The sequence below is a fragment of the Ceratotherium simum genome, chromosome 31, assembly GCF_057802395.1.
Source record: "Ceratotherium simum simum isolate JZ-2026a chromosome 31, ASM5780239v1, whole genome shotgun sequence".
Lineage (NCBI taxonomy): Eukaryota > Metazoa > Chordata > Mammalia > Perissodactyla > Rhinocerotidae > Ceratotherium > Ceratotherium simum.
This window is the reverse complement of record NC_141930.1, coordinates 8,957,352-9,025,847: the sequence shown is the minus strand read 5'-3', so window position 1 is coordinate 9,025,847 and position 68,496 is coordinate 8,957,352. Positions and strand designations below refer to the sequence as shown.

The 68,496-nt window shown below is 36.0% G+C and overlaps 1 protein-coding gene across 7 annotated transcripts; it reads right to left on the bottom strand.

The window, feature by feature from the left end:
- Positions 1–8,910: 8,910 nt before the first annotated feature.
- Positions 8,911–55,602, bottom strand: IL7 (interleukin 7). 7 transcript variants are annotated; one of them, XM_087420590.1, is made up of 7 exons: positions 55,087–55,602; positions 49,884–50,017; positions 47,625–47,627; positions 14,946–15,026; positions 13,736–13,867; positions 11,665–11,718; positions 8,911–9,382 (listed from the first exon to the last, which is right to left on the bottom strand). In XM_087420590.1, exons 1-7 carry the CDS (start codon positions 55,094–55,096, stop codon positions 9,263–9,265), a joined length of 534 nt encoding a protein of 177 aa, XP_087276716.1. In that variant the 5' UTR covers positions 55,097–55,602; the 3' UTR covers positions 8,911–9,262. The 7 variants fall into 7 exon arrangements, with proteins under 7 accessions (XP_087276716.1, XP_087276715.1, XP_087276717.1 ...); XM_087420589.1 differs by lacking the exon at positions 47,625–47,627 and adding an exon at positions 33,065–33,127; XM_087420591.1 differs by lacking the exon at positions 11,665–11,718.
- Positions 55,603–68,496: the final 12,894 nt, after the last annotated feature.

Sequence of the window (68,496 nt, the reverse complement as noted above, 5' to 3'; positions counted from 1 at the left end):
TCATAGAGCATAAAATAAAAATTAAACCTGGTCTAAATATTTAAAAGGTGTTATGGCATTCTGTTGTTGAGCTGGGAGGATAATATATATGTGTATATATTTGAAATATTTAGATTTATTTTCACATATTTACCTATGATACTTATCTTTAAACCTTCTTTTAGTCAAGAAGAATACTTGAACAACCAGAAAGTTTTAAAAATAGATTTTTATTTTTACTAATCTTCCTAAAATTACAGTCCTTATAGGGAAAACTCATATGAACCCCACAAGAAACATTAGGAATTTTTTATTTTATTTGAAACACGAATTCCTCAAGGGTGATTCTCTTTGGAAACATGCTATTCAATTAACTATTAATTAGAAAATTTAAAACAATGGGTTTGTTTTTCAATATGTCTTGCTATAGACATTTGAATGAGCAACATGTGTGCTAGACCAGTTCTGTGTCCTTGGTGAGGGACTGTATTCTCATGGTCTTCCCTTATTGGTAAACACTGTTATGGTTCTGCCTCTTGTATCAGTAGAAAGATTGTTTCTTACTGATGTCATTACCAGAAAGGTGTTATATGAGGAGGGGGGCTTATCATTCAGTGTCTTAGATACTTTACTGTAGTTTAAGTAGAAAACATTGAACAATACTAGAAATTAAACATTGCCCAAGTCATACCTAGTAGTGAAAAATTACCTTCATCTATTTTAAACCTAAATTTTGTTGCTATTTGTAATGGGTACTGGTTATGTTTGTGGCTAGCATCTTTTGGAAATCCTATGTTTGGTAAGTTTTATGTATTGGATCCCATTGCCTGAAGATCGTAGCCAGAGTTTAGTCTTCCATCCTTTCTAACAGCTAGGGAATAGTCACGTGACCTGGGGACTACTCAACAGACTTGGATTCTGAAACAGGCCATGAGAAGAAGCAGACGCTGTGCAGTATCTGTTTTCCAGTGAGGATGGTGGAGAGACACTGAGCTTCAAAGGCAGCAGTGGCGGAGTCGAGAAGTGGCACCCTTATTGCAAGATGTGGCTTGTTCCCCATGTGGCACTTTAGCTGACTGTCCTCCCCTGGAGTAGTCTGTCATTATAACTTGAGCATTGCTTCTGGCTGAACAGCTGCCGAACCTGATTATCTGGCTCTCCCAGAGATTCTGTGACTTACCCAATAGCTTTTAATAAATTCCTTTCTGCTGAAACTAACTAGACTGGGATCTGTTATTTGCACTTAAAAACTCTTCAGTGATAAAATTTGCTATTACCTTGTGCTTCCCTTTTACAATGGCCATGGTAATGGGAAAAGTGCTTAAAACCATGTTCTACAGGAGGGAATCTTCAATATATTGAATTAAGACACCTTTCCTCATCCCAATCAATGGTTAGATAATCACAAACTGAATTTTTAGAAATATTTAAGTGAGTATAATTATACCTACCTGGCAGAGCTAATTTGAGGATTATAAGTTATGTGTATAAAATCTTTGCCACAATATCTGATGCTTAACAGGCTCTCAGTAAATGATATCAGTTATTTAGTAGTATTATATAATTTTTGATATACGTGCATGTTGTATGGTTATCAAATATTTATTTAATTCCTATTATGTGCCATGCACTGTTCTAGGTGCAGTGAACAAAGCAGTCGAAAATCCCTGCCCCGTTGACGTCCACATTCCAGTGGAGGAAGATTGAAAACATGAAGAGAAATTAGTAAACATATTTTATATTAGAATGTGACGAGTGCTATGGAGAAAAAGTAAGTGGAGAAGAGGTAGTTGGAGGGAAACGAGGGAGAGTGGAAGTGGGTTATGATTTTAAATAGGATGTTCGGGAACAATTGCATTGAGAAAGTGCTATCTGAGCACAGCCCCGGAAGAGGGCTGAGCCTCTATTGTTAATCCTTTTTGTTTACTTCATTGAATTGTCGATTGGATTGTTCCCCCCAATTTTTAGTGCTTTCTGTTAGACAGTATTCAGTATGTTTGAAGCATGCAGGTGGAAAAGAGAGGAAAAAGTATTTCATGCAGAGGTAAAAAATGCAGACTGAGGTGGGAGCCCAGGGCCTCTGGAATGGTGTGTGCAAGAGAGAGAAGACGAGGAAATTGTCAGGTAAGCAGGCAGCCAGACTGTGTATGCTGTAGATGCCACTCAGATGATTTTTGGCTTACTCAGGGTAAGATGGGAATAGGAAAGTGACATGATCTGGCTTAAACATGTAATCTGTGTATATGTCCTTTGGCCCCTCAATTAGCGAGAAATAAAAGGCAAGAGAAAATAGTTGTCACCCATTCCACCCTCAAGTGTCTGTATGTATCGATCAAATTAAGTACTTTTGACACTCAGAAAAGTACTACACTATATAATTTAGCTTGATCACTGGTTGTATACAATTTAGATTGAAACAGACTTTTCAGCCCCACCTGAGCATAACAAAAGGAGCAGCATCCCCATTTCACAAGATTGCCATTGAGTCCCCTAACCCCCAACTCATTAAAAATAGAGCCCTATTTGTTACGGACCCAACTATTTTGTCTGACTTAGGGAGGTAAAGTTTAGTGGTTAATTCTACTTTATTTAGTACCTAATCTTCATAAAATTGCCCTTTATTCTTGTTTCCTTATTCATCACTGTAGAATAATCTGAGTAGAACCTTCAAATATAAGGGACAGAGATCGTTCTGCGTTTCAAACTTTGAGAAAGAGGGTTTAATATAAGATGCATGTGGATTAAAAGTGGAAGGTCATTAGGTCCTGAGGGAGCTCCAAGGATTGGCCTACCTGCCAGCCTCTGCTGCTCTTAGCTCATCTGTCCATTCTCTATAGTCTGTCTTCCTCACTCACTGCTATGTATCATTTTTGCTCTCACATTCCTTCAGCTTGTCAGTGCCCACCTTAATTAAACCTTACAACTTCCTATTTTGGACTCATTTTGGGCAAATTCATTTGGGATTCTGGTTCAAATTCCTGGCACAGAGCACCTGAATTAGTTCATCTTTTCAAGCTACATGACGTACATCACAGATAATTAGCCAATCTATTAATTAGTTGTACTTAGGACAGATGCCCGATATTCTCTTCCTATTAGTTGGGATAGAGGCATGAGTTCGTGGTAAACAACACAGCCACTTACCAGAAGTCATAGATGTGGCAGAATCCTTTACAGGAGGTGTGGACAAGTCAGGGAATGATTGACATATTTGGAAAACAACTATTTGTTTATATTTGTAATAGTCTTCAAACTATCAAATTCAAAAATTAGTTGAAGTGAAAATGTTTTATGTAGAAATGTATCAGTAACTATTAGTATTAATCTAGTGCGAAGATTCTCAATGGCAATGGAGAGATGAACCCCTGGGAAATGTGTATCCAAATTTTCTGATGATGGAGTAGTGGAGTAGTTTAAAAAGGTAAATTCATCATACCTATTATTTTCATAATACAAACCTCAGAAAGTAAAGCTTGACAAATTCTTGGCTGGTGGGGCTATGCTGAAGGTAAATTAAGAATTTATAAAATAATATTTTAAAAGTTTTCTACATGCAAAGAACACATGACCTCTATTTGCAGATGACATGATTGTCTAGGTAGAAAATCTCAAGGAATCTACAAAGAAACTAGAACTGATCAGTCTAGTTCTAGGAGGTTCATAGGCTACAAGGACAATATACAAAAGTTAGTCATTCCTATATACCAGCAATGAAGAGTAGGAATTTGAACTTTAAAATACCATTGACAATAGTGCATGGGCATGTACACACACAAATAAATAGTTATGCATACATCTAACAAAATATGTGTATGCTGAAAACTATAAAACACTTATGAAAGAACACAAAGACCTAAATGGAAATACACTCTGTTCATTAATTCAAAGAATAAACACAGTAAAGATGTCAATTCTCCCCAATTTAATCTATAGACTCAATACACTCTCAATCAAAATTCCAGCAAACTTTTTTTTTGTGGTTTGACAGGCTGATTCTAAAATAAAGTATAGATAGCAAGGCTAAAGAACTAGAATAGCCAAAACAATTCTGAAAAAGAAAAAAATCAGAAGACCCATTCGACCCAATTTCTAGATATTATCAAGCTATAATAATCAAGTTAATGTGGTATTGGAGAAAAGATAGACACATAGATCATTGGAACAGAATGGAGCATCTGTAAATAGATCCACACAAATATAGTCAAATGAATTTTACAAAAGCACAAAAGCAATTCAGTTGACAAGGTATAGTCTTTTCAACAAATGGCACTGAGACAATTGGATATCTATATGCAAAAAAATGAACCATGATACACACCTTTTATATTAAAAAATAACTCAAAATGAGTCATGGATCTGACTACAAAACATCCTATAAAACTTCTAGAACGGTGGTTTCAAACGTATCCCTGGGATTTTGGCAATATCTGAGACATTTTTGATTGTCACTGCTCAGGAGAGAATGTGTCTGGTATCTAGGGGGTAAAGCCCAGGGATGCTGCTAAACATCCAACAATGCACAGCATAGCCACCCCCACAACAAGGAATGCTAATTTCTTAGTTTGGATAAATGTGCCATGGTTATGTAAGATGTTAGCATTAGAGGAAATTGGGTAAAGGGTTCATGGTAACACTCTGTACTATCTTTGCAACTCTTCTATACATCTGAAATTATTTCAAAATAAAAAGATAAGCAAAGCTTATATACCACCACTTAAAGGCAATAGACTACTTCAAAGTCAAACATTTGATAATTTCATAATTTATTTCTATGGCAATGTCAGGTACTATAGCTGAAATGTCGTTTTGATCTCTGTTGCAAAATCTCTTGACTCCTTCAATGAAATTTATTGTGTGTAGATAGTACCAGTCATGTGTTATATGTTGAAATTTTTGAGACCAATAAAATATTTTCAAATGTCTTCTCTTCAAAGGGATCTTCCTTGATCATCTAACCTAAAATACCACCTCTCTCCACCAGTGAATCTATCTCAGTTTTTTTCTTTTCCATAGAATTTTTTTCTGGAATAATTTTGTCCACTGTTGACTGTTTCCTCTCCTGGAATATACCTCCATGAAGGCAGGGACTTTGTTGTACCCCTAGGACCAGAACTGGCACATTAGAGATGGACGCTTAATAAATATTTGTCGAGTGAGTTAATTGTCCATATTTGTGTTGCATCTTCCCATTAAGTGGTCTGTATTCAAAAGTTGGAGCTGCTTCTTCAAACTCACTTGGCTGTGAAGATATTACTCCTAACCCTGGTATCTAACTTACCCTAAATGAAAGTAACAACTTACTCTTAAGCAGAAAGATAGATGTATTGGTGTACACATTTAAGATTTTTTACAGCAAAAGACAAATCCATTTCCTTTCTGCTGGAAATATTAGGCAAGGAGATGACAGTGTAGACAATTATCATTTTGTCCTTTTCTGGGAGATATTTCTGGTTCTACTAGAAAGTTTTTACTTCACCTGATTGGATGCTCTGCAAACCAAGCTGCCTTTACGTGTGATAGTATTGAGGACATTTCCAGAAAAATGTATAAACTTTCTGTCCAATTAAATTTTTAATTAAAATATTCCCATTTAAATCAGATGATTTCAGACATAAGAAAATTTGTAATAAGCATCAAATGTGGAAATTGGCAAACATATGTCCATCTCCCACATGGTAGCACCTCGTAGGTTATTGAGTTATTTATTGAGCTGAGCAGTGGAGGCACAAATGAAGGAATCGTCAACTCCATCTGGGAAGGTGAGAAAGGCTTCAGGAAGGATGGGACCCTTAGAGTGGATCTTGAAGGAAAAGGAATAAGTCAGCTAGCAAGAGTAGCAAATCCTAAACTGTAAATGTTGCCACTTGTCTTCACTTCCTTCATGTAAAATATGGATAGAAAATAATTCACTTTCAGAGTAGTATCTTAAGGAACACTAATCTCTCCCCCATTTAGAGAATTCCTGTCTTATACAGAAAAATGCACTTCTTACCATTTTATATGGAGAGGATGCAAAACATACAAATGAAGACAAACCCCAGGTTATTCCCAAACCAAAATACCCATTTTGCATCTTTCTCAAATACTAAATAATTTGTGAATCTAGCTGAATACATATATTTTGATATTTGGACATTAAAAACTGTTGAAATTGGCAATCATCGATGTACCTACCTATTTTGTCTTATCCTATCATATTTCTACTGATTCTATTATTTGGTCAGAATCAAGACTGAAAGATGTCTCATGACAAAGTTTGGAAATGAAAGCAAGTTCCATGGAGATTGTGAGAACACAAAGCTGTGGGGTCATATTGTTTTAAATTAGTTATGTTCTATGGTCCTATCATATCTATCTTTAAGTAAATTATATTTTATTGTAGAAATGTATTTTCTGGATTATTTAAATAAATTTTATTAATAGACTGGTTTAATGCAATTCATCTTTACTTATTACCTACAGTAGGTCTGGCTTTTCCTATTAAGGAGCTGAAGGGAACATAAAAGATCATATATTCTTTCAGAGGAGAGAAAACATTTTAAAGAAACATGAATAGAAAACAAATTATTTAAATACTAATTGTATTTAAGATAAAATATTAAGATGAATCTGATCAAATAATAATGCATGATATAGGCATTGGGGTACTATGGGCAACTAAAGGAAGAAATATTAGCATTATCTAGAGTTATCATGAAAGCCATAGCAATTGAGGAAGATCTGGATAGAATTTGGAAGTTTGAGCAGGATCTGGATAGAATTTGGGAGAACTTTCTAGGCAGTAAGAACATAATGAAAAAAGACATAAAGACTGAATTTTCAGAGTACTGTAAAGACTGACTTAGAGTAGAGGATGTGTGTTTCTGGAGAAATATTTACAGTAGGTTTGATGAAATGTCCTCCTTAAGCTGGCTGTCAATGGAAGTATGAAGCAAAGAAACTTTTCTAGTTTTAATAGAACTATGTTAATCTTGAAAGGAGTATTTCCTTCAGCAGCTTCCTTGAAAGCCTGTTTTAAGAATCCTCCCTTTTTTTCTTCCTTGCTTGCTTTCTTTTTTTTGGAGCATCAATAAGGATTAGGGTTTCTTGGAACAAGCTTTATAAAATGCTTATTTAAAGCATCCACATACACATTTGGAAGAATGTTTATTGAGATAAAACAAGTCTCTAATTGGGGAGTAAAAATATTGTATTCAAGATCATTATTAACCAGCCTGCCGTGTCTCTACTTACCTTGCTAGTGGTTAGGAAGGCAAGACTAAGAGAAATACAAACATAAATGCCTGGTATTTTTTTTCCAAGCATTTGACACACAGTGTATGTTGAGTAAACTTTTTGAGTGTCAGTTTTCTCTAAAATTCAAATCTATCTTAAACAAATGATAAAAAAATCAAGGGAGAAAATTTTAATAACTTTTAGCAAGCATTTTAAAATATTGCTCCTTATTTTGCCACAATCTCCAAATTTTTTTTGACAGTGTTGGGAAAGTTATACACAGCCTTCAAGAAAGCACTTTCAAGCAAAGTTTTAGGAGTTTACATTCAGAAACCTAAAGTTTTCTCATTTCTATAGCTGATGGTTTACCAAGACCACCAGTTCACCGGAGCAGAGGTGTACCATAGAGTTGACCATGTGTTATGGTGGAAGGAAACACAGCCTACTTGGAAAAGTCCACGTGAAGAAAGAAAGGGCTTGGTGGAGAATCATTTGCTCCTAAAAAGTGTTAGTCAACTCCCTTTTCTGGAGTTAATAATGGAACCATACAGAAAACGTACTCGACTAAAAGCCCCATTAATGGGGCAGTCAGTGAATTCTGTTCAATTGTCTGTGTGCTTCTATATAGCTATCTGCACCAATGAGGATGAAACCCCATATGAGTTGGAGGGAGAGAGACAGACACGAACCGAGAGGAAGATCTGACCACCACATATCCAGGGTTGCCCCTGAGCATTATCTGTAGATCAAATAAAGCTAGGTGGTGATGAGCTGTGAAACAGCATGAAGTTTGTGAGTTCAGCAAACTGCAAACTCCTGGCTGTTTTAGGGTCCTTGCCTCCCTAAAATAGTGTTTTCATTTCCCTCTGTAAGTAAGTGAAGACTGTTGGCTGATCTTTCTAAACTGGGTCTAGTATATACAAAAGTTTCTTTTAAAAGACTAAAATTTAACATAGAAAGTAAAGTAGTGTTCCTGTTCTTAACACAGTTTTAGGGTCCTGGTTTCATGTACCTTCTCAGTAACAAGATATTAAAGGTCATTTATTCAATGAAAGTGAGAGATCAAATAGTGGTGCAAGATTAAAAATCTTATCTTAAAAATCTTGTTGAGATCCATTAAGTGAATCTGACAGTGTTAATACATAGGTCATTTATTATCAAAGGAGAGAGGTTATCCAAAATAAGCGATTTGCTTGTAATACTGTATGAAAATATTTTTATATACAGATATAGTGTCAAAATTAAATATACACATTCCATTAATTAAAAGGCCAACATATATTATTCTCTTAAAAATATACCTACCAAATTGCAAACTCATGTAGACAAGTTTTATTATACATAAATGACAAAAGTAACTCAGTACTACGGTTTAGCATCCTTAGAACAGCTGACTTTCTCTTTTGTGAAATTATTCTTTATTTTCATTTTAAAACATTTTCTGTACAATTTACTGTAGGCACTGGGTTATACAGTCGTGTTTAATTACATCTCTTGATATCTCTCTTAAGTATCTTGGACTTGTTTAAGCTGCTGTTTCTTTAAGGTATATGACTCTTGTTCTCATGGGCATTCTCCGCGTCTCACTGTTAACTCTGAAAGATTTCCAGCACAGCAGACAATTTCCAGTCTTGTTGCCGTATACTGACGCATAGTGAGCCATAACGTTATTTTGATAATAAAACAATGTTAATTTTTAATTCTTGTAACCTTTATATACTTCACATATTTTATATATCTTCTTCTGAAATTTTTAAGCAGGTTTCAAAAGTATTATTGCAACTAATTCCTTACATGGATTGTCTTACAAAAATCAGCACAGAATTAACACCGGTTGGTGTAAGTCTGCAAACATATGGAACAGTCGTTGATTGCAGCATTCAGTTCCCCTTGTCTATGCCCATCTTCTAGTACTACAGCATGGATTTCTCAATTGCTCTCATCCGTTTTTACCAGGATCCATTCAGTAACTTCTAGAAGGCATTCTACCCTGAAAAATTGCATGAGCAGATGGATTCTTGGAGGATACAACTGAAGTTCATGTGTTTTCATTGCCACTCCATATTTTTCAATGTTCTTTAGCGTCCCTCAAAATTTTATTCCAACAAGTTTTTATCTTTTGTAGTAGTATTTTTAGGAAACACAAGTCATTCTGTTTTTTATGTTCCTTTAAAGATTTATTCTCTTCCTAGGGAAATATATAAAAAAAGTTTTAAGTTCACATTTTTATAAAAATACACGTTTTAAAATATTCAATCTTTAATTTCCGTCATGTTAAGTTATACTGAAAATCTGATGTAATGAAAAACGAGAATCTCACATATTTTTTAAACTATAATTTCTAACTATAATTGTGATAATTGATGTGTAAGCAATTCAAAGTTGTTGTGGTTTAAGATTTAGGATAAATTAAAGAGCTATGTCGGTGGCTGCCATTTTCACCTCTGCAACAGTGGACAGAAGAATGCTGCTTAAACTTTCGTGGGAAAGATATTTGAGGATTACTCAATTGAGTTTTTTTTTTTTTCCCCTGAGGAAGATTAGCCCTGAGCTAACATCTGTGCCAATCTTCCTCTACTTTGTATGTGGGTCACCTCTGCAGCTTGGCTAACGAGCGGTGTAGGTCTGCACCTGGGATCCGAACCCGCGAACCTAGGCTGCTGAAGTGGAATGCATGAACTTAACCACTATGCCATGGGGCTGGCCACTCAATTGAGTTTTTTAATATGGAAAAAATGTATCTTTTGTGGAAGGAATAGTTAACACTGAAAATATTCAGAGTATTTTGGCAAAGATGATTAATAAGGATCTACCTGATTGGGCTTGTGCCTTAACGTCTACCCCAACAATCTGGTCTTCACTAGAGTATGAAAGACATCTGCCTTATAGGTTAGTTTTCAGTTCCTGACAAGAATCTTAAAAAGGGCTACCTGTAAAACCTACAGAAAGTGGAGAAAGAGATACCCCACGTGGAATAGCCATATAAGGGAGTATCTCTGCATATACTCAGTTATATTCCTGTGAGCCCCTGGGAAGTGGGATTAGTAGAGGGTAGGGTAATTCTTCATTTAGATAACAACCAATTATTGGGTGTTTTCTGGTTCGGGTATCGTGCTCAATGCTTTATATACATTAATTCGTGTTATCTACTTCATAACTCTATGAAATTGATGATTTCACCTCCATCATAGATGAGGAAACTGAGCTGCAAAGACAACAAATAAGCTGACACAGTCACATGTCAAGTAAATATAACGACTGGGTCTTGAGCTCCTCTGTCCTATTTTTAATTTAGTCACAAATTCAGATCTCTTTTACTTACATATTTAGTAACACTAACACATATTTAAATAATACACTTAAAAGATTAGACAACAGATTTCAAAGATAAATATGAAGAGGAATTTCTCATATTCTTTTTCATGAGGGTCCCAGGATATCTTTAAAAAATGCAAATTGAAGTTTATATGACTAATCGGGTTTGAAATACATAGAGGTGAAAATGTCACGACTTTTCCTCAGAGACCAAGATTGAACGTTCATTAAAAAGACAAAAACAAAGAACCATGATTTTAGCTCTGTCATCTTGGGAACACAGATGCTATCTCCCTTTGCTAAACATTTTTTTCCAAATTTTCTTAGCCAGAAGCCCTCAATACATATTGCTCCTGTATTCATTTCAAGTCTTCCACTTCAGGTGGAATTCCTAGGGTTTCCTGAATCCCACGGTTTGCAAACTTATCCTGCTTCTGGAAGAGGAGGAAGGAATTTCCATGCTCCCATGTATCTATTGGTCAAATAACGTTATAATAATAATGGAAATGCAAAAGAAGGACCCACCATTCTCATGAACCAGGTGTGTTCATTTTTCTGTGTCCCATCCTAATTAATATTTATATCATTTTAATATTTAATCAGATTAAATATGCTTTTTCATTCATAAATATTTTCTGTATCACTATATAATTTTGTGCAATAATATATAATAGTATGTGTATAAAGATATATATAGAATTATTTATATACTATTGTACATATATAGTATATATTGTACACTCTGTGCTAGTAAAATAGGTATAAAAGGGTCCTCATTTTTAATTTGTATTTCTTTACTAACAAGGATGGTTTTTTTTCTTCATACACTTGTTTTCTAGTTTATTTTCTCTTATATAAATAGTTTGTTCATGTCTTTTGCCTATTATCTATTGATGTTTTAATTTTGTCGCTTAAAAAAAAAAATCAATGCTCTGATATTTTCCTTAGCTGCTTTTATTTTAAAGTAGTGGCTTTTAAAAATGCAGTTGAAAGAGATCCAATTTCTAGGAAGTACCTCCCTTTTCCTTTTATTAACATTATAATGAATATTTTTCAAAACCAACCATAAAAAAGAAAACAATTCAAAGAGAAACACTAAGGAATTAAGTTGAGTAAAAAGCTGATAGAGAAAGAAAATTATACAGTCACTCTCACCAAATTCTTAGTGGGTTGGGCTTCACCCAGGGAAGGTGGTTTTCTTCCTTTAACCTTAAAAACAAAGTTAAATTTACAATATTGAATATTAATCTTTTATTGCTCCTTCTATTAATATAATTGCTAATTTTCAAATTACTCTCAGCTCAGCTAATCTATTTGAGAATCTGCTTTAAATTATTTATTGTTAGTGTAGCAGAATACAAATTTCATTTAGAAATAGAATATCAGGGAAAGGGAAGAAGCAAGAGAGGTGAGTCTTCTGAATACCCTGGATCCATCATTTTGCAGGTATGCCCAGCACTGTTAATAGCTGTGAGATATGAAAAACTAACATAGAAGGGTATACTGGCAAAGACAAACCTAGAATTTTAATCAACGTGAAAATAAAGTTAGCATTAAATTGTTAAATCCTGACCATAAATTCTACTGAGCTTTACTCATCAGAAGCAAAATGAAATAACAGTAAAAGCTTTTAGCATGCTTGACGCATCAGGAAAATGCAATGTAGGTGACCGTCTTTAATATCTTGCCTTATCATTTCAAGAAAAAGGTGGACTGTATGAGGTTAGTTAATTTTGTAACATAATTTTATTTAATTTCAAGATTTAAATGATTTGTGTATTTTCTTTCTCTGCCCTGTGATTAGTTGGTTTTGGAACACAGTGATCCATGCAAAGCTCAACATATGAGAGAAGGAATTGCAAATATAGAGCACACCTATATCCGTTACCCATTCTGAGGCCAAGAGGTGATATCACTAGTTTGTCATGTGGTCTTTCCAGTTGAGCCCTGACTTAAGGCTTAAACTCAACTTAGTGTTTCCAATAGTCACTACTAAGCAATTGGATGTGTAAGCAACATGAAACCTATCTGCCATTCCTGCGTTAGACAGTGCTTGAAATCCCTATAAATAAGGATTAAGAGCTGGTAGGCTGGGGTATGAAGTCTTTATGAATCTTGAGCTTGGCCTTACCGGATGCATAGAACAGGATAGATCAGATTTATAGAAAAGACAACAGTAGAAGTTCCATATAAGGGACCAACAAAAGGGACAAAATTGGAAATAAGCTTGGCAAATCCAGGACGCTGAGAGATAAGCCAGTCTTATCAAGTAGCTAACATAATGATAGATAAAGTGGTCCAACTTATATCATCTTTATTTTCATCACTGTCAACAGGGCTCAAAGATAATCTCACCGTTTTACCTTCTGTGGGCAACTATTGGTATTAAAAAATAAAAACACACACAATCCTTTTTCTATCATAAAAATGTTAAAAATTTCCCTTAAAAATCATAAGAAAGCTTTGGTTTTGTGTGGCAGCTGGTAAAATTTCTGAAGAGGGGGTAACAATAATAATAATAATATTACATTTATTGAAACCTTTTTAGTACTAAGCATTTTACATGAATTATGCCATTTAACCTTTTCGACATCCTATAGTGTAGCTAATATAGTTTTCTTCATTTTACCGATGAAAAAACTGTTGCCTAGTCTCAAGATAATATCTTCCAAATTTTGTTTTGTTGTTTATATTTCATAACTGCTAGCAGTGAAATAGGGAAAAATTAGCCCTATACTTTTCAAAGTTATTGAAGCAAAAAAATAGAAAATTGTTGGTCATATATATGCCCAGTTTTGACATATAAAGATATTTGTTAAATAAATTTGATTACCTGTTTTATTGGCTATGAGTTCTTATAAATATGTGCATATATTAATTAAAATTATTAGTAAGTTTTAGAGATAAAAATTTACCATTTTCCACTCAACTTACCACACTAACCTCCTTGAAAGTTATGGCAATGCAATACGCCTTCATTTATATTTACTCCCCTTTCATAAACTATTTGTCCTAGCAAAGAGATGAATAGGTACTTTTCAAATTGAGACTTTCGTCCTCTAAAGTTGAGTAAATGTGTTTCAACATTTAAGTTATAATAAGCACTTAAAATTCTGTGATATGTGATATAATAAGCACTTAAAATTCTGTGATCATTAGAGAATGGTAGTATCCTATCACGAGAGTAGTTTATATTTTTGTTCAAAGTAAACAGTCCTCAGCTTACCTTGATAGTGCAATTCAACAATTTTAATGTGCCCTGTGAAACTCTTGATAAGTGGAGATTGAAATCCTCACTGATATTCATTTTAAGAAATTGCTTCAACTTGCGAGCAGCACGATATAAAAACATAGGTTCCTATTACAGAAAAAAATCAGAAGGGCTGTGGTTCAAATACAATATTAAGTAATGATAAACTTTCTTAAGGAGTCTAAAGCCAGAACCATATTGCTAAATAATGCCCCACCTCCACCCCAGCTTTCAATTCCGGTTAATCACGTGACTGACAGGTAACCAGACTGAAACTATTTAGCTCCCAGGTGATAGCCTGAAGTGCTTAGAACTTGGTTTAATGATTATCTGACTTTTTAAAGTCTCTTTTCTCCGTTATATATGTGTGATCTTATCACTTAAGGGTGAACATATAATAAGTTTGTTCAATTTTTAAACAAGATAACCAAAGGAGAGAGCTTTTGGAAGCAACAATAATGAAAGGTATGTGTGGTTTTTCTCATTGTTATTATTTTTGCACCTTTTGAGCAATGGATGAATAGCTGGCAACAAGAAAATAAGGGGTCATATTCACCTAAAACAAATTTTTCAGATATTTATAGTAAGAAATTAAAAAAAAAGAATTTATGGATATGCTATTAGATTCCATGAAGTTAACTCAGCTATTGTAAGTTTAAAAAAGACTATCGAATAGCACACTAGTTTCAGTAGAAAGAAATGAAACAAGCTTTCACTGGAAGTTAGTAAATTATAATATTACACCAATTGGATGTAGTAGTGGTTTGAAGATAAGCAAATATTGAAAGAAAAAATTTCAAAATGCCTACAAATAAATTATGCCCGTGACTTATGTTTGTGTGTGTGCAAGCAATCGCTCTAAAAACAGTTTTCTGCATAAAAATTTCAGAAATAAGAGATATGTGTATCTTTGAATACAGCAGTTCTTCTAGTATTTTCAAAGTGAAAAATGAAATGCTAAAATAGAAAAAAATATTTGTCAAATAAGCACAGGGCTATTTGTAAAATAAAAGTATAAAACAAGACCATAATATAACTTAATAGATCAGTGGGAATTGTCTGATTGGAACCAAAAGAATATGTTATTAATATAATCAATATAATTATCTAACAGAGATACAAAAAAAAATAAGCTTCTATGAAATCAAGCTTGAACGACATATAGACTCCAAATAATTATCATTACCTTATTATCATCACATGAATGTTTTTTAAAAAAGTTAGATTCATTATTCAGGCAATTGCTATCAATTTCTATCATGCTGTCCTGTAATAAATAATATAAAATAATATGTTAAACTGAGGACTTTTCTAGTATGTAGTAATTATAAAAATAACAATGTTATAATACTTGGTATTCATATGTACATTTTAAGGAAAATAACTTTAGCCTGACTCACCTGACTAGGAATGAAGAATAGTTTTCTATAGTTGAATAATAAACAAGTATATACACAAACCCTCACATATTTAGAGCCCACCACCCCCCCAGACTCCATAGTTTAATCCCAGAAATCATTGAGAGACTCTGGCTCATTTGGGGAAGTAAAAGTACCTATTTTAGAAGTGCTACTATATAGACAAATCCTATAAATTTTGAAATAATGAAGTTGAGATGCATTTAAGAGCGTATTTGGTCCAATTTCCTGCTACTATCAAACAGCAACAAAGGGAATTTACATTAGAAAGAAGGTAAAACCTGTTGACAGTGAAAGCAAAGTTGAAATTCATTCTGCTGCATTTTTAACAGTCCAGTTTGTCTGGGATGTTTGAGGTAGAATTTTGCTGAGAAACAATGGGATTAAACGTGTGTAATGTAGGAGTGGAAAGACAAACTGGTACATTCTTATTTTCCATTTCTAAGGAATGCAGCATTTGAAGGTGGGCTTTACCTGAATCAAGAATTTAGTTGACATATTAGGATTCAGATTCTCTTATGCACAGGGTTGGACTAGCTCTGTCCAGCAAACTAGCAATTCCATGCTATCAGAGCTTCTAGAAGGACTTCACGCAATCTTAGCCTATATGTTGTCACCAAAGAAACAGGATAGAAAGTGGAGTAATGGCGGGATTTAGTCATGGGCTTCTAATCTTCATCTGCCTCTCAGAAAAGTGTGCAATACTCTTGTCACCTGTGAAAAGCATAAATGGTCTCTGGGTTTATCTTGACTTTAAATATATACACTAGCCTTTTTACCTGCAGGAATTAGTGTCTGCACATGTAAACATTCACTTAACCATTCAACACTTACTATGGGCCAATGTGCAAGGTCCTCTGCCAAGCCCTATGGGGAAACAATGATAAGAAAACACAGCCCCAGTTTCTTGTGCTGTTTTATATAAAGGGCAGATGCTGCATCCTTGGACACTTTTACATCACCTCTTATCTTTGGAAAAGTATGCTTTTGTAAACAGAAGATTCGTTAGTGCCAACTACCCCAGTCATACTGCAAATATCTCAAGTGCAAATAGATATATTTTCTGTAACTATCCTCATGTTGCCACATTATACACATTCCCGAAAAGGTAGCACAGAATTAATATTTGCCTATTAAATAATTTTTCTATTGACTTCCATTTAACCCCAAGAAGGACAATAAATCATGCATACATTCTCTTTGATAAAATATGCATTTATTTTTTGCTGTGCGATCCTTCAAAAAAAAAGATAGACAAATGTGCAGCCGATCTGTATGGTATTTTCCAATTTACCAAAAATATGATATGAAATATGCCAAAGAATTAGTACCTGTTTCTTGGAGCATTTTAACAAATAGCATGACACAAGAATATCTGAAAAGCCATATTGGTTAAGTCATTGTTCCAGGTATTTAACAAAACTCATTTTCTGCAGATATAGAAAGGTAATGTTATACCAGTTGATTTGTTTGCCAAGTGTTTATTACAGCATATAAAAAGGTTACTATACACTTAAAAGGTTGACTCTTATAGAAATCACCTTTATTACGCATTAGTTGACTCTAGCTCATTTTATGAATAAATTTAACATAAGTGTACATGAGTGCCAATTACAGTTGCTTTTGAAATTGTTTTCATTCAAGCTCTATGAGAAGGATGGCTCAGACCACGATTTATAGAAGCATGGAGTTGGAAAGAACCTTATATATCCATCTTTTGACTTAACAAATAGTTGAATTACTTTACCAATGATAGTTTCTTATAGGCATTGTGCTATTTGAAGGTTTTTGAAGATTTATTCATATTTATTATGAATATGGAAAATAACAAGAGAAAAGCCAAGATCATACTGATTGTGAAGTGCAATATTTTCCAGTATAAAACATGTTATATCAGTTGTTCCTAAAATACATAATGTCCTTTCAATTTGTAGAATTACATCTTCTTTCATTTCAGCATAGTTTTATTCTTTGATTTTTTTCTATTGCATTTGTAATAGTCTCTTCTTCAAAAACATTAATAGATTTTCTATTTCACTTTTTCTTTTATATATTTATCTTTGATTTTTTAAAATTTCATTTTATTTGGTTTTCTCCACTATATCTTCCATATGCCTGTTCTAATCAGGAACTCATTTGTGGGTTTTATTTTATTCTCCATTTTCCCCACTAAATCCAGAGAGCTCACTTTCATTTCTTCTATTATCTCTTCTCTGATAGTGTATTATTTTTAGCTCTTTTTACTTTGGTTTCTTAGAGACTGTTAAGAAGAAAAATTTTGGCATTTTCTACTGCTTTTCTGCATAATTAATCTGTGGTCTGAATTCTTCATTTTTCTTATGTATGTATTAATTTGATTATTTATGTGTTCATTTATTTTGGTAGTATCCATACATAGTGTTTCCTTTTTGACTTTCTGGTTATTTTTTGAAAGGATGCTAAAATAGGTTAGATTATTGTTCAGCCATTACTCAACCCCTACCCTACCCCACCCCATGGGAGGATGTATTAGTTTCCCAGGGCTGCTGTAACAAGAGGTACCAAAAACTTGGTGGCTCAAAACAACAGAAGTTTATTCTCTCACAGCTCTGGAGGCCAGAAGTCCAAAATCAAGGTGTCAGCTTGAGACTCTAGTGAAGAATCTGTTGTTTGCCTCTTCTTCCATCTGGTGGCTGCCAGCATTCCTTGGTGTTCCTTGGCTTGTGGCCACGTCTCCAGTCTCTGCCTCCACCTCCACATCACTTTCTTCTGTGTGTGTGTGTCAAGTCCTCCCTGTTGTTTCTTATAAGGACAAAGTGATGGCATTTAGGACCCCTCTGGATAACCCAGGATAATCTCACCATGTCCAAATCCTTAACATAACCACATCTGCAAAGAGTCCTTTTCTTTATAAATGTCCAGGGATTAGAACCTAATATCTTTGGGTGGCTTTAATTCAGCATACTATACAGAAGTGTTTCTCTGCCCACTGATGTTGAGTTTGACCAGAAGACTTGGCTTTGGGTAGTAGGTATTAGTAGGTTGGACAAGAGCAGAGGCTTGAAATGTACTTCCACAATCGAGTTTGGCCCCTTGCACTCTTTTCTTTCAAGCCCATGGTAGCAGCTTGTGTTCATCATCTGTTACTACATAATAAATTATCACAAAACTTAGTAGCTTAAAGCAAACATTTATTATTGTATAATTTCTTTGGGTCAGGAATGTGGGAGATTAACTGGGTACTTCTGGCTCTGCATCTTGTATGATGTTGCAGTCAAGATGTTGGCTGTGTCTGTAGTCACCTCAGGCTTGACTAGGACTAGAGGACTGATCCACTTTCAAGATGCCTCATTCACATAGCTATTGGCAAGAGGCCTCAATTTCTCACCACGGGAGCCTCTTCATAGGCTTAATTGAGTGTCCTTACAAGATGGTGGCTGGCTTCCCCCCAAGCATGCAATTCAAGAGACAGCAAGGAGGAGGCCACAATGCCTTTTATGACCTAGTCTTGGAAGTCACACACTGCCACTTCCATCTTATTCTATTGGTTCAAAGTGAATCACTAATGCAAGTCCACAAGGGGAAGGGAATTAAGCTCCATCTCTTGAAAGGAGGAGTGTCACAGAATTCGTAGACATATGTTAAAACTACCACACAGCTGCTCCTCCAACCAGTGACCCAGAATGAAGCATGTGAAGACGATTGACCCCAGCCAACTTGCGTAAATATGAATCTGTGATAAATGTATATTGTTGTATGCTTCTGTGGCTGTTTGTTATGAAGTAAAAGCTGACCAATATAGAACTGTTGCTTTTTGGATCAACTAATTGTCCAAAAATAAAGTGAGAATGGGCAAAGGTAATGAATTGGGGCAGCCAGCACCTTCAGTTCAAGTATTTTGCCTCAGAACAGATTCTTACGCAATTGCGATACTCTCTGTCATGAAGAATAGTTCCCTTCTGAATGTTTTCGTGTTTTTTCCTTCAGGAGAGAAGGTCAGGAAGTCTCACAGTGAATCTTCATGGTCACATTTGCTCTAAGTGAACTAATGTGTAATTATTGCTGATAAATGATTCTAGTCAGCAGCGACATGACTGATTGCTGTTTCCTTTCTATTCTCCTTCTATTCATTTTGTAGGTCTGGTTCTAAGGATTGGGGTTTTGACATAGAAAAGAAAGATTCAGTCTCATATCCGGCCGGTCTTTGAAAATGATCTTGGTTCCCACAGAAATATTTTTCATTTCTGATCATCACTATTACAGCCCATCCATGGCCCAAAGTCTTTGTATTATATAAAGACTCATTTGGAGGATTTAAAGTGAAATCTTTACTCTGTAGGGAATTTGAAAAAGTATATAATGTTCTTGGAATCCTATTTCAACTGGCACAAATTTTACCATTGATCAGGTAGCTTAGCAGATTATAGTATGAATTGGTAGCTGATTCCTAGTTTAAATGAAAAGTCATTCATTTATTCTTCAATCAAATACTTGTTGAGCATCTACTATGTGCCATAGAATAGTGGAGCTAGAACTGTGACCAAAATCGCACATGGTTCCTTCTGTCAAGAAGTTTACTCTCTGGTGGTAAAGACAGACATCAATCCAACAACCACAAACAAACCCCAACTTGATCATTGTTATGAATAAAAGGTATATGCTACACTGAAAACCCATACAAGAAGGACTTTATTAAGGAACCTCAGTGAAGACTTCCCTGAGAAAAGAACTCTTCAACTGAGATCTGAAGCATGAGTGAACTAGAGAAAGAGGAAATAAAGGAGGATTCAAGATGTATGAATGCATGTATGGCTGCATTTAAGTGGGAGGGAACAATGGCAGGTATGCTGCTGGATAAAAGAGAGCAAGGGAAAGCAGGTATATAGTTGAGAAAGCAGGAGAAATCCCTGGTTTTACTTAAAACCAGAGGGGCTGGAAGAGACAAAATTATGCAGGGGCTTAAGAACATGTTAAATAGCTTCATCTTGATCCTAAAAGCAATAATTAATGACTAAATACCTTTTTCAAAGATCATATTAATAGCAATATGGTGAATGATTTGGAAGAGTTCAAGAAAGTATACGCGTGAATCTGTAGGAGGGTATTACATAGTCAGTGCTTGAGACAGCGGTTTATTGGACTTCGTAGTGAAAGAGAACGTAGAGATAGGTGAATAGATTTGAGAAACATTTAGGAAGCAAATTCAACGCGATTTGCAAATTAAATTTAAGTGATATTGACATACCAAGGATGATTCCTGGGTTTTCTGGTGTGTGCAACAGAATATACTGTGTTGCCATTTACTGAGATAGGAAATGGCAGAAGAGGTGGAGTGAATAAATTGTGTGTTTGGTTTTAAACAGATGAAGTGTGAGTTGATGTTCAGAGATCTAAGAACAGATGTCAAAATAGACACATACGTAGAGGAGACAGAGAGTTAGAAAGAAAAACAGGAGAATAGATTGTTTTAAGGAGGTGGTGGTCCATGGTGTAAAATGCCAACTAAAAGTTCAAGTAAGTTGAGTCTTGTACAAATGTATCCATATAAAGAAAGCAAAACGAAAATAGAAAGAAAAGCTGATAATACATAGTAAAAAATTAGTGATGGAACATAAAGGAAGCAGATATTATGATATTTGTTTTGAGATAATATTTTGCTTATAATAAAACATCAAAAGAAAAAGGTATTATGTAGAAGCACATATTCAAATGTATATGCATATGCACACACATGACCATACGTGGGAGAAGCTCTCTTAATTCTTCTCCATTTAACTAACTTGCTCGGTTGATCAATACTCTCTAATTCTTCTGTAAAATCATATTGACTAGTGCCCACAGCACACGGAACACTCCCAACTAGTAGTCTAGTTTCTGATATACTCAAATTTTTGTTCTCATAATTTGAGTTGCATAGTTACTAAGTCAATTCCCTAACACTAAGTTATACTTATTATTTGATTATATCACTTAATTAAATACTATATAAACCAAAGAAATATTAGTATGAAAACAGACTTGTTTGGAGGACTTCTGGTTTCCAATCTGGCATGTAATGAGCTTAGAAGTCACCACTCCATCATAACAACAAGTAAAAAGCTGAACAGACTGAAGCATCAGCAACTCTTCTTATAGCCATCAGAGAAGGGAGGTCACAGGGCAAACTGCTGCTCCAAATACTGGAGAGACAGACAAGTGGATACAAATAATCACAATTCACAGGAGCAGAAATCTCCATGGAAACCAGTGCTGGAGTAGAAAAACCTGAACTATAATTGATGAATTGCTGGAGGCTCAGAGTGGATAAGTCTGAGAGTTAAAACCTCAAAGGAGACCCTGTCATTGGGGGAGGAGGGGTGCACACTTTTCTGAGTTCTACCTACAGGAGTTCTATGAGGTCCTTACAGTGAATATCTGAAAAAAAGCCCTTCCTGCTTCTGGCAGCGGGAGGGGAAAGGGAACCATTTTGAACTATGTCAGAGCATTATGTTCTTCTTAACAAGGCCTGCCATGATGAGAAATTAGTTAACCAGAACCTAACCTGCTGGGGTTTTATCAGAGCCTAACTTATCTGGGGAGGAGAGAAACATCCAACTCCAGCCCCCTCTAGCGATCCTGTCTCACCTAAGGGAGGAAGGTTCTGAGAAGCATTGGTAAAGTCTACAGTCCGGCGGCACAGACTCATCAAAAGACTGAGACCTAATCATAGGTCTATAAAATGCTTCCCTTCTCCCCACACCTTACCACTACATTACTAAAAGTCTGTTTTCCACAGATCCTTTTTCAGTACATTGTGTCCAGATTTCAACCAAAAATTACAAAGCATACTAAAAGGCAAAAAATGCAATTTGTAGAGACAGAGCAAGCATCAAAACTAGAGTCAGATATGGCAGAGGTGTTGGAATTATCAGACCAGGAATTTTTAAAAACTATGATTCATATGCTGAGGCCTTTAATGGGAAAAGTAGACAACATGCAAGAAAATGGATAATGTGAGCAAGAGATGGAAATTTGAATAAAAAAGAAATGCTAGAGATAAAAATCACTATTGTAATAGAATGATGGGCTGTTTATTAGACTAGACATCCTCAAGGAAAAAATTGAGGATATGACAATGGGAATTTCCAAAACTAAGAAGCAAAAAGAAACAATACTGGGGGAAAAAAAACCCAGAATAGAACATCTAAGAAGTGTGGAAAACTACAAAATGTGTAACATATGCATAGTGGGAATATCAGAAGGAGAAGAAAGGGAGAAAGGAATAGAAGCACTATGTGAAGGAATATTGACTGAGAGTTTTCCCCAAATTAATGCCAGACACCAAACCACAGAACCAGGAAGGACACAGAACTCCAAGCAGGATAAATGCCCCAAATCCTCTACCTAGACATATCATATGCAAACTTTAGAAAATCAAAGATAAAGAAAAAATCTTGAAAGAAGCCATGGTGAGAGGGGGAACCTTACTTACAAAGGAGAAAAGAAAAGAATTACATCCAACTTTTCCTCGGGAATCATGCAAGCAAGAAGAGAGTGAAGTGAAATGTTTAAAGTGTTGAGAGAAAAAAACTATCAACCTAGAATTTTATACCCTGAGAAATTATCCTTCAAAAGGGAAGAAGAAATAAAGACTTTCTCAGACAGATAAAAGTTGAGGTAATTTGTTGCCAGTAGACCTGCCTTGAAAGGAATTTTAAAAAAAATTCTTGGGCTGGCCCTGTGGTGTAGTGGTTAAGTTCAGCATGCTCTGCTTTGGCGGCCTGGGTTCACAGGTGCGGATCCCAGGTGCAGACCTACACCACTCATCAGCCATGCTGAGGAAGCAACCCACATATAAAATAGAGAAAGATTGGCACATACGTTAGCTCAGGGCCAATTTTCCTCACTAAAAAAAAAAAAACAAAACCCAAGTTATTTAGAGAGAAGCAAAATAATATAGGTCAGAAACTCAGATCTACACAAAGGAAGAGCATCAGAGAATGAATAAATGAAGACAAAATTAAATAGCTTGTTCAAAATAATAACAGTAACAATATATTCCATTATAAATATAAATATATATATATAATGTGTACTTATATATAAGTGAAATGAATGAAAGCAATGATGCAAGGGACATGAGAGAAGAAGGAAGGAATGAGGACTATGTTGTTATTTGAAGGTACTTGTACTACCTGTGAAGTGGTTATTGTTATCTGAATGTGGGCTTGGATTAGTTGTAAATATATATAGCAAACCCTAGGGCAAGAGCAACCACTAATAAAAGTAATAAAAGTATAATTGCTATGCTAAGAAAGGAGAGAAAATGGAATCATATAAAATGTCAAAACCACAAAAGGCAACAAAAGTGTGGAAGACAAAAACAGAAACAAAGAACAAGAACAACATAAAACAGTAAAAAAAAAAAAAAAGGTAGATATTACTCCAGCTATATCAATAACCACTTTAGATGTCAATAGTCTAAATACACCAATAAAAGACAGAGATTGGTCCTTGCCCTCTCAAGCAGCAATCAGTCTGTGGACTGGAGGAGGTGGAAACAGTTTTAATTGGATTGAGGGCTGTGGTAGCATGCAGAAAGTTTATGGAAAGAGTGGAGAAAAGAGGGAAAGAGAGAGTGGTATCTCAGTAATAATGATAAATTTTGACTTTTTAAACTTAACAAATATTTACTAAATAAGTTAAAAGATCCAGGTGTGCTTCTAGGCACTGGACATCCAAGGATGAAAAAGTACTCTTATGGAGCGTTCAATTACAGTTTTGAGTGTGTATTTTTGTACAAGACACAAAACTTACCTACATATCTCTCCTGTTCTCACAAGAATCCTTTGAGTTCAGTATAATTATTATTCCTTTATTACACTAAGATGTGATATACAATTTCTTTCAAGGAAGAAACTGAGACATAACAAGATAGGGTAATTTGCCCAAAGTCACACAGTTAGTAGATGGCAGAATCAAGAATTATGCCCATGCCATCTGACTCGAGAGCCCTCTTTCATAACTGCAATGTTGTAACTACCTTCATTTGGAATAGTTATATGACATACTTGTTATATAATGGGAATTTTTCAGTACAGAGGGGTAGATCAATGTTTCAAGAATAATGAACAACTAATTAAGTCAAGATCTACTCTAAGAGGAGGCCATGGGGAAAAAAGTCTCAGGAGTATTTTTAAAGTTGTTAGTTTTAGAATATAGGGAAATACATCTCTTTCTCCAAGATAGAAAGGAATGAGAAGATTAGTGTGTTTCTTAGAATTTTTGCTTTAATACTGCCATGTTTTGTATGGTACATAAAGGTTGTGAATAGAGGCTCTTTGCTGTTTACCTTTTTATTGAAATAAAATATTCTTCTTTGTTCTCTTTGATAATACTTTTGAATTATATTTTATTTGTAGGGTGACCACACATCCCAGTTTTCTGGACCATTCTGGATTATGCCAGAATGGCAACCTGTTTGGTTAGCTCCCCCTTACATTCTTAAAGGGCAATAAATTATTTGGTCACCCTATTTGTACTATGCCACTTTGATTTTGGTTTGCATGGTATAGTTTTCCCATCTTTTTATTTTTTTAATTATTTTGAACATAAAAATATTTTTTAATGTCAAATATATTGCTAGCTTGTCATTATTCAAACAATGCTGAGATGTATGGTGAAAACTTTTCAATTTCTCTCCACTGCCCCCACTAGAATCATGCACCTGAGGTGATTAAATAGTAGCAGTTTGATGAAAATATCCTTCTTGCTCAAAAAACCTATGCATATGTGCAATGTGTATACAAGCATACAAAATTCACATGTATATCTGCATATATAGGGCTTATGAAGGTATTTTTCATTTACCATTTTTTAAAAAAATGGGATCATAGTATACACGTTACTCTTTAACTTGTTTTGTATTATTTTCACGTCATATTATGACCATGATTCTAGGTCAAACTCATCTAGAACAATTTTTTTCATAACTGCATAATATTCCACATTAAGTATATTCTATAGTTTATTCAACCCTTATCTTATTGATGAAAAATCAAGGCAATATTTGCTCCTACAAAAAATATATATGTATATTTGTATGTGTATATTATGTCCTTTTATAAAGCTTGCACTTCTGTAGAATTGGTTTCCATAATTGAGATTTGCTGAAGAAAATGGCATATTCATTTTAAAAACCATTCATGCTTCCAACAGCAAATAAAGCAGCCCATTTTGTCACATCCTTGCCAGCACCAGATGTCATCAGCCTTTATTGTTATCAGTTCTGATTTGTGAAAATTTTAACTTAGACTTGCATTTCCATGACTACTAGAGGATGAGCATCATTTTGCTTTAATTGACAATTTGCATTTCCTTTTCATGAATAGCTTGTTCTCATCCACTTTCTTAGATTGTTTGTCTTCTAATGATCAGTTTGTACATTTTATATTAGGAATTTTTTAAAACTTTCTATGTTTTATTTAAGGTGTATCTCCCATATAATATATTTTTTATACAATTAGTCTTAATTTTAGAGCTTAAAATAATTCATATTTATTGTCAGATATTCGTTACTATTTCTTCATTCTCTTTTACATTTGTTTTGTAGTTTTGCTATATAAAAGACAATTCTTTTAGAACCATTCTTTCCCAATTTAAATAGTAAACGCATTTATTGGTTATTCAATATAAGAAGAGGCATTTATCATCTCTTTTACGTTCTCTCAATCCTGTAACCACATGCTTTGTAGATTACTAGTTTTTAGGTGAAACATGTTATTGTTGTGTTTCTGTATTTACAATAACTATCTAGACATCACTAAATAGTTCAGTATTTAATAATAGTCATTTTATATGACCATTTGTCTATTATTAATATTTATTAATATCTTGCTTGGCTGGACTAATCTTAGAGTCAGGTTTTTGTTGTTATTGTTTTAGATAAGGAAGTTGTATACTTACTGACCTCTGTGTATCTTTATTTTCCTTGGTGCATTGAATAAAATTTGCCTTGGTCTAGGATTGTGGATTCATCATGCTCCTGTTATGACAAATCTCAGTATTTGAGACAAATACTGACAAATATGACAAATATGATAAATCTCATAACAAAATTGGAGGGTAGCCTAATTTTATTTTCCTCTATCGGAAACCCTTCCTCCATATTCCTCCAAGAAGGATGCTTACTTGAAAAATTTCTCCTTGATATATTTTAGTATTTGTCTCGTTAGTATTGTTTACTCATAATCAACAGGCTTTATATATATATTTTTTAAGTACAGAAATAGATCCTTCTTCAATTCTGGAATTTTTGCTTCTATTTCATTTGTTATTTTTTTCTTCAAAATCACTTATTATACATAGATTAACTCTCTGGACTCTATGGTATCAATTGTCTTCTCTTATTTATCCATATGCACATGTACACAGACTAATAGGTATGTATATGCATATATATATATATGTGAGTGTACATGTGTGCGTGTGTGTGTGTGTGTGAGAGAGAGAGAGAGACAGAGAGAGAGAAAGAGACAGAGAGAGAGAGAGATGGGTAGGAAGATAATATCTATAGTTATATAAAGTCTTTGCCTTTTCTTTTTGGGAGACTTTAACACATGTGTCCATGCCATGATTACAACATAAAGTCACTCTTCTTTTTTATACACACATTATTATAATATAAGCCTTTAACTTCCTACCTGATGGAGCTGAACTCCTCTCAAAGTGCCATGTTATTTCTGAAATTCCCCATGGTATTATCTAATGTGTGCTCTGTAATAAACTCAAGTTCTTCCATTTGGTCTCCTCAACTTGCTATCAACATCTGCCTCTAGAGATGATGACCTTTATGAAATCACCACTTTCCTGGCTAAAGCTCTTTCTCTAGTGACAACCACTAATGTCCGTCTTCAGTTGTGGAGACGAATCATAGCCCTTATGTCCAAAGCATTTTCCTAGCTGTTGGAACTCCAAACACTCCTATTGTAATGGACACGGTGATTTTCTTTCCATATCTTATCTAGTTCTCCCCTCTTCATTATTTAGCAGTCATGTGGCTTTTTTTATGGAACTTAATCCCACTCCCACGTCTGGGTTGGGCTTTGAGTGGTCTAAGACTTCGATACTAAGTCAATAAGGGTTATCCCATCTCCCCTGCCAGAGCAATTGGTTCAAATAACCAAGGTCTAAAGCAATCAGGGCATTGGTGTTCCAACTGGCAAAAGGATTGTTTCATAGATAATTCAATCATAGTAGAGCTGGAACCATGGTTAATTAGTTATAGGAAAAAGAATGATCATTCTCCTGGATTTGAAAGAAGCAAGAAACTCTGGTTACCACTGGCAGGACAGCATGAAGCTGAAGACATCAAGAAATGCAGAGCGAAAAGAATTGTGAAGAAAAAGCCCAAGTTCTGACCAAGCCACAGCTGAAGGCACTCGACTGCTGGACTTTTGAGTTACATAAGCCAATAAATAGTCTTTAATGTTTAAGTTCATTTATGTTCAGTTTTCTACTACTTGTAAGTGAAAGCATACTAACGAATCTACCTTCTCCAGCCTGGAGGATTTCATAAATGATACCCTGGATTCGGGCTGCTCTCAAATCAGCCCCCCTTCTCACACAGCCACTTCTACCAGTATAAATCTGTGCCTGCTCCCGCACTGCCTGCCCGTGGTCAGGGAAGTTCACCTTCAGCATTAGAACAGCTCCAGTCCTCTCTTAACCAAGACTTTTAGAGCAACTCATTTCTAGCCCTAGAGAAGAGGACGTTCCTCCTCCTCCCGTAAAAACAAAAAAAAAAACCGTGTCACACTTTCTATCCCAGGAATGTCCTCTCCCTAGAATGACTGATGGTGCAAACAATACCCAACACAACAACAATCACCAACACCATTACACCCCATAGTCCCAGACAAAGCAGATTCACAAGTAGACTAGGTGAGAACATGAACGCTAAGCAGAGCTAGCACACAGACCCAGGTTTGCCCAGTTCCACAGCCCATGCTTTCTCTGCTACATCAAGTTTACCGTCTAAGTAATGTGAACTTGCTTAAGAATTTCCAATCCACAAAGTTTAATGGAAGTGCCGAGAATACAAGTTCTAGCCAAAAAAAACAAGAAAATATATTCTTTTCCTAAATCCTGAATCCTGTCCACATGACATAGCTTACAATCTTTTTTATTTGATTATTTATTCATTTATATGTCTACTTAAAAAATTTATTGGATGCACATGCATATTCACATTTTATGCATAAAATACAGAATGATAACTGACTTAATAGTAATCATGATAAAATGCTATAAAAGAAATTCCTCTTGCCTGGTCTTATGAATGAATTAACCTGAGCTTGGTCTTAAGGGGTAGTTAAATTTGAGAAAGACAGGGGAAGTTGAAAATTCCAGAATGAGAGAACACATAGCAAAAGCCCTGGGGTACAAAAATGGGGGGCTTATTTGGGAAATAGTAAGTAGTCTAGTTCGGTTGTGGTAGGGAGTGCAAGGGGCAATGTAAAATGGTAATTAGGCTAGAAGTGCAGACAGAGAGCAGATTATGCTTCCCGAATGCCAGATCAGGTGTTAGTCCTGCATTCAACAGACAACGAGTGGTAACCTGTGGAAAGTTGTTGGGCAGGGATGTGGCCTGATTTCAGTTGTGCCCTATGACGATTGGTGCATGTTGGAGAGGTATCCATACTGTACTGCTGACCGAGCTGCTGCTTATCTGTTTTGCCTAGAGGAGCAAATTAGGTGGGAGGTAGATGTAAATTATGGGAGAAATGCAGTGTGAGGAGGTGGATATAGATTATGTGAGAAATACAGGAGAACCAGAAGGAAGGCTGTTTGTTAGAATTCTATCCCACTGGAAATGTACAACCGGGGTAAGTCCGGCTGAATCAAGGAACTGACTCCAATTTGGAGATAGCTTATTAGGTAAACAGGCATTCTTTAGTTTGGAATAGTCACTGTGAAGCAAATGATAAATTAACCAACTCCAAACTTATAATCACGTTCTACATTTTCTACAAAATAAGTACATACAAATATTTGTGCCCTCAACTATATTTGCCCTGTCTAATATTTTTAGATTTCTCTATTTCTGAGAATTCATCCTCAATGGACAGGTTTCGAGAAGGTAACAGATATCAAGTATATGCAAAGACTAAGACAGCACATCCTTATCAAACCCTGTATTTCTCACCTTCCCTTTATCTACTGACCAACTTTGTTAGGTTAACAAGGGCGGGGGGGGTGGGGAGAAGAGTAGCTGAAATTTTTTGACTTTAGCATTTATTCCTTGTTATGACAATGAACATATATTAATTACACTCTGACATTCAAGAAACAGAAGATATTTAATACAGTGATTTAGTAGCCAAAATGGGTATCCTACTAAATTTTATGCTAAAATTCTAAGGTGAATATATATAGTAGTATTAATTAACAACTGTAAGTGAATTAATCAAAGCTTTGAGCCTACCAAAGTGTGATTTTGTTGATTCTCCAGTCCCTCCTATGACCAAGGGTAGCCCATGCAAAGCAGTTCTAATGAAATTTATTGTCACTCTCCTTCTCATCTAACTTACACTCATAAAACAGCATATTTTATATTGTATGTCTCCATAGTACATAAACAATAGCAGAAATAATTAAATGCTTTAACAATTGATATTGATGGTCATTCACTGTAGAAAACATGCCAAGAATAAAAGCAAAGAACACCAGTCTAAAAATAACATTGAAAATGACTATATAATCAAATATGGTGTTTTGAAATAATATTACGCAAGTGTCCCCAAAATGTTTTTTATGCAGAAAAGTTATAAAATAAAACTTATGATCTCAAGTTTCTGCTTGGGAAAATACCTCTATAGAATTTCTTTGATGAGGCTCTATTTAAGGAAAAGCAAACAATCAACAAAATTCATTAGAATTACTTATAATGTTAAGAATACAGAGCAAAGGAGGACACTGCAAAAGGGTAATGAATCAATCTTAGTTTTTAAACCCATTCTTTATCTTGTAGAAAGTTGGATATGCATTGGATGCCTTTTATGGTGGTGAATATATATTTTCTATTTATAGGATGCCTTTCCAGCGTTACCAACACACCCTAGACACATAACTTGGTGTTTTATTAATTTGCATTAATCAAGGTGTGGTTATGGAAGCTTGGGGATAAGAAATGGTGTTCCAGGAATTGTATGATTCAACGATTGGCAGATTTCCCTAAATAGCAATGTTCGTGTCAAATATGGGCACTGAATAACTTTTGAAACCTGGCATCATATCCACTTCCAGTTGGCATAGTGCCACAGATCAAAAGTCATGTTTATCCTACTCGAGTGTGTAGGAATGTTATTATGGGGTATATATAAAAGTTTCATGCTGGGCATCCATATTCTCTGTTTCGTCTAAATAGACTGTAATCCTACATCAGTACAATGGAAAGAACACTGAAACAGAGGTGTGGATAACCGCCTCCAAATAGTTCCACTACTGGCATTAAATAACTTTTCAGCAGTAATAGACCTCAAAGATTATGCAAGCCAAAATTCTAATTTTATGAATTAGAAAAGTGAGGCCCTACAGCAGTTAACTGACTTGTCCAAAGTCTCCAAGTCAAAGTGGCAAAGCTAGGACTCTGACCCAAACATTTTCATTTCCAGTAATCTAACTATAGCACTGTACTGACATGATGTAGCCTCTCCCTGAATTTCCTCCTTTGTGAAATGAATGGCTGAACTGCAGCAGTGGTTAACACACATCATCTTCCATGTAATCCTGGGGTTTCCACAGAATTTCCACAGGATGACTCAGGGGCCCCTTAGAAACGGGTGTAAGAGAATGCAGAATAGTGAAGGCTCGGGGCTTCACTGGAGTTCTGTGTAGAATTTATTTGAAAAAAATTTCATGGATAACCATGTTATTGATGATCCATTTCTAAGTTCTATAAATGCAAAATCATCACGTATACATTTGAATTTTAATAGAATTTCACTCTCAAGCAATTTATAGCCATTTAAAAATGTTATAGGTTTTTATTTCCTTCTGTTCTTAAGGATGTGAAATAGGAAACTCAGAAGGCATTGTTGCAGACACATTATTTCTTACATGAATAATATTATGAGCCAAGACTTGTTGAATGCATACTAAATTCCAGGCATTGTGTAATCAGATTTACATATATTAATTCATTTAATCCTTATAATAACCCCATGAAATGTGAGTACTAATTTTATTCCCATTTTAGAAATAAGGAAACTAAAGTATAAAAAGATTAAGTAATTTATCCAATGTCACATAGCTAGCAAGTGGCAGATCCAGGCTGAATATTTACATAGGGTCCACTGGGTCATGACATAAATAGGTTCATTATAAATTACTCACTGTAAGATTAACTATCTGTGGTCTTCATGACACACAGAAACCTTTTATCTAAATAAACTACATTTCTTTTTTTTTTTTTTAATTAAAGCAATGAGTTTATTTATTTATTTTGTGAGGAAGATCAGCCCTGAGCTAACATCCGTGCTAATCCTCCTCTTTTTGCTGAGGAAGACCGGCTCTGAGCTAACATCTATTGCCAATCCTCCTCCTTTTTTCTCCCCAAAGCCCCAGAAGACAGTTGCATGTCATAGTTGCACATCCTTCTAGTTGCTGTGTGTGGGACGCGGCCTCAGCATGGCTGGACAAGTGGTGCGTCGGTGCGCACCCGGGATCCGAACCCGGGCCGCCAGTAGCGGAGCACGTGCACTTAAACCGCTAAGCCACGGGGCCAGCCCCAAATAAATAAACTACATTTCTAACCTCATAGTCTTCAACACCAAGGATGATCAGTGAATTAATAACCTCCATGAATAATCACCACCAATAGAGAACCACTGAAGCACACATGATCATTATGGGATCCACAACATCTTGATTGGTTATCTGCCTGAGATTTACCTTTAAATGCACGTGCTAAAGAGCCCAGATTCTATAAAACTTACAATACTGCCAGATCTAATACTGACATAGATCTGGGTTCTAAACAAATGTAAAAATTACCAATGTCGTAATTCTCATGAAATAGCTATTAAAGCATGGGAGTAGTAGAAACACCATTGTCTTCAAAGATGAAATGCACTGACTTTACAGAAGCCTGGCCAGATATGAGGAAACCAAGTCTCTACAATAATAGGCACCTATAAAAAGGATATTCTGAAGGGGCCTTCCTCCTTCACTAGGACAGGCTTTGTAATCATGTTGTGACTCTAGCATTCATCTCACTGCCCCTACTTAGAAAAGCCTCGTCTTTTTCTCTCCAGCTCCTGGGAGCCATTTCAGGCCTGCTACTCTTTTTGGGGACCTTGCTTTAAGAACGCCATCCACTCACTTAGTATTTACTGCTTTTTATCTACTTCTTCCTAGTGCAAGAACTACATTTTATCCATCTTCAAGTTTTCCATTGTATTTTCATATGATCAAAAAATTACTGATTGAATGACATTACTAGTCACACACACCCAAACTTTCAGAGGACCTCAGCTGCCGTATGTAAACTCTGAACGCTGAAATAACCCATCTTTCTAAATGCAAACAGACTAGATTTCCTTCCAAATGCCATGTAGAGAGAACAGGACTATCTGATCCATCCACAGCTTTTGGCTTATGCTTTTTCTTTCTGTTTTTGATTTCTGTTGCAGCTACAAGATATCAACACAGAAAACCCGCACAACATAGTTGGATGTTCTTGCTGGTCCAAGCATCTGTACAGGCCCCAACAGTACACAGGCCTGAGGTCCCAAATTCATAATTATTTAATTCATACTTATAGGCCCAGCATTGTTTCCAAAGAGATCTGCAGTGGCAGGGTACTCAGATCTGAAAGTGATGCCAATCCTTACACTCTTTTCCAGAGTAAACTTTCCCCGACAAATACCTTGAATCTGGTGTTGAGTCCAGGTGACGAGTCAAGATTCTGTTCTTCCCTGATGAATTCCCCCTGTCAGTGGATATCAGTCAGGAACAATTCAGTCTTTCATAAAGAATCTAATATCATGGGACCTCAAAAAATAAGAGGTTGGGTTCTTAATCTCATTCTGCCCAGGAAACTATCTATGGAAATGTAATTATTTCCTCCCTAGCAACTACTTGTGCATACCAAAGGATGTTGGATTTGGAGAATTTATGTAGCCATACTATAAGTACTACCAGTCTTCTTTTATTTTTTAATTAATTATTTGATTTTACTTTTTAAAAAACAGGCGTTATTTTTTAAAACAGTTGTAGGTTTACAGAAGAGCTAGAAAAAAGGATAGAGAGTTCAGATATATTCCCTCCCCTCCACCCACAGTTTCTCCTATTATTAATGTCTTGCATGAGTGTGGCACCTTTGTTACAATTCATGAATCAATATTGTCACATTATTACTAAGTTCATAGTTTATCTTAGGAGTCACTCTTTGTGGTGTAAAGTTCTATGGGTTTTGACAAATGTGTGTCGTGTATCCACCATTACCATGTCACGTAGAATAGTTTCACTGCCCTAAAATTACCCTGTGCACCACCTATTCATTCCTCTCTCCCTCCCTCCCCAATCTCTGGCAACCGCTGATCTTTTTCTCTCTCCATAGTTTTGCCACTTCTAGAATGTCATATAGTCAAAATCGTACAGTACGTATCTGTTTAAGACTGGATTCTTTCACATAATGTGCATTTAAGCTACCTCCATGTCTTTTGTGGCTTGATAGCTCATTTCTTTTTATCGTGGATTATATTCCACTGAATGGATGTACCACATTTTGTTTATCCATTCACCTGTTGAAGGATGTCTTGGTTACTTCCATTTTTAGGCAATTATGAAAAAATAAAGCCTCCATGAACATTAGCGTGGCAGTTTTAGTGTGGACATTAGTTGTCAACTCATTTGGGTAACTACGTAGGAGCGTGATCGTATGGTACGACTATGTTTAACTTTGTAAGAAACTGCCAAACTGTCTTCCAAAGTGACTGTTTCATTTTGCATTCCCGCTGGCAATGAAGGAGAGTTCCTGTTGCTCCAAACCCTTGCCAGCATTTGGGTTGTGAGTGTTTTAGATGTTAGACATTCATTAGGTGCGCGGTGCCATCTCATTGTTTAATTTTACAATTCCCTAACGACATACGATCTTGAGCATCTTTTCATACGTTTATCTGCTATGTGTGTATCTTATTTGGGGAGGTGTCTGTTCAGGTATTTTGCCCATTTTTTATTGAATTGTTTCTTTTGTTATTGTTGAGTTTTAACACTTCTTTGGATATTTTGAATACAAGTCCTTAATCAGATATGTATTTTGTAAATATTTTCTCCCAGTCTGTGGCTTGTCTTTTTATGCTCTTAACAGTGTTTTTCTCAATAATTTTAATTTTAATGAAGTCCACCTTCATGTTTTTCTTTCATGGATTATACCATAGGTGAAAAGTTATCACCAAATCCAAAGTTACCTAGATTTTTTTCCTATGTTATTTTCTATCAGTTTTATAGTTTTGTGTTTTACATTTAGATATATAATCCATTTTGAGTCAATTTTTGTGAAAGGTATAAGGGTTGTTTTTTTCTTTGCAGATGTTCAGTCGCTTCAGCACTATTTGTTTAAGACTATGTTTTCTACATTGAATTGCATTTGATCCTTTGTCAAAATCAGTTGACTACTTTAGTCTTGGTCTCTTCTGGGCTCTCTATTCTGTTCTATTGATTTGTCTATTCTTTCACCAGTTTCACACTGTTCTGATTACTCTACCTTTATAATAAGTCCTGAGTTTGAGTCATGTCAATACTCTGACTGTGTTTTCCTTTTCAGTATTGTTCTGGGTCTTTTGACATTCCATATAAACTATAGATTCAGGTTGTTGATAGCCACAGAATAACTTGCTGAACTTTGATTGGAATTAAACTTATCAAGTTAGAAAGAATTGACATCTTAACAATATTGTCTTCCTATCCATGAATATGGAATCTCTCTCCATTTATTTAGTTCTTCTCTAATTTCTTTCATCAGTTTATAGTTTTTCTCATATAGATATTGTACATATTTTTTTAGATTTATACCTAAGTATTTCATTTTTTTGATACTAATGTAAATGGTGGTGTATTTTTAATTTCAAATGCCAATTGTTCATTACTGGTATAAAGAAAAGCAATTGTCTTTTGTATATTAACCTTGTATCCTGTAACTTTGCTATAATTGCTTATTAGTTCCAGGAGTTCTTTTGTTGATTCTTTTGTATTTTCTATGAAGACAATCATGCCATCTGTAAACAGAAACTGTTTTATTTCTTCTGTCTATATTTTATTTCCTTTTCGTGTCTTATTGGATTAGCTAGGACTTCCCAAATGATGTTGAATAGGAGTAGTGAGAGGGTACATCATTAACTTTTACTTAATTTAAGCGAAAGCATCTAGATTCTCACCATTAAATATGGTGTCAACTGTAGGCTTTTTATAACTGAATTTTATCAGTTTGAGTAAATTATTCTCTATTCCTAGTTTGCTGAGAGTGTTTATAATGAATCCCTGTTGGATTTTGTCAAACCCTTTTTCTGCATCTATTGATATGATCATATGATTTTTCTTTTTTATCCTGTTGATATAATAAATTACATTAATTCATTTTCAAATGTTGAACCAAGCTTGCATACCTGAATAAATCCCACTTAGTCATGATGTATAATTCTTATAATACATTGTTGCATTTAATTTGCTAATATTTTGTTGAGTTTTTTTTCCACCTATGTTCATAGAAATATTCACCTGGAGCTGTCTTATCTTGTTATGTCATTGTCAGGTTTTGGAATTAGGGTTATGCTGGCCTCCTAGAATGAGTTAGTATTCCCTCTGTTTCTTTTTTTGGAAGAGTTTGTAGAGAGTTGGTATACCTTCTTCCTTAAATGTTTGGTAGAATTCACCAGTGAAACCATCTGGACCTGGCATTTTGTGTTTTAGAAAGTTATTAATTGTTGATTCAATTTCTGTAATAAATATAGGCCAGATCATCTATTTCTTCTTGTGTGATTTCTGGTCATTTGTCTTTTAAGGAATTGGTCCATTCAGCTAAATTATTGAATTTGTGGACACAGAGTTGTTCATAATTGTATTAGTTAAGGTTCTCCAGAGAAACAGAACCAATGGAATATAGAAATCCTATATAGGATATATATATGTATTTAATAGAATATATATAGGATAAACCAATAGGATATATATATATATATTTACATATATATATATATATATATATATGTAAATAGAGAGAGAGGTTTATTTTAAGGAAGTGGCTCATGTGATTGTGGAGGCTGCCAAGTTCAAGCTCTGCAGGGTAGGCCGGTAGGCTGGAGGCCTGGGGAAGGTGCTGTTGTAGTCTTGAGCCTGAAGGCAGTCTGGAGGCAGCATCCCTTCTTCCTTAGGGGATCTCAGTCTTTTCTCTTACAGCCTTCAAATGATTGAAGGATGTCTTAGTCTTCTCAGGTTGCTATAACAAAATAGCATAAACTGGGTGGCTTAAACAACAGATATTTCTCACAGTTCTGGAGGCTGGGGAGTCCAAGATCAAGGTGCCAGTAAATTTGGTTCTTGGTGAGAATCTTCTTCCTGGTTTGCAGAGGATCATCTTCTCACTGTGTACTCACATGGTAGAGAGAGAAAGCTCTGGTGTTTCTTCCTCTTCTTATAAGGGCACTAATCCCATCATGGGGGCTCCACCCTCACTACCTCATCCAAAACTAACTACCTCACAAGGTGCCCACCTCCTAATATCATCACAGTGGAGGTTAGGGCTTCAATATATGAATCTTGGGAGAACACAAACATTCAGTCCATAACAAAGGAGGATCACCCACATCATGAAGAGTAACCTCTTTTCCTTATAGTCTGTTGATTTAAATGTTAATAACATCTAAAAAATACCTTCACAGTAACATCTAGATGGGTGTTTGACCAAACACTGGGTAGCATAACCTAGCCAAGTTGACACATAAAATTAACCATCACAATAATATTCCCTTATTATCTTTTTAATATCCATGAGGTTAACAGTAATGGTCTTTCTTTTATTTCTAATGTTAGTAATTTGTGTCTTTTTTCTTATTTTCTTGGTTAACCTGGCTAGAGAGAGGTTTACCATTTTACTGATCTTTTCAAAGAACGTGATTTTAGTTTCACTGATTTTCTCTATTACTTTCTTGTTTTCAATTTCTTCTCTAATTTTTGTTATTTCTTTTCTCCTGATTAATTTAGTTTTAATTTTCTCTCTCTTTTCTATTTTCCTAATTTGGAAGCTTATAGCCATCTTGACTTATATCCATCTTCTTTCTAATATAATATACGCATTCAATGCCCTAAGCACTGCTTTCAATGTGTCCCACAAATTTTGTTAATGTGTATTTTCTTCTCATTTAGTTCAAAATATTTTTAAATTTCTCTTAAGACTTCTTCTTTGACCCATATGTTATCCAAAAGTGTGTTGTTTAATCTCCAAATGTTTTGGGATTTTCCATCTATCTTTCTGTTATTGATTTCCATTTTAATTACGTTTTGAGAGCACACTTGGCATGATTTCTAGTTTTAAAAAATTTGTTAAGGTGTGTTTTATGACCCAGAATGTGTTCAACTTTCGTGAATATTCCATGTGAGCTTGAAAAACATGTGTATTATGCTATTGGTTGGATGAAGTATTTTATAAATGTCAATTAGGTCCTGTTAATTTATAGCGCTTTTTATTTCAATCATATCCTTACTGACTTTTTTGCCTGCTGAATCTGTCAATTACTGATAGAAGGGTGTTGAAGTCTCCAATGCTGTTGTTAGGCACATACACATTAAGGATTATTATGTCTTCTTGGAGAACTGACCCCTTTATTATGCTCCTCTTTATCCCTGATAGTTTTCCTTGCTCTGAAGTTTGCTTTGTCTGAAATGAATATAGCTATTCCAGCTTTCTTTTGATTAGTGGTAACATGGCATATCATTCTCCATCTTTTTACTTTTAATCTATGTGTGTCTGTATATTTAAAGTGGGTTTCTTGTAGCAAACATATAGCTGGGTCTTGTTTTTTCTTCTATCTACTCAGTCTCTTTTAATTGGTGTATTTTTATTTCATTTTTATAACTGAAAGAAGTAATTAATATAACAAAAAGACTTGCCCCTTAAAAGATAACTTCCCTTGTTAAATTGCAACCTATTCAGTCACGCTGCTAAATTATATACATAGGAAATGTATTTTATCTTCTAGCTTAACTCGATATATTGAAGAACTAATTTAATTTTTATTTTAGTCAATTTAAATCTTCTTTTCTCTGTTAATTACAATTCTTTTAACATAATATATTTAAAGTAATATTTGACTAGAATTTGATTATTTATTTTCTTGGCCACCTCTGTTAGCAAACCTATCAAATGCAAGATCAATGTCTGCTGGGTACTGCGGAAGAAAGATTTTAAAGTATTAAAGAGTTTTTGAAAAGGAGAGAGAGAGCATCAGATTTGAATTTCGGAAAGATAACTCAATGCCAGTAACGAAGACAGATGCATGCTGGAGGCAGGGAGATGAGCCAGGGGCCTACTGCAGGCTATGGAAGTGGTCCCAGTGATATGTAATGACTACCTAAAGTAAGACTATGGTAGTGGAAGTCAACAGAGTGAATGACTTATACACGTGTTAAGGAATTATACTAATCCACAGGAGTTGGTGATGGGTGCGATGAAGGAGTGAGGGTGTCAAGGATAATTCCAGGCTTTCAGGATTGAATGACTGGGAAAATGCAAACACTGTTACCTAAGACAGACAATGTAGAAACAGAAACAGGCTGGTGATAATTAGTTCTCTATTATGCATGATGTGCCACAGTACATCCGAGTAGAGATTTTCCAATTGATATTTGAATTAAATGGTTCTAAAGTTTATGAAAGAGGTGTAGACCTGAGGGTATTTGAGAGCTATCTATGCAAAGACAGATGTTGAATCTGTGAGGGCCCCTAGAAAAAAGATAGAGACAAAATAAAGATATTGGAAATTGTAAAAGCCAATTATAATTGATTAGTCATTAGAGCATATAATTTCATAAGTTACAATAAAGAACAGCCCTTGATGTGCCAGTAATTAGACTGAGTCATTCCTAGAAAGTATTTGGCCATCTCTGGCAGCCTTTATATTTCTAACCAGCTTCTGTTCTGGTGACTAAGAGTTGCATCATCCAATCATATGAGTTATGTTTAGGCAAAATAATTTTTTAAGAATAAAATAATATTATACAACATCAAAAGCTAGTTAATACTGGATATCAGAAAAATACCTGACATTTGCTTCATAACAAATTTCCAAAGAAACATCTTCAAGAAAAAAGACTTCCTAGCCTATTTGAAACAAGTTCTGGGTTCTCATTAACTTATGGTGTTGATTTACAACTCATATATTATTTATCATATATTATTGCAATTCATATTATTATTTCTATAAAAAACTACTAAGTATGTAGTGTGTAGTAAGAATCACAGACAATTTTAAAATGAAATTAAGAAAACATTCCCATTTACAATAGCATCAAAGACAAAAAATACTTAGAAGTAAATTTAACAAAGGAAGTTCAAAGCTTACAGCCTCAATACTATAAAGCATTGTTGAAAGAAGTTAAAGACAATCTAAATAAATGGAAAAACATCCCATGTTCATGGATCAGAAGCATTGTTATGCATTGTTAAAAAGACAATACCCCCTCAAATTGATGTACAGTTGCAACAAAATCCCTATCAGAATCCCAACTGACTTGCTAGAAATTAATGAGCTGATTCTAAAATTCATGTGGAATTGTAAGGAACCTGAAATAGCCAAAACGATCTTGAAAAGGAACAAACTAGAAAGACTTGCACTTCTTGATTTCAAAACTTACTCCAAAGCAATGGTAATAAAGACAGTGTGGTACTGGCACAGAATAAATATGCACATAAATGGAGTAGAATTGAAGAGTCCAGAAATAAACCCATACATCTATGGTCAACTCATTTTTTGACAAGGATGCCGTGACTATTCAATGGGAGAAAGAATAGTCTTTTCTTCTCCAAATATTGCTTATTTGTTGCTTTATAAGATAATTATTTCTGAATGAATTTCACTCCAGTCCTTGATTATATGTCCATTGGAGACAGATAGCTTATTATTATTATTATTATTATTGTTGTTGTTGTTGTTGTTGTTGTTATATGGAAGCATAATGTTTGACACAGAGCATTGCACATAGTAGGGTATTGATAAATATTTATAAATGGAAGAAAATAATCAAGACAGGCCTGTAACGAAGGAAGAAAGAAAGGGAAAGAAGAAGAAAAGAGAAAATAAAACAATTTTTTTCATGTCTCAAAATATATGAGGGAACCCAGAGACAATTCAATTTCCACATTTTATAGGGGATTGAAGAGTCCCAAAGAGGTTAAATGAGGTATCCACGATCACAGTGCTTGCTGATAACAAAGCTAGTAACAAATTAGGTCTTCTGATCCTTCACTCAGTGTGCCTTACACAGCACACTGAAACAGCAACGCTGTTTCACTGAAAAAAAATCTGATCAAGGGTATCAGTGAACATATATTTTTCCATGTTGCAGAAGATTGTTTTATTTATCCTTAAAATGGATGTTTAATCATGGATTCTAAAATTAAATGTGCACTTTAACACAATTACTAACTGAATTTATGGTCGAGTTTTTTCTTCCACATTATTTCTACTTTGTGTGTTACTGTGGTTGAGCTAAATATTGAAAAACAAACAAACAAACTCATAGAAGCTAATACCCACAAAGTGTAATATATGGCTTTGTAGATCTGATGCAATAGAATTCAGATATTAGACTAAAATTGGGGTACTATTCTAATTTTTTCTTTAAGTTTATGAATTCTTTCCATATGAGTGAGGGATATACATGAGGTTATCCAGTGCACTTCTCAGATCATTAAAATTCCTCAAAAATAGGAATCTCTGGAGGTGGGGCCTAGCAATTTGTGCTTGAACAAACCTTTCAGTTCACTCTGAAGTGCCCGAAAGTTATGAATCACTGCCTTGGTCAATGCCCATCAACAATTTTCACCTAAATTACTGAAGTTGCTTCCCACTGTCTCCTGGCTTTCTTCCATCCTACCCCACAAATTATCTACATGATTGCCAGAAAAAGGTTATAAGATAAAAATCTCTGATGGTGTTATTTCATTCTTCATTCATTCATGAAGTATTTATTGAGAGTTCTAGCTCTCCCGGTACAGCAGTGAACAAAAAGGATGAAGATTTCTATTCTCATGGCGCTAACATTCAATGTCTTTTTCCCCCTCCAAACTCTTCAGTGACTTCCTGGTGCTTAGGAAAAAATCCAAACTCCTTTGTATGGCGGGTGCAGCACTCAGCGATCCAGGTGGTGGGTCTGAGAATTTGCTTCTCATCTTGCATCCTACAATTCAACCACACCATGCCAGTTGGTTTCCTATTTACATTCTTTTGCAAGATGATCCATCCTCTCCCTAGGGGAGACCCCAAACCCTGTTCTGCTCCTTTTGGTAACACCTACATCTACTTTAAGATTCAAGAATCATGTGTGATGAAAACTCACATAAGAAGAAATAGATGATCTGAATAGGCCTATATCTATTAAAGAAATTGAATCAATAATTAGTAACTTTCCAAAACAGAAAGCAACAGACTGAGATGGGTTCACTGCTAAATTCCCCCAAACACTTAAGGAAGAAATTAGACCAATTCTCTACAATCTCTTTCAGAGGATAGAAGCAGAGGGAGTACTTCCTAACTCATTCTATGTGGTGAGCATTACCTTAGCACCAAAACCAGATAAAGACATTACAAGAAAAGAAAACTACAAGCCAATATCTCTCATGAAAGTAGATGCAAAAATCCTCAACAAAATATTAGCATATCAAATCCCAAAAAATATAAAAAGAATTATACGCCACAAGCAAGTGCAATTTATTCCACACATGCAAGGTTGGTTCTACATTGGAAAATCAGTTAATGTAATCCATCACATCAACAGATTTAAAAAAAAAAAAAATCACATGATTGTATCATTAGATGCAGAAAAGGCATTTGACAAAATCTAACACCCATTCATAAATCTCTCAGTAAACTAGGAAAGAGAGAACTTCCTCAACTTGGTAAAGACTATCTACAAAAAACCTACATCTAATGTCATACCTAATGGTGAGGAACTCGAAGTTTTCCCACTAAGATCAGGTAGAAAGCAAGAATGTCCCCTCACACCATTCCTTTTTAACATTGTACTGGAAGTCCTTACTAATTCAATAAAGGAAGAACAGGAAATAAAAGGTATACAGATTGGGAAAGAAGACATAAAACTAGAAAAGGCAAAAGAATAGAGACAATATAAAGATCGCTGGTTGCCAGAGGTTGGAGGGAGTAGAAAAATGAATAGGCAGAGCACAGAGGATTTTTAGGGCAGTGAAAATACTCTGTATGATATTATAATGATGGGTATATGTCATTATACTTTCTCCAAACCCACAGAATGTACAACACAAGAGTGAACCCTGAGGTAAACTATGGACTTTGGATGGTTATGATGTGTCAACGTAGGTTCATCCTTTGTAAAAAAAATGTACCATTCTAGTGAGTGATGTCGATAATAGGAGAGGCTATGTATGTGTAGGGGCATGAGGTGTATAATAAATCTCTGTATCTTCCTCTCAATTTGCTGTAAACCTAAAACTGCTCTAAAAAATTGTCTTTAAAAAAAAAGTCAAGGAAAAAAAAAGAATCATGTGTGCTATGTAGCCTTAACTGACCCCTTTCCTAAAAAGGGAAATGACAAATTCCCACCTTGGTGCCTACATTGCACCCTGTGTAATTCTATTTTATAGATATAACTACATAAAAATAAAATCTGCATGTCAAAAAGCAAGATTAAAAAGTAAATGATAAACTGGAAAATATTTTCAAAAAATGTGACAGTCATAAAGTTATTATACTTAATATATAATGAGCTCTTACCAAGTGGTGGGAATATAAATAAAAGCCAATAGGAGAATTGCAAGGGATCTTGAGGGCTATAAGGGAGAAGATATCCTTAAGCTTGTCATCACCGTCTCTACTGTCATTGCTTCTATCCAAGCCACTGACTTGGACGTGCTTACAGGTGTGTGGAGTTATGTGGTTTAATTATCACACAGAGGCATGGCATCATCAGAGAGTTTTGCATTGCATTTAAATTTCAAAGCTTTTTAACAACAGAATCCCTTAAAAAAGTGTAGACAATCCATAGAATAAATATCAATAGTTGACAATGTAAATGATGAGGACCCATAAGAACCAAAACAATCTTGAAAAAAAAAGATCATAGTTGAAGGAATCACACTTCCAATTTCACAACTAACTACTGAAATACCATGATCAAGACTGTGTGGTCCTGACATAAGGGTGGACCTACAGACAATGGAATGGAATTGAAAGTCCAGAAGTAAAGTCTTACTTTTGGGTTCAACTGAGTTTCAATAAAAGTGAAGAAAGTTTCAAGATAATTCAATGGGGAAAACAGTCTTTTCAACAAGAGGTGCAGGAAAAACTGGAAAAGAATGATGTTGGATCCCTACCTCATACCATATACAAAAATTAATGAAAAGACCTAAATATGAGCTAAATCTATAAAACTCAGAAAAAAATATAGGTGTAAATCTTTGTGACCGTGGATTAGGCAATCGTTTCTTAGATATGATACCAAAAGCATGATTAACAAAAGAATAAATAAACTGGACTTCATTAAAATAAAAAAAACTTTTGTGCTTCAAAGGACACTATAAAGAAAGCAAAAAGACAACCCACAGGGTGAGAGAAAATATTTGCAAATTACATATCTGATAAGGGTCTAGTATCTAGAACATATAAAAAACTCGCACAAGCAAATAATAACAAGACAACTCAATTTAAAAGTAAGCAAAAGATTTGAAGAAACATTTCTTCAAAGATGATATACAAATGGCCAAGAATAATGGCCAATAATGAAAGGATGTTTGACATCATTAGTCATCATGAAAATGCAAATAAAAAGAGCAATACCAAAGTGCAAATCAAAGAACAAAGTGAAGAGGTACTACTTCACACATTAGGATAACTAGAGTAAAAAAGTCAGACGACAAATTTGGGTGAGGATGTGGAGAAAATGGAACCCTCATACATTGCTGGTGGGACTGTAAAATGGTGCAGCCACTTTGGAAATAGTTTGGCATTTCCTCAAAAGTTAAACATAGAGTTACCATATGACTCAGCAATTCAACTTGTAGGTATATATCCAAGAGAGTTGGGTAAAACTTGTACATCAAAGTTCTAAGCAGCATTACTCATGATAGCCAAAGAGTGGAAAGAACTCAAATGTCCATCAAGTGATGAATGGATAAACAAAATGTGGTATACCTGTACAATAGAATATTATTGATCTATAAGAAGAAATGAAGTACTGATTCATGCTCTAATATGGGTGACGCTTGAAAACATTATGCTCAGTGAAAGAAGCCCAACATAAAAGGCTACATATTGTATAATTCCATTTACACGAAATGCCCAGAAAAGGCAGATCCATAGAGACAGAAAGTAGATCAGTGGCCTCCAGGGTCTGGTGATGGGGAATGGAAAGTTACTGCTAGTGGTTTTCATCATTCTTTTTGAGGTGACGAAAATACTCTGGAAGTAGACAGTGGTGATTATTGCACAATTTGTGAATATGCTAAACGCCAATAAATTATGCACCTTAAAAAGGACATTGAATTTTATCTCAGTGCAAAATAATTAAAGAAAAACATAAATGATGAATAAATGTAAAAAACAGTCAATGTCACCAGCAATCATAGAAATGTAAATCAAAACAAAAAGTTATTTTTCCATTGCCTTGGCAGATATGACCAAAAATAAAAATACTCAATACTGACAAGAATGATGATCTCATATCCTGTTGTAAGAACTGTAAATTGATCTGTCATTTCTGGAAAATAATTTGGTCATATGTATTAGGAAGCTTAAAATACTGATTCTATTTAACTTAGTCATCCTGATTCTAGAAATCTGCATTCCTTATTTGGTAGACCATGTAGAAAGAGGGCCTTTATCATTTTTTATGAACCTCCCTTTCCTGCTGAGGTAGGTAGAAAGAATGAGTGTCACCCTTACCCTAGGTCCTATTTGGCCTCTATGTAATAGTTCTCATCATTTCTATTTCCTTACCTCTACAACTCGATTCCACTTTATTAATCTGATCCGGATGATTATAATAGTACCCAAAACTGTCGAATATCTGTTCAGTTCACCATCTCCTTTCCCTACAATTCAACCAGTGCAGTCAGCATCTTAATGCTCCTGATTCCCTTCTTTCATTATGTTATCACAATTCTCTAGCACACGTTCTCCCTCAGAAAATCAGGGCTACTCCCTGCTTTGCCTCATAATAATGAGGGCACTTTCTGGAACCAGATTGCTTGGATTTAAATTCCAGCTTGCCACTATGTCTCAGTTTCCTCATTACATAGAGTTGCTGAGAATTGTATAAATTAATACATGGAAAACTCTGAATTTGTGTCAGTTACTATTATTGTTATTGCCTCATAGAGATATTGTGAAGCTCAATGAGATAATGTGCATGAAACTGTTTTGTAATGTACTGCTATTATCATTTTGTATTACAATGATGTATAGCCCTCATCCTCATACATTATAGAAGAACAGGGACTATTATTTATTTTTTAACGGCCAACATTGCACAAAGTAGATGCTCAAAAATTTGTATTTTACTTAAATTCTACTTTTATGATGAAATCGCTATTGACTTTTGGTTATGTTTAGAATAAAGTCTAAACACCATCTCATCAAGACCACTCACAATCTTGCTATAACATACAGATCAACTCATGTCTTCCCCTATGTCAGTGGTCTTCAAAGTGGAGTCCACAGTGGGCAATCCACTGCAGCACAGGAGAAAAATTTTATGGAGTCTATCTACATTTAGTTTTTATCTCATCCTTTGTAAATTTTAACTTTATTTGTATGTATCATTATTAATGTATTCAAAAATACTATGAAAATGCCATAATATGTAAATAAGTGCTAAAATATGTAAATAAATGCTAAAAATATATGGGAAGGGCAGGCTCAAAAACATTTTTGCTAAGGGGGCGTACTGTCTAAAATGTCGAGATCAGTACCCTTTCCCACAACATGGTCTCTCTCCTAGTGCCAAACTGATCTATTCAAGTCATGCTAGAACACAATTCCTATCTCTTTGTTTCCAAATCTGGCTCACAACCAGTCTGCTTGTTTGAAATGACAGCCACTCCTTTTCAAGCTGCAACTTGCATTCTTCACACCAAGACTTAACCATCACCAAATGTAAGCTTCTTAAAAAAAGGGTCTATACCTGGTCCATCTACCCCTAAGCCCCCACGACCCCACCACCAAACAGAAGGGTTTTCTGTAATAACTGGCACATAACAGGCTCCAAATAAATGTTTGCTGAATGAATAAACTAACCCAGAGATTGCTACTAGGAGGCAAGATGGCGTGCTGGTTAACAGCAGAGGCTCAGATCCTAGCTCTGCCACTTGCAAACTGGGCAGCCCCAAGCCTCAGATTCTTCTTCTGTGAAGTGAAGGTAATAAGAGTACCTCTCTCATAGGGGCATTGTGAGGGTTAAATTAGTTGATACTTGGAAGATAACAAGCACTTCATAAATGTTAGAATTATTATGGTGTCCCTGAGATTTAGACACAGTAATGTCTGCAAAGCATCTAGTACACACTGAGTGAATAAGTGACAAAATCTTCTCTACCAGCCACGTTGATATGAATAATTCTTTGTTTCTTTCTTTCTTCTTCCCTCAAATTTACCACCTCACATTTACAGACAACTTTCTTGAGATCATGATGGCACTGTTCACTTGGACTGATTAGTTCATGTTGTCTTCCATGTCTTGTGAATTAATTTCCTTGGAAAGAGTAGCCATGTTTTTCTTTGTTTTAATGGTATCATTGTTGTTGCTGTGGTTCTTGTAGCTGCTGTGTTGTTGTTTGTTTTTTTTTTTTGGTGAGGAAGATTGGCCCTCAGCTAACATCTGTTGCCAATCTTCTTCTTTTTGATGAGGAAGATTAGCCCTGAAATAACATCTGTGCCCATCTTCCTCTATTTTGTATGTGGGATGCCGCCACAGTGTGGCTTGATGAGTGGTGTGTAAGTCTGCACCTGGCATCCGAACCTACAAACCCCCGGCCACGAAAGTGGAGGGCACAAACTTAACCACTATGCCACTGGGCCAGCCCTGATGCTGTGTGTTTTAACAAGAGAAGCTCCTCTATATTTCCAGAAAAAACGTACTATGAATCTGGTGGATAAAACTCTCCTTATTTTGAATTTGCCAATAGCATTTTTTTGCAGAGTTTACATACATATGGTTATTTATAAATGTTGTAGAACTAATACTAGCTGATTCCCTGCCCAGATAGTAAAATTAAAGAAAAAACATTATTTGACTCAAAAAGGTTAATTTAGTAGCATCATTTAATGCAGAAAATATCAAAAATTCATGCAGTATACATGGGGCAATTACAATGTAGTGTGCACTTTTCTTTCTTGCCAATGGGCAAAATCAAGGACCTCTGTGGTACAGTGTTCAATATCATCTTGAGTTTTCCATATCCTTCCAAGAGGGATAACACTGAATATCCCAAGGTGTCATGCCACTTCAGTGTGAGTATGTGGAGAAGATAGTGGAGTGGAAGGAGGGGACAGATTAGACAATTTCTCACATCTCATGAACATTTGAGAAAGTTTTCCTTGGTCATTGGGGCTTTAAGCACTGATTATCTGTTAAATTAACACATTCCATTATATTGATACAGCTCTTAAACTGTAAAAACATTTATTTTTGTAGATGACATAATTGTCTTTGTAGAAAGTCCCAAAGAATCAACAATAACAACAAACCCTCCTGGAACTAATAAGCAATTATAGCAAGGTTTCAGGATACAAGGTTAATATGCAAAAGTCAATTGCTTTCCTATATACTTGCAATGAACAACTGAAATTTGAAATTCAAAACACAACACCATTTCCAATGGCACCAAAAATATGAAATATTTAGGTGTAGATCTAACAAAATATGAATAGGATCTATATGAAGAAAAGTACAAAATTTATAAAAGAAATCAAAGAAAGAAATGGAAAGATATTCCATGATCATGGATAGGAAGACTCAATATTGTTAAGAAATTAGTTAAGATGTGAGTTCAGATACCTCACCAAAGAAGATAGATAGATGGCAATAAGTATATGAAAAGATGCTCAACATCATATGACATTAGGGAATTGCTAATTAAAACAACAACGAGATGCCACGACATGCCTATTAGAATGGCTAAAACTCAAAACACTTACAACACCCAAGCTGACAAGGATATGAAGCATCAGGAGCTCTCCTTCATTGCTGGTGAGAACGCAAAATGGTACAGTCACTTTGGAAGACAGTTTGGCAGTTTTACACACAGCTGAACATAGTCTTACCACTTGATCCAGCCATCACTGTCCTAGTTATTTATCCAAATGAGTTGAAAATGTATGTCCACAGAAAACCCTGCACACGAATGTTTACGGAAGCTTTACTCATAATTGCCAAGAACTGTAAGCAACAAAGACTTCAATCAGTGAATGGAGAAGCAAACACTGGTACATCCATTCATGGAATTTTATTTAGCAATAAAAAGAAATGAGCTATTAAGCCACAAAAACGTCATGAAAGACCTTAAATACACATTGCTAAGTGGAAGAATCCACTAAAAAAGCTACATACTGCATGACGCCAACTATATGACATTCTAGAAAGGCAAAACTACAGAGACCGTAAACAGATCAGTGGTTGCCACGGGCTGCAGGGGAGGAGGGGAGGGATGAATCAGCGGAGCACAGGGGATTTTTAGGGGCAGTGAAACTATTCCGTATGATACTCTAATGGTAGGTGACATTATGCATTTGTCAAAACTCATAGAACAGTATAATACAAAAAGTGAACCTTATCATCAACTATGAACTTTAATTAATAATAATGTATCAATAAAGGTTCATCAACTGTAACAAATGTACCACACAAATGCAAGATGTTAATAATAGGGGAAATTGTGCAGAGTGAGAGTGGGTATATGGGAATTCTCTACTTTCTTCTCAACTTTTCTGTAAACCTAAAACTGTTCTAAAAAATAAAACCTAATATAAAAAAAATTTGTCCATAGTAAATAAAAAAATTAACTCAATAAATTCTATATATACATATGTATAAAAATAAATACATAATATATATGCATGTACACACATTCAGATAAAGTAACTATACATCTCTTTTCATGGTAATTTTTTAGTATTATATTCTATTTCCCTCTCCTAATGTAATGATTCTACAGGGACTGTCAACGGGAGATGAGGGTGATTATGCTAAATTATGCTTACAGGAAATTTGGTAGTGAAAGGATAGTTGTGAGTGTCTGAAGGTTTAGGAAAGAATTATTTTTAAAGGTAATAATGATGCCAACTATAAAAATATATAGTTAGTAGCTCACTAAATTTTCTTTAGTTGTTTCACTTTCTTTCAAGGAACGTAAATGGATTCTTGAATATGAAACTGCATTCCGATAGTAGATATCAGGTTTTCCCAGTGAATCAAAATTCGAGGAGAACAAAACCAGCACATACCAATTCATCGATGCTGATCATCAGAACATTCTGATATTCTTTGCCGTCTTTACCTTCAATATCACAATCAGACGAAGCTACTGGCAACAGAACAAGGATCAGGGGAGGAATTCCAAAGATATACCTAAAAGAAACTAAATTCAACAGTAAGTAAGAATAAGCTAAGTGTTATAAGTCATATTATATAATTTGATTGTGGTGTTTCAATTGGCCTGACCATTTATTTCTAATAATTTTAAAAATGCATCTCGGTTTTTGGATAGTGTGGGAAGAACCTTAAAATCCAATATTATGTAACAACCAAAGTAGGACAGCATTTTAGAGTTTAGGTTTCTTTCACTTTATTTTTATTTTATTTTATTTTTGTGAGGAAGATTAGCCCGGAGCTAACATTCGATGCCAATCCTCCTCTTTTTGCTGAGGAAGATTGGCCCTGGGCTAACATCCGTGCCTATCTTCCTCTACTTTATGTGGGACGCCACCACAGCATGGCTCGACAAGCAGTGCATCGGTGTACGCCCGGGATCCGAACCGGCGAACCCTGGGCCACCTAAACGGACACGGGAACCTAAGCTAACCGCTTCGCCACTGGGCCGGCCCCTCTTTCACTTTTCTATTTAGAAATTACTCTTTGGGAAAGTGCAGGACAGGTATGATGACGGCAGAGTCTCTTTGCTTCTGAAAAACGTAAATGCAGTTTATTCAGTTTCGACTTAACGTTGAACATCCCTACAAGAAAAGGCATCTACAGGTAAACAGGTAAACTATGGGTTAAAAAAGTTACAAATTTTTGAAATTTTATGATCTATGGCCTCTGATGGTATGTTTATGTAAAACTCGATGGCTGTCCACATGTCAAGCTGCTTCCTGGAGGCAGCATTGCAGGAGGTTTATCTCCGTGGTACTGCACTGCGATTATATTCCTTCCTTTTAATGATGGACCTTAAAGGGTTTATCCTTCCCAGAACCGTGACAGAGTGGACATTGATATTTTGAGACTCCTTGTCTTTTCAGTATCTTCTGTTTCTAAGTGCCCAGAGATCCATATTGTCTTCAAACACAGCTCTGTCTAGCTTTTTGACATATTAGAAAAACGCAATAAATAAATTCAAAGCCTGTTAACTAATGATGTATATCTGTTTTGGATAAGGCTTCTGGACCATTAGGGGCAATTGTCTAATCAAAGGGAATGAAATACCTTTACCTGAGTACCATGAGCTGAGCACTGCTCAGTGCCTTACACATATTATCTCTAAAGATCCAGAGTCCTTTAAGTTCATCTTTTTGTAAAACACAGATAGTAGGTGCCAGGTTTGAATTCTAACCTGAGCTTACTGTCTCGCCAGGGTTTGATTACAAGTGGTCACAATCTTTTGATAATATGTAATCACATTGGTCTTCTGAATGACAACCACTTGCATGTAATATTATATAGCTCTGCCTCTTTCTACTACTACTGTTCTTTCATCGTGAAGATGCTCAAACAATGATTAATTGCTAATTATTTACTAGGACCTAACTTTATAATCAGATTTGTAGATGGCATAGAGCCCAACTTTGTGTTTTCTCTGTCATCTTACAGGTGTACAGAGGGTATCCTTTGGGAGGAACAGATGATAAAGGAAAAGCTATACAGCATATAACTTGAAATAAGCTTTAAGGAGAATATAATGAAATAATTAAATACTAGAATGAAAAAGAGACATTTTTATCATTATACATAAATGTTATTTTAAAGGTCTACCTTTTATGTTTTAATAAAGGAGGTGGTTTTACTTTCTATGAGCACTAACTATTGTGTCCTCTCCACCCCAATTTTCAGTAATTAGTGCTCCCAAAATTCATATCAGCCTCCCTATTCATAGAATGGCATTTTATCAATGCTTTCAAATGATGGCTTGGTGGAAAATTCAGTCTATTTTGTGTATTACAACTAGTTTCTCAATTCTAAAACATAATTTGCCTTGTCTTGTAAAGAGTGTCTTTTGTTGCCATTGTTGTTGTTAAATGTTAACCCCAGATAGACGAGGGCAAGGCAAAGCTCAGAGAGGGTTTGTAGTATGGAGACTTGGGGTCTTTGTCTTGGTATGACAATGGGTTGTGTGACTGAGTGACAGAGCATCTTTTAAGCTTCACTTACCTGAGTTTTAAAATGAAAACTTTAGACTAAATGATCCTTTAATGTCCCTTCCAACTCTCAAGCAACTTAATTCTAAGAATCTACCTGGCCGTCCAAATACGGTAACTCTTTAGATTTGAAATCACCTCATGAACAATGCGGCAAACACATCCAGACTTCACACTCACATCTCATACGTTCCCAGCTCCGTCATTAATGACTTTCAGCTTGTTGCATAATTGAAGTCTTTCCTCCACACCACATAGAGAGGCACATATTAAGACTGCCGAGTTTGAGTGTGCTTTTGACATTGTTTTTGCAATGGGAAAGGGATTCTGCTTTTATTTTGTTTTGTTTCAGATTATACATAGACACCCACAGCTTCCCCCAACCCTGAACTTTTCATTAGGTTACAGAAAAGACAAACCATAAAGAATAATGTAAGGCAAGCTTGGGCTTGTGGAATTTTCTTTAGATATCCTGAAGGGATTGAAACTGGAGAACTGTTTTCAGGAGGGAGTTTGGATAAACCAGAAGGATGGTTGTCTAAAAATTCTTGTTGGTTTTTAATTTCAGCCAAATAATACATTCACTCCTCAGCTACTTAAGCTACCGGGTCAAAGTGAACACAAATAAATTAGTTTCTATCCATCAAATCCAATCTTTCATCAGTCTTTAAGATCAATAAGAGTTTATTGACTGTCCATTATAAGCATTATGTAGACCTATCTTCACTGGGAATTTAAAAAAATGGTCAAAAGACATTCAAGATAGATTGGAACACATTATCTGACTATACAGGAGTCGGCTTTAATATGAACAATTGGTGCAAGCAAATGGGTGAATAATGAAAAAGTTAATAAACAATAGAAAACAACCATGTGTTGTATGGAAATTAGTTTGTTAAGGTTACAAAAATGAATTTGATTATGCTCACATAAAGAAATCTAATATCTGCCACAACCATATTAAGATTAGACTGTAAATTCTATCCACAAATCCCATGATAAACACTTAAAGACATTCCTGAAGCCATCCAATGATATTGCATACAATATTTCACTTAATCCCACAACCATTTCATGAGATAAGTACTATTAATTATTAACATTTCTGCAGATGGAGAATCTGGGCCCAAAGAAAAATTTTCCCCATATATAATGTAAGGAAGAGGCAAGATTCAAATCTAGGTTTGTCAGGTTGAACAGTCTAGAAACTCAGCTTTTAGATACTGAGTTACACTGCTTCCTACACAAATAACTCTGTGTGTGTGTGTGTGTGTGTGTGTGTGTGTGTGTAGCCAAGGGAAATGTACAAAAATCCATCTTCCTCTACAGGAAACCTCACTAAGGTACTTCCTGGCCGAGCTCTGAAACACTGCATCCACATTCCTATTTCAGGAAAAATACACTAATTATTTGGTCTTATTACACTAGATTACGATAGTGTCAGGGGTGAGACCAGAAAAAAATTCACATACGTGAGTGTGACTATGACATGTAAGTTAGTCCTATGAAATAACTTTTTTCATTTTTAAGATATTTAACCATTGATATAGATGGGTAATTCTCCTTTACACTTGTTCAAGCTTTCTCATCTTTGTCCTCTGTTTTTATTACTATTCCATTTTCAGTCCTCAAATATGATTAAATTTTCTAAACTAGATAGCACAGTTGACGACCACATAGTAGGTCCTCAAGTACGTCAACTCCTAAAAGAAGCAGCAAAGAAAAAGTGTAACGAGGAACCCTATTCTTAGGCTCCTCTACTTTACCCCTCCACTTTAGATCAGAGGTGATGCAAGGATTAGAACCGAGAGCAATCAAGAAAGAAGCAGATTTGCAAGAGATCCAAGGGCATTGTAAAGAAAACAGGGCTATACCTAATTTCTAATTCTATATTAAACTTCTGCAGGACGCCCATTACGAATCTTCTTCCATAATTGTCTTCCATACTCTAACTGCCATCCTCCCCTGCCCCCCGCCCTTTATTTTGTTACCTATCTGGTATTTCTTGGGTATGTCAATTCCTGATTCTTTACTAGCGATGAGAAGGGAAAGGGTTCCTTTGATCTAACGGTGTAGCCAGGAACGCGCACGGACCAGGCATCAAACCGAGGAACAATCTGCTCTCTCTTGCCGCACCCTCCCCCACCCGTCTTCTTTTGCTTAAGGAAGTATTTACTGTAAAACGTCCCAATTTCCCTCAGCAGATCCTCTCCCCTCACATCTCCTTTCCCCCTTTTATCTTCCGGTAAATTTTTTGGCTCTTTACTTTGGCCATGTGGCTGCCAAATCGCTCGCTCTCTACTTGACCTTGTCCATTTAAGTCCGTATTCTGCACCAATGAAATATGTAAGATCTTGGCAAGGGTCTAGAACTCAGAGCTATGCCTATTTAATCCTGCCTCCATCAAGGAGCACCCATGGAGCAAAAAACAAAACCCCTAAACCGGTCCTCCTCAGTGCCAGCCCCATGACTTGGGTTCCCAGCAAAAGCACAATGTACAGCCCCAGTCGGAAACTCCCAGCCTTACTGAGGGGGGGAAACGGGGTTTTCCAGAGACCGGTCCCCTTAGGGTTTAAAAGCGCGTCCCGTGGGAGCCTCGCTTTCACTTCTCTAGGGAGTTCGGAGCTGCAAGAGCCCAGGTCCTCGCCGATCCCGAGCGCCCGGGAGTGATCTGGCGCGCCCAGGAGCCCGGGAACGGTGGGCTTTGCGCCGGGTCGACGCAGGGCAGAGCTGGCCAGGGAAGACTGACAGCCACTGGCTACCCCTGAGACCCGGCTGCCGGCTGCCACTGCTGAGCCGCGCCGAGGCTGCCGCGCTCGGTCTCGGACAGAAAGCAGGCGTCGGGGACGGCTTCTCTCAGCCTGTCAGGCGCAGCAGCCCCAGGTGCAGGTGGCTGGCGGCCAGGGGACTCAGGCGCGGCTGCCGCTGCCTGTGGGAGAGCCAGTGCTCTCGGCTGGTCCAAAGTGCAAGGCCAGGCTGTTCCCGGACGCGCCTGGACACGGGGCCCGGCGGCGCGTCCCAGAGTCCCCGGCGTGCCGGGCGCGCGAACTTCTGCGCCCGGGAGAGGAGCGCTTACCATGGAACATGATCTGCGGGAGGCGGGCGTGGTCATGATGACCGCAACTGCTGCAGGAGCAAGCTCTCACCGCCCATAGTCACTCCCAGGACCCTGGTCTTCCGCGGAGGTGCCGGCAGCGGTGCCGGGGAGGGCCGTCTCAGCTGCTGGTTCCTCTCACCCACGCCGCGCCTGCTGTTTCATCCATCCCAAGGGGGGCGGCACACACCACGGCCCGGCTCGGCGCTTTGCCTTTCCCATAACTTCCGTAGGATCAGCCGGCGGTGTACTTTCAGTTTCTACTTTGCGCTTGGTCCGCAGGTTCGATCTTTGAGTTCCTCTCCGGGGCGCCTTCACGGCCCCCCTCTCCTGGGCACCTGCGTCCTCCCCTAGCGCTTCTTGTGCACCTGGACCAGGACCAGATGAGGGCGCGAATTTCCAAGGCACCGCGGGAGGAACGAGCTAGCCTTCTGAGTCAGAGCGATTTGAGGCAAAAGAGTTCCAGATGACCTCTAGCCGCCTTGGCAAAGCTGGGCGACTGGGATCTGAAAGCATCTGTTGCTAATGTAGCCACAGAAGCCACAAATGTGTAGGGCGAAAACTGGGCTATTGCAAGCGGACGCCACGGAGGAGGCGTCGCAGCTATTGCCGCGGATGTGGTGGACGATGCCAAATCGTCTTGTAAAAAAAAAGGAAGTAAAGAATGATTAAGAGGGTCACGCCCTCAGCTCCTCCAACCTCTCTATGAGTCTCTTTAAACTCGGTCTTTTGTACTTGTACCTGCCCAGGTGAGACCTCAAAGAAAGATAATCCCGTGGGCCCACCTAATCTGGTAAGTGGCATCTTTGGACTCAAAAATCAAAGCCCAAATTAGGTGGAGGAAATGGAGATTATACTGGTTAATAACTATGACTCCCACGTGAGCATTTATCTGAATTGGCTAATAAATCAAACTTTCCTTTTTGACTGTGTGTTACTGAGGAGTTAATTTTTTTCTAGGGCTGAATTATTTAGTTATTTCCTGTTTTAGTTAAGTCTCTGATATTTTGCAGAAACCCTGCTTAAATGAAGGTAGGTAATGTACAGTAATAACAGTGGTAATAATAACGGCTATCAGATATCTAGCATTTGCTCTGTACAAGTATTGTGCCAAGCATTCTACATATATGGTCTAATGCAAATTTTTCTATGAGGCAGATAATTTTCTAACGTGCACTTCACAGGTATGGGAACTGAGACTCCCTGAAGTAAATGACTCGAGTTCACTTAGCTAGTTAGTAACAGAGCTTGAACACAAACCTGCCACATTCTGACTCTAGAGGATGCCTGGAACCCCTGTGTTAGAAGTTCTCTGAATATTGTAGAAATTGATGCTGGCCGGGAGACAGGGTCATGTGTCATGTGGGTGTGCCTTTGTCCCAGTGTGGGGACTTTGGGAAAGGTTTCTGGAGTTTGTGAGTTCTAAACTGAGACCCAAGCAGAAATTAACCTGGGGATGGGAGCGTTCCAGATCCTGTTATAGTGGCAACAAAGAAAAGAGAAAAACATGGAATAGAGAGAGAATAACAATGAAATAGAGAGTGAGACAGAGTTGCTCAAGCTTGAAACTCGGATCTTTGATTTCTCTTTTAGTCTCACTTCCCACATTCAATCCATAGCAAGTCCCATCAGCTCTACCTCTACGAGAAATTCTGAATCCAATCTGTCCACTCTGCGAAGTGCCCATGGGCAAACCCATAAAACCCTGCTCTCCAGGGGATCTTCCAGCTTCCCTCTCTCCTCATAGCAGCAGGATATCAGATTTACACTTGCCACCCCCAGGACCACCCTCTGGTTGCTTCCCACTAAGTACAGGCCTTCAAGGCCCTGCTGCCCTCTCTGTCCCTCTCTGGTCCCCACCTCACTGCACTCCAGCCACACTAGCCTTTTTCTTCTCTGTGCCCAGCCAAGCTCACTTCCACTGAGAGCAGTATCTAGCACAGAGGCATTCAGAAAGTATGGCTGAGTGACAGAATGAGAGAGAACAATTGAGTGAGAATGCGTGAATGAGATCCTGTGTGAAAGAGAAAGTACGTGAAGGCAGAAGGGAAATAGAAGGAGAGCGGAAGAGAAGGAGGGAAGCAAATGAGAATAGGAGACAGATGGGGTGGGAAAAGCTAAGTATGTCCATTTGCTGATCCTAGAGTGGGAGGTGGGGAGTGCAGAAACAGGAGGCTGAAGTGACTTTTAAAAATGAATTCTGTAACTAAATACACCTAGGTTGGTTATTTATTTATTTAAAATTCCTGACAGCAGCGTTGAGGAAATTGCACATAGCCTGCACTTTTTTTTTTTTTTTAACTTTTCAGGGACAGATAAAAGAGCTTCCACCAATAACTTGCTCAGAAGGAACTCTTGTCTTTCTTTTTCATACAATTACCATAAAACCTGGCTGAATAAGGGCTTATGCATAAGCGAACTTTTGGGAAGCATGAGACAAAATTATTCAGAGCTCTAGGAGAGGAAATATAAATTCTTCACTGGACTCTGACCCCAAATGTGAAGAATCACTCTGAAGAAAATATTCATAAAGCATTTGGAATTTTCATTGTTATATGAAAATGGGCACATTCTAACTACATCAAGTTATTATTTTTCTGTCTATCAGAGAATTAATATCATTTGGAAAAAAATTCCAAAATGAAGTTTTAAATTAGTGGTTGATATTTGGATAAACTGAGCATTATTTTTCATAAGACAGATGGACAAGGATAAAATGTTTTATGGATTTTTATATGCTAATGTTTTATGATTAGAGAAATGGAGTGGTTACTATTCTGTTCACTTGTAGACTCAATAAATTGTGCAGAAATGTCAACATGGAAACAAGATAGCATATTATAACCAATAAATGTTAAGAGGAAAGACATTCTCAGAATGATTAATACAATGTAATAGAACAAATTGAATCAAAATGATGTGAATGTCAACTTAAAGGGAGAATTATCAAAGGTTAACCAATGTCTTTTTTAATATTCTACAATCTTCAATCAAAATAGTCAATTATTGGTAACTTGAAAATATTTTCTTGATTAATTATCTGAACTATTTTTACCCAACTTAATATGACTATTCTTTGCAGTCTGAGATCTGAATGTTAGCTATCGTTCTGTCTATGGACATTTCCTGAAGTTCCTATGATTTAATTTTCCAGGCATAATATTCAACATATTTCAAACACAGACACACACACGCACACAAAACCGACTTCTTCATGGGCATGTGTTCTGTGTAGTGGTACAAGGGCTCGTGCTTAGAAGGGCTCCCTTCTTGGTTTAATGCTCTGCTGTGACTGTCTTGAAATTCTTAATTATTTTTGGACAAGAGGACTCTCATTTTCACTTTGTGCTGGGCCCTGCAGATTCTGCAACTGGTCATGTATGCTAACACATGTTAAGCTACACATTGTGGATAGCAATGCATGTCTTCAGGGTGGTTTTCAGGCTGATGTGAAAAACAGATGTTAAATGTGTAATCTCAAGGATAAAGAATATTATGAAAAAGAAAGGATGAGACGTATTTCAAACCAGGGGTTTAAGGAAATCTAAACCCATTTTAAAAATTAGTGAAGCTAGGGTCCAAAAAGGTTAATTTACTGGTCCAATGGAGAAATAGCTATAAGCAGATAATCTATAATTCTAAATCAATCTGTTTGATTTTCAAGCTTGAGCTGAAGGATGAATTTTAAATTTTATCAAATGACTACCGAGCATCTATTTACATGGTCATGTTTTTTCTTATTTACATTCCTGAATAAGTCCACAAATTTACCATAATGCTAAATTCCAGTTGCTAATATTTAATTTAGAATTTTGAAATTATATCCATAATTGGTATATATTTGTTCTTTGTACTATATTCAACTGAACTTGGGCTATTTTTGGTAGATTCTCTTAGCTTCATAAAAGGATTTGGGAATTCTGTTGTTTTCTAGAAACTGTGACTGTTTAAGTATTATATAAACTATTTGTTTCTGGATGATTGACTAGAGTTCAACAATAAAATATACTTACTTTCACAGGATGAAGCCCAGGGATAGGATAAGACTGCTAGTTTCGAGCATTATGAGAGTGAAAATAAAAAGGTTTCTTCTGAAGGCTGAATCAAAATGACCACGTCAGAATCTCAGGAACCTTGCTGGAAATGTGTGTGTCAGCATATCAATGATTTGTTGAGCCATGGCAATGAATGAAATCACCCAGCCTGCAACTTAGAAGAGAGGAGAGAGAGAGAGAGAGAGAGAGAGCTAACGCCAGGAGGAACCTTGAGACACGAACATTAAGGGTAGATAGAGAAATGGGTGCCCACGGACAAACTGACAAATTGTGGGCAGCAGAGTGGGAGAATCAGAAGTCAGTGTACCAGAAAGCGAAGGAGGACAGAATTGCAAAATAAATTAAGTAGTCAGTATTTCCAAATGTCACAAAGAGATTGAACGAGATGAAGATTGAAAAGTGTGTCCACAGAATGTGGTACAGTAGAGATCGTCTGTGGTCCTCATGACAACAGTTTGAGATGAGCAGTGTAAATAAGAGTAATATTCTAATTTGTGGGGTGTAAGGGAAGATGCAAATAAAGTGAGAGGAGATAACTTTTTAAAGACATCTGGTAGAGATAAAAGGCTTGGGGTAATGGTTTGAAAGGCATGCAAAGCATAATGGAGGCTTCTATTTTCAAGTATGACAGGTACTGGAGCATATTTATATATTAATTGATAAAATTAGGTTCTTCTGAAGAAGTAGGAAAGGATGGAACCAAGAAACCCAAGATATCAGATTTATTTTTTTTTTCTTACGCTGCCTTCATTTCTCTCTCCTCTTTCATTTGAGTCGTTAAATCGTATAATTCTAAACAATCAGAATCCAGTAAAAATCTGGTGCCTAATTTTATGTGTCATGTCAAAATGTTCCCTATGACACTCACTTGTCTGCTTTTGGATTGAGTATTGGCTAGTCTAAGGGAAAAATATTTCCCAAGTGGTCTTTCAGAGGGAGCAGCTGTAGCTTATGTAGTTTGCATTATTTAATCCTTTTGTACGCTAATAGATGTGTTGTTGGCAATCAGAGGTTTCTTTTATATACTAAATTTTGGAGGAATTGTGCTTTTAACCACTGCCTTTATAAATGAATAATTAGAACATTTTCCTTATGCAAATTATTTGAAGAAAATGGAAAAATATTTTCCTTTATTGCCTTAAAATCTCTAAACAGATTCCCTTAATATCATCCAGTTACTATGTGAAGATGTTGAGTAGTTCTTATAAGCTTTTGGACAAGAGTGAGAGTGTCTTATTCAACCTGAAATTCTCTGAAGTCAACAGATTTCCTTTCAAGTTGCAGATTCTACCCCAGTGTGACTTGTGGAAAAGGGAGATGTCAGACTGCAGAGGTCTTGACTTGCTGTTCTCGGAGAGAACCGGTGCTCCAGGCAAACCTGTGTTAACATTGGGAATGTTATAACACCAAGTACTGATTGCCGTTGATATGTCCCAGGTTCTAGTAAGCTTGTCAAAATTCTCATATTTAATATAGATTTAGACTTCTTTCCCTAATATGGAGGGCTGTGTGTCCTATTTAAGTCATTTTATTATTCAATTAGAAAATTAGTCCAATCTGCCTCTCCTTCAGGCAAGCTAGATTTGTTCTAGCACATTTGTCATTGCCTTGGACTGTGATTGAACTCTCAGAACATCCATTAACTCGTATGTGACTTGGAATGATTAAGTCTATTCCAACAGTAATGAAGTCAATAAATAGTAATCTAAAGAGATCTTGTACTTGCCTGAGTTCCTAGGGTATCAATCATTGCTCTGTGACAATAGTGTATCAATTAACTGGCATCCTAAAAGCCTGGAACTACCATTAATATGCTCTCCTAAAATTTTAATATGTTAGCTGGCAGTGACATATACACCTCAATGAGAAGAGCAGAAAAATGGAAGTTTTCAAGAGATCACAACACTGAACTATTGAGTTTGGTATATCAGAAAATGATTTTTCAAACAATGGAGCCGAATGTCCTGTTTCTTAACTAACACGCCCTGTGAAGTGGTGGCTATATGCTTTGATTTCCTTGTTTCTTTTATGATGTTAGCAGTTCTCCCAAATGTTTAACTAACAAATTTTCTAATCACGTCTTTCTCATTAGATTTTCTTTTTTTGATCAACACTTTTTTTTCCTGATCTGTCCTAGGTAAGACATTATTTTTACCAGTGAAATGTAATATTTTTTTCTTTTTATTTCCCTCCTTTCAAAATGATATTCTGTGTCATTTTTATTCTCTGAGACCTTTAAACTTTAATTCAGATCAGAAAAGTGAGGCTCTTTTGATTCTAATTCCAAACCAACCCATATTATAACTGCTTTTTATTCTAAAGTAGACTTTATGAAATTAGGGCTGTCTACCAAATACAGATATGTCCCTATATATTAAGCTATTTGAATTTATCTTTTAAGCTTTTCAGTATGTATATTTTCATTTTATAGACATTATCTAAGTGGCCTACAATGAGACCTAACCAAAAAGCAAGACAAAAACGAATGTTGTATGTGCTGGTATATTGATCATTTAAGAATGATCCTCTGAGACTAGAGTTTTTGCAGGCTTTCTGCACTATGAGCCTGATTTAACTCAGTGACTTTAAAGTAAAATCTCAAAACAATCAAAACCAAACAACAAAATCGAGGACTTTCAAGAGCTACAAGGATCTCTATCAAAAGGCAAGAAAGATTAGCGGCCTAAGGAAATCTCAGGACGTTGAACCTAGAAAAGTGCTAGAAATGGAGTAGATCAAATTCATGCTTTTGTTGTTCTTATAGTGGCTTTGTGTTACTCTTGAGTGAGACTAGTGTCTTCTTTATGATCTTAGTTTTCTCTAAGTCTTTTGTTGCCTTAATAAATACTTGTTTTTGTTGACTTAAATTTGACTCAATACAATTCCCTCTTTTCTTCCTCCTGCTAAATCTTTATTGAATAGTGAACAGTAAAAGGAAATAAATAAACCTCATGGCAAACTTGTTCTCGCAAGTAGGCCTCTTTGGCTGTTCTCTTTGGTACTTTTCCTGCTGTGTACGTGCAGCTAATTCAATGTATCCTATCCATAAATGGAATTAATTGGACCTTTGCTTTTCCATGACAGTAAGTACCAGCTCAAACAGTGTGTGTTTCTGAAATTTATTGTTGCCAAGGCAATGAATTTCTTCCAATGAAAAAGCACCAACAAAATTTTGTGTAGCTGTTGCTCTGACAGTACATTTTATGTTACTAGAAATAAAGGCCAAATAGCAAGGACACAGAATTATAATCAGTTTCACTCTTTCTTTGGCCTATAAGATGTCCCAAACAGTTTTTATCTGCTTACTACTGTATGTGTACTATATGCACTCTAGGAAGAGACAAAGGAACTCTCCTAAGGATTGCTTCTGCCATCCTGAACTTCATTAATCAGGCTTATCTTTCGTCCTGGGAATAGTGGAGGTCACCGCACAGATGGGCTCTAATCTCTCCCAACACTAAGTAACCCTTCTTTTAATTCAACACATAGTTATCAAGTAATACAAAGTGCCATACACTGTTCTGGGTGCTCAGGATATATCAGTGTACAAAACAAACAAAAATAATTTCTGTTAAATTGAGTTTACATGCTAGTGGAGGACTTACACGATAAACAAGAAATAGTAAAAAATTGCAAAAAATGTTAGAAATTTACCAAGGTCTATGAAAAAAAGTAGGATCAGGGTAGGGGATTTGTGTATGTGGAGGGGAGTGCAGGGGAGGGGAAGAGTGCTGTGATTTTAAATAGGCCGCAGTGGGAAGGTGACATTTGAACAAAGACTGAGAGGAGGCAATTGCCTGAGTCTCATGGATGTCTGTAAGAAGCATCCTCTGGACAGAGGAAAGCCGACGCCAAAGCTTTATGTCAGAGAAGGCCTGGAGACTTTGAGCTGTCTGCTCCTGATGACTCTCCTTTCTTCTTCCTTTCTTACATACCTGACTCATTCTGAGTCGTTTCCACTCCCGTTTATTTTTCATTCCACTGCGTCCTGGCTTCCGTCTACCGCATCCTGGGTCATCAGTGAACTAGCTGGCTGGTTGTTGTTGATGATGTTACTTGTTAAATTTCCTGAGTTATAAAAACAGAACACGTAAAGCATAAACACTTAATAAATGGAGACAAGCAAAATTTTAAAAATGAAAACTCCGTCTAACCATCGCACTTGTGACGATCATGCTGTTAATATATATTTTTAACCAAAAAGAGATCATACTATACACATTGTTCTGCAACATGCTTTGTTTTCAGTCATCTCCTCTCTAGTTTTGTATTTCACTAAGTTGTTATCTAATACCCAGATACTCAAATTTCCAAAATTGACCCCAAAATGTTCATTACCTTGGAGCTCTGTTTTCTTTTAGCAGATTATTATATTAGAGACCACAGTCTGGGCATTAGAAGTGTTCATTGCATCTAAGCCATTTCATTGATCATAGCTGGAAAAATTATGAGTTAGTGTTGATCTCTTTAATAAAGTTTTAATAGTTCAGCTTTTTTCACTTAATTTTTTAATTTAGAATGTTATCACTTTTTCTCTTTCACTGAAAATATTGACTCCTAGTATCATTAACTTAATTACTTATTTTTAACAATAGAAGTAAAGTAGGTGCAAAATATTAGTACTAATATTACATTAAACTACATAACTTCTAAGGGAATTTTAAACCGGCTTCGTAGTTTTTTTCTGTTCCTTGAATGCATCTCTGTAAGGACATATACAACATTAAAAGGCTGTATTCCAAAGTCACTTAAAATCAATCTTTTCTATTTACAGTTATTTTACCAATTTAATATATGATAGGGTCAGTTTTTTCCAATACTATTTTAAATTTAGCTGTAGAGAAAAGCATACTACAGCAGTTCTGTGTGGCAAGTTCTGCCTCACTTTCCTCTTCTGCCCCTTTTCTTCTTCCCCCAATAGGTAAATATTTTCTCCATACCAGAACATAGAGACCTTTTTTGTTTTTTTGTAATAGCTGCATTGTACCTACAAATGGCCTATAATTTTTTCAACCAGTTCTCTATTGCTAGACACTTGGCTTGGATGCAGTTTTGTAAAAACACATTGGGTACATTTCCCACTTAATTTACTTGACATCTCAGGAGCATTGGACACTTAGTCACTCTTGGATTTTTTTTCCCTCGTATGTTTTCACAGACATCATTCTCCTAATTCTCGTCTCACAGACTTAAAATCTTTCCTTCTCGTTCTTTGGATTCTCTTCCTCGCCTGTCTATTGTAACAGTTCTATTCCTCACGGTTCTGCTCTGTGCCTTCTCTTCTTATGCTGCACTTGCTTCCTGAGTCACCTCATTCAATCTGATGGTTGTAACCACCGGTTTATGCTCATTGCCTATATTTTATATTTCCAGGCTGGCACTACATCACCTTAAATTCCAACCGATAGGCTATGGTGCAGCTCTACCCAGGTTTCTCAAAGATATCTCAAACTCAGTATACACAAACATGTACTCATTTTATACCTCATTCTTCCCACCCTATAGCCTTCTTAAATATATCCTTTAATTGTTCATTTTATTCTCCAGGCTAGAAACCTAGGAATGATAAAATGAATCATTAAATCCTATTTGATCCATTTGCTTGCTGTTAACTGTCCTCTCTCATCAATTCCTGCGGCCTTTCTTTAGGTCTTCTTTCTCTCTCTCCTTGTCTACAAAACCTCCTTAAAGGAGGTTTTTGAAAAAATTGACTAACTATGTCACTCCCTGTTTAAAATTTTTCAATGGCTTCCTGTTTCCTAAGGGCAGTGTCCACAGACACTGCATGGAATACAAGGTTCTTCATAATTCAGCACCACCCTCCTGTCATCCAGTGGCTTTGGCGCCCCATCTGGCATCCTGAACCCTCACATTATTCAGGCTTTCAGGCTTCCCTACCTCTGCACATGCTGTCTTTTCAGCCTCGAGGGCCCGTGGCCACTCCATCCTTCAGGTTAAGCTCAGGTTTTGTTTCCTGAGGGATGTCCTATCTAACGTCACTTGTATGGACTAGGCCCTTGTTTTATCAAATCTTATCAGCTATATTGTAATTGTTTTGATGATTTTCTCCCTACAATGTGAGATCGTTGAAGGTGCAGACTTCCCTTTTGTTTACGTTATCTTTTGAGCCCAGCACAGTAACTTCTTGCCTTAGGTGTTTGATGTAAGTTTGTTGAATGAATGGATGGCTACTTCTGCTGTTGCATGTATTACACTATTGGACTTTCACAGTTTCCTGAGGACAGGCACCAATCTTGTTTGTGGTTCTAGTCTCAATGTTTAGCATGGTCCCTGGACATCGCAGGCACTCAGTGAACATATAGCCAATATCATCGTAGAGGTAGATGCATGCATTCATGCTGGTATATTTACTCATCAGCTGATAACTAGGATTTAGCTTAATTGGAACATCTCATTCTCCAAAATTCTGGATACAGACAGAAGCCACCTTTTAGACACATTCAATTTAGTCAAATATTTGGACAAACAAACCCACTTATTATGATTTCATTATGTATATCTGATATCAGGAGTAATATCTAACATATTTGGCTGTTAAAAATATAGTATAAAGGACAATTCCTATCCTGAGAAGTTCAGTGCCCTCATATAATCTATATAGAAAAACGCTATAAAGATCAGACAAGACTTTCTTTTTAGAAATGATCTTCAGACGTATTTAATGTCAACCCAATATATATATTTGTGTGTGTTCTATAAAATATATATATATTTCTGTGTGTTCTATAACTGAGAAATAGATATAAGGAAATAACAAAGTGAAGGGGAAAAGAATTGAGTTAAATATAAAATAGCTTCTTATGTCAAATATTTCTTATTTAAACATTTCCATTTATATACTATTCAACTGAAAATATTATAACTTTAGTTGTAAGATCTGCTTTAGTTATTTTATCCTCCTTACAAACAAACAAACAAGCCATTTGAAATTGAGAAGACTGGCTCTGGAAATTATTCCAGACTCAATTTTTATTTGCAACATTTGTTTTACGGGAATTATTTGGTTTTAGTAATATTTATGATGACTAATAGTAGTTTCTAGGCTGCATTGTAAATAGCATTTTGTAAGTATATGTCTTGGCAGATGAAAGGTGATGTTGCATCAGTTGAGTCCATAAAATATGTTATGAACTAGTTAGGTGTTGGTTTTGAATTTTATTTGTATTTTGGAAATGTGAATTAAAAAAAAATATTCTGTCTGATTTGGATGGGTAATCATTCTATAAACTTCACACTACATTCATTGATGAAAAGATATTTTCATTGATTTGTAATTAATTTGATCACACCTCCTCCGTATTGTCCAATATGTATTAAATACTTTCAAAGTATGAAATGCCACTTTATATTTATATAATTCTCGTTTATATTTCATTTTATTTTAGTAATGCTGATAGGGTAAGGGTGATCACAAGAAGAAACTGTGCTCTAAAAATAACAACTTATTGAAATAGACACACATTGAACAATATGAGTATTATATATTATTGTTAATAATGAGCATTATACAATATGATATTATATATCTTGATCACTAATACAAGGTATTATGAATATCTTAACACTGAAAATTTTACTTCCTGATAGTTTGTTCCCTTCAAAGTGGCTACCTTGTAAATTTATCCACTTATTTTATTTACCATTTTTCAGAATGTATTTTGGAAACCCTACATAGAGTAGGTTGCAGAGCCTCTAGGATACTACTTTTAAAATTTTTGTGTTTTGATTGTGGGTTTGATTTTCTAAAACAGTGAAAAAACAGTTCAGAAACAAAACAAATTATGGAATTATTAAAAAATTAGTTATTAATTTTGGCAGAGCGACAAATTCAAATGGCCACAGGGGCGAGGTTGGTACCGTAAGGTGAGGGCAGACAGCATGCTGGGGACTGGAGTGACTGCCTGGAGAGCTCAGGTCTTGTCTAAAGGAGCCAGAATGCAGAGTCAGCATTGCCTGGTTTTCCAGTCTGGCATGCAGGGCTGAAAATTTGCATATGTACTGGACCCTCCCAATTTTTAAATGTTGGTTCAGTTCTTTGAACACTTGATTTCCAATCTCTGCAATTTTACAATAAAACCTCTTCATAGTGCTTATTCTCTATGTAAGCTCCTCTTAAAGTTTTTGTAAATTCGGCTTTCTTCACACCAACTATCTAACAATAGCTTTATGGCAAAGAGTGAGAGCAGAGAGGAAATGTATCATATGGTCTTTTATCGATGAGGCCTTCCACCATATAAAATAGCATAGCAATTCCCCCTACCTTATCCCCATATATTTTTCTCCATATCATTTATCAACATTTGACAGATTGTATATTTACTTGTTTGTTCATTGTCTTTTTCTTTCCACTATAACATAAGCTCCATGAAGACATTTTTTGTTCCCTGATGTATACTGAGCTCCTAGAACATTTATTGGCAAAGTATAGGTCCTTAATAAATATCCATTGAATGAATGAATATTCCTCAGATAACCAGCTACATGGGGGAAGTAACTAAAGAGCTAGGGATATTCAGCCTTAACAAGAAAAGACGTAATCAGGAATACAACCAACAGTGTGCTGGCGCTGGCTCATCCTGGTCTGCACCAGCTGATGGCATGCATGTGCGTTCAGTGACATCCCATTGGTTGCTTGAAGCCAGCCATGGTGAGAACATTTCCACCATAGAAACCTGCAGAGGATACAATGTTGTGTCATTTACCAGCACACCATTGGTCACAAGAGTTGTTAGAGCTACCCAACAATGGAATGCCTAACTCACAGGCAGTATTTAGGTCTATTTTAGAGATTTATTTATTGAGGCTATACATTGTAGAACTTAATCAGGCATGTAGAATTGTTGGGTCATAGGATATGTTGCTCTTTTGAAAATAACCAGTACTTTTTCCTATGGCTCTTTTATGACTTTTCCTGTTGTCATTAATTTTTTTAAAGTTTTACTAGATGTGTCTACGTGTGATTTCTTTTTATTTATCCTGCTTTAGATTCATGGAGCTTCTTGTCTGTGGTTTGATATCTTTTATCAGTTCTAAAAATCTCATCTATTATTATTCAAATATTTTTTCTGCCACATTCTCTGTCTTCCACTTCTGCGATGTTGTACCTTCTCATTGTACCCTCAAATCTCTCACCCTTTCCTCCATATTTTTCATCCTTTTGTCTCTCAATGCTGTACACTGTTTAGTTTCTTAGATCTTTCTTCCAATTTAATAATTCTTTCTTTAATTATGTCTAATCAAGTGATAAATTCCATAGAAATTTTTTTCCAAAGTTATGTTTTTCTGTTCTTGATTTTTTATTTGGTTCTTTTTTAAG

What these genes read in the sequence shown, in the direction of transcription:
- IL7 (XM_087420589.1), bottom strand. An exon ending in TGTTGAATTGCACTATCAAG is followed by an intron (nt 11,719 to 13,735) that starts GTAAGCTGAGGA and finishes TTTGTTTTTAAG; the next exon opens with GTTAAAGGAAGAAAACCACC. An exon ending in CCCAACCCACTAAGAATTTG is followed by an intron (nt 9,383 to 11,664) that starts GTGAGAGTGACT and finishes ATATTTCCCTAG; the next exon opens with GAAGAGAATAAATCTTTAAA.